The sequence below is a fragment of the Carya illinoinensis genome, chromosome 12 (genome assembly GCF_018687715.1).
Source record: "Carya illinoinensis cultivar Pawnee chromosome 12, C.illinoinensisPawnee_v1, whole genome shotgun sequence".
NCBI lineage: Eukaryota > Viridiplantae > Streptophyta > Magnoliopsida > Fagales > Juglandaceae > Carya > Carya illinoinensis.
The window spans coordinates 1,837,501-1,902,500 of NC_056763.1; the positions used below are offsets into that span (position 1 = coordinate 1,837,501).

The following is a 65,000-nucleotide window of genomic DNA, read 5'->3' on the forward strand; positions in this document are numbered from 1 at the left end:
ATAGTTCATGGGTAAGTCCAGTGCAAGTTGTACCAAAGAATGGTGGAATCACGGTGGTGAAAAATGAAAATAATGAGTTCATTCCTACAAGAACGGTCACGGGATGGCGTGTATGCATGGATTATCGCAAGTTGAATAAAGCAACAAGGAAGGATCATTTTCCACTTCCATTCATTGATCAGATGTTGGATCGATTGGCTGGGTACTCCTACTATTGTTTTTTGGATGGTTATTCGGGGTATAATCAGATTGCTATAGCTCCTGAAGATCAAGAGAAAACTACATTCACATGCCCCTATGGAACATTTGCTTTTAGGAGGATGCCTTTTGGATTGTGCAACGCCCCTGCGACATTTCAACGATGCATGATGGTTATCTTTTCTGACATGGTGGAAGATATAATGGAAGTATTCATGGATGACTTTTCAGTTTTTGGTACATCTTTTGATCATTGTTTGCATAACTTAGCTCTTGTTTTGCAAAAATGTGAAGATAAAAATCTAGTCCTAAACTGGGAGAAGTGTCATTTCATGGTTCAAGAAGGGATCGTGCTGGGCCATAGAGTGTCATCCAAAGGAATTGAGGTGGATCGAGCCAAAATTACAACCATAGAGAAACTACCACCTCCAAAGAATGTGAAGGGAATTAGAAGTTTTTTGGGACATGCGGGATTTTATAGAAGATTTATCAAGGATTTTTCTAAACTCTCTAAACCTTTATGTAATCTTCTTGAGAAAAATTCTGCATTTGACTTTGATGTTGTTTGTTTGCAGGCCTTTAATGCACTCAAGGGGAAGCTAATTTCAACACTAATTGTGATTGTGCCTGATTGGAGTCAACCTTTTGAAGTTATGTGCGATGCAAGTGACTTTGCAATTGGAGCAGTGTTGGGGCAAAGGCGAGACAAGCTGTTTAGAGCCATCTATTATGCAAGCCGAACATTGAATGAAGCTCAGTTGAATTATACGACAACTGAGAATGAGATGCTTGCTGTGGTATTTGCTTGTGACAAATTTCGGTCTTACCTCATTGGGACAAAGGTGATAGTGTTCATTGATCATGCAGCACTTCGCTATTTGTTTGGCAAAAAGGATGCTAAGCCTAGGCTAATTCGTTGGATCCTCCTTCTTCAAGAATTTGATTTGGAGATTCGAGACAAGAAGGGAAGTGAAAATTTAGTGGCTGACCATCTCTCGGGGTTAGAGCAAGAGGAAGAAAGACCAGATTCAGTGGTCCAAGAGGCATTCCCTGATGAGCAGTTGTTTGCATGTGAGATCAAGCTTCCGTGGTATGCTGATATTGTTAATTATCTAGCTTGTAAAGTTTTACCACCTGATCTTACTTATCATCAACGTAAGAAATTTTTGCATGATGTGAATTATTATCTGTGGGATGAGCCTTTGTTGTTCAAAAGATGCCCTGATCAAATCATTAGAAGATGTGTGCCGGAAGAAGAGATGCAAGACATCCTCCATCATTGCCATTCATCATCATATGGAGGACACTTTGGAGCCACCCGTACAGCAGCTAAGGTACTTCAAAGTGGGTTCTTTTGGCCTTCCATTTTTCGTGATAGTTACACTTTGGTGAAAACTTGTGACCGGTGCCAACGTATGGGAAATATTTCAAGACGTCATGAGTTACCATTGAAAGGTATCTTAGAAGTTGAGTTGTTTGATGTTTGGGGAATAGATTTTATGGGGCCTTTTCCTCCTTTTGGTTTTGCTTATATCTTATTAGCAGTTGACTATGTGTCAAAATGGGTGGAAGCTATTGCTACAACAACAAATGATGCAAAGATAGTGCTCAAATTTCTGCACAAGAACATATTTACAAGATTTGGCACTCCACGAGCTATTATTAGTGATGAAGGGACTCACTTTTGCAACAAGTTGTTTGAGAATCTTCTTTCTAAATATGGTGTGAAGCACAAGATAGCACTTGCTTACCATCCTCAAACTAATGGTCAAGCTGAAATTTCAAATAGAGAGATCAAGAACATCCTTGAGAAGATAGTCAAAATCAATAGAAAGGATTGGGCGAAGAAGCTTGATGATGCTTTGTGGGCATACTGTACAGCCTTTAAAACACCCATCGGGATGTCTCCATACCGATTAGTATTTGGAAATGCATGTCATCTTCCTGTAGAGTTGGAGCATAGAGCTTCTTGGGCTGTAAAAAAGTTTAATTTTGATTTGAAGGCAGCAGGTGAAAAGCGACTTCTTCAATTGAATGAGATGGAAGAGTTCCGGAATGATGCATATGAAAATGCAAAGATCTATAAAGAAAAGACGAAGAAGTGGCATGACAAACAAATTCTCAGGCGAGAGTTTGCTCCAGGACAACAAGTTTTACTCTTCAATTCACGACTCAAACTCTTTCCAGGAAAGTTGAAATCAAGATGGACGGGTCCTTATACAATTCATGAAGTTTTCTCTTTTAGAGCAGTAGATTTGAAGGACAAGACTGGGAATATTTTCAGAGTTAATGGTCAGAGATTGAAGCACTACTATGGAGAGCAAATGGAGAGGAACTATGCATTTATTCCTCTTGGAGATCCTAATTGATGATCATTGAAAAGTCTGGCTGTAGACTTTAAAACAAGCGCTTATGAGAGGCAATCCATAGATCTATCTTTCTTTCTTTCATTTATTTTATTATCTTTATTTATTTAAGTTTTAATAAATTGGTTTTTGGTGCAGGATTATTTAGCAAGAATAAAGAGCTGAAAAATTCTAATCTACGGAAGATTCACCATGAAACCAGGGAACTTCTTTTATTTCTTCAATCCTTTTTACTTTTGTATTACAATGAGGACATTGTTTAGTTTAAGTTTGGGGGTGTAAACTCTTATAATCATTTGATCCTCTTGTTTTCTAAGTCTTGAGTTGTTGATGGGTTGTTTGATTCTCTTACCAAGCATGCATTGGAGTAAGATTGAATTCTCTATGACTCTGAAATTTGTGATTGAAGATGGTTTTGAGAAAAATTTTCAAAAATTTCTTTTATGTCAAGTGAAGTTTTGTGGGTACTTTGGTTTAAATCTTTGACCTTGAACACAATTGAGCACATAGTCGTTTTTCTCTTATTCCATTTTGCTTATGAAGAGAAGAAGTTGAATTAATTGAAAAATGGAGGTTCGATTTTGCTTTGCTCTAGAATCCGTTGATGGGTCCTTGAGGCGAAATCCTAGTTGAGACCAAATATCAGAGAAATGATCTAGGCATTTCTTTGGCATAACCAAAAAGCTTTCCCAGCCGTCCTAAATGTCATGCCATCATTACATGGTGTGTTTCCATAGTCAACCCCCTTGAGCCTTCATGAGCCTTTATTGATTCTTTGAACTACATAAACCATGTCCGCTCTAAGCCTGAAAAATAATGAATCTACCGTTGATAGTTTGATAAAATACTTTAGTGGAGAGTTACATTTAAAAGAGAAAATTGGTTTCATGATGAACCGTATTATGTTTGCTCTGTTTGATCAAAGAAAAAGAAGAAGAAGAAAGGAAGTGACTGAAAAAAAAAAAAAAAAAAAAAAAAAAAAAAAAAAAAAGAAAAAGAAAAGAAAAAAGAAAAGAAAAGAAAAAGAAGTCGCCAAGCGGAATGTAAATTACCTCAGATTTTGTTAAGGGAAGTGTTAGTATTACATCAGTGATTACAGCAATAATAATGCCACAAGTATGAGCATATTGCCAAGAAAGAGCTATGATTTGAATCATGTGAGTTTCTCTTTTAATGTTCTTTTCACTAAGTATTTTCCCAGTTTGATTTAATTTCTCATATCCAGTTCTTTCTTAACCCTCACCCTGTGGCCTATCATTACAACCTTATTAAAGACCTTTTGATCTCTGATTTTGGTGTTGAATACATTAGTGGAGAGGATTTCTGAAAATTGGACTTATGGGGTTAAGTTTTAAGAGAATTCTTCTGATTTTGGTTGTTCTACTTTTATCTGAGTTTGCAGGTGGTTTGAGGTTAAATTGACTATATCACACACACACTCAAGGTCTTAGCTTTAGGTTGAAGTAAACGCCTAACTCTTGCTTGACAAATTGCAAAATTTTTTATTGATTTTCCTGCCATCTTTGATGTTAAAAGAGTAAGATACTAGAGATGAAATCTAAATTCATAAAAGTTTGGTGAGTGATGATACTTCTCTTTCGGGTTGAATCGATATTGCCTAAACTATCATTTGCTTTTCTTTTTTGTCTGAGGACAAACAAAGTTGTAAGTTTGGGAGTATTTGATGACTTGCAAAATTTCATATTGCAGATTTTACAAGTTTGCTCGAGCGAATTCAGGCAGATTCAAACGCTCGACTGCCGCTCGAGCGGGTTGCTGAAAAACAAAGATCGCTCAAGCGGAGACATTGGCCGCTCGAGCGAAATCAGGCAGAGTCGAACGCTCGATGCGCGCTCGACACCCCGCTCGAGCGAACATCGTATTTTGACAGATTTTAGGTTTTCCGCCGTGAGACCATATAAAAGCAATTTTTCACTCTAGAGCCGCGAGTTTTGACTGGAGAACACTTCTTGGGAGAGAAAAACATAGCTAGAGGGATTCAAATCATCTGTTTTTGGAGAGGGAATTTCAATTATTACACGTATGTTGGAATCATACACGAGCACGAACGGGAGAAAAGCGTTGAATCGTTCCCTTGAGCTTTTGACGACGAGTTGCGGCTGCAAGGAGGATTTTTCAGTGTTTATTTTCTTCCCATCTTCTCAGAACAATTATGGTGAATTCGTTTATGTTGAATTCCATTTCTAGCATGAGCTAAATTTTCTTCATTCTAGGAAAACGATGTAACCTATTCCCAAACTATGCTTGATTATCTATGCTAATTTAATGCAATTCTCTCTTTGTTTATCTGATTTATTCTGAATTTATTACTTCTAATTAACTGGCCATTGATTAGATGATAAGTAATCTTGTGATTTGCTATCGAAAGAGGGAATCATAGGGTAGATCTTGGATATTTCAGCATAGGTAAGTATAGAGATCGAAAGACTTGTATGAACCTATGTAGTAATTAAATCATTGGTCTTATTGCGTTCTTGATTATTGAATTTGCATATTCTTGTGTGAATTGATAACCAAGAGTCAATTCCAATTGACTATCGAAAGAGGCTTTTGGATGAATTAGAGATTTGCTGATAGACAAAAGAGATTTAAATTAAATTAGCTGGATAAGAAAAGCATAGTGAAGAAGTAGGTGAAATCGATTTCTTAGAAGTTTTCTTCCCATTAATTTGATCGTCGAACGTTAGTGTTATTTCCTTTGCATATTTTTCTTTGAGTTGATCTAGTTTAGATTGCAACTACAAAAATCTTAGTGATTCCTCTAGATAAAATCAAGTTTAGTATAATTTTGGTATTTGGCAAACGTAAGGTACTAATCCCTGAGGACGATACTCTTCTTATTACTTTACTATAAAACTACGATACTGTGCACTTGCAGTTTTGCACCGGTCAGCTCCTCCAATTGAGATCTTCTATACGAAAATAATATGGAACCCTTTAATTGCTCCTTATTCTCAGGAAGAGAACTTTCCAAAACAGCTTCTTTCTTTCTACCATCCCCCTGTGATTGAGCCTACTCTTCCGATTGACTTGAGTCCTTGCCAACCTTAGCTTTGTTTCCTTTTACAACTTCATCTTCAACCTATGGATCTGAGGTTCAAGAACTTGACTGTTCCTTCCCAGTATTGCTTGGATATTGGTTCTTAGACACTGCCTTATGAGTAGGGGCTTGAAGCCATGCACCATATTGTCTATGCATGGATCTTCCACTAGAGACTTGATCACAGCCATTTGCACCATGTTTAATAGTACCACACCTAAAACAAAAATTTGGTAATCTTTCATATCTAAAAGATACCCAAAACTTACTGTCTTGCAAGTTATGGAGAATTCCTTGCATAAGAGGCTTAGTAATGTCAATAACAACTTTTACTCTGAGGTAAGGGCCCCATCTAATCCTATTCTCATCCGTGTCCACCCTCTCAACTACACCCACCTTACTCCTATTTGTTCCTCAACCTCCCTTGTCATTCCTCCAATGTGGAGTTAATTGGCTCCAATGTAAAAGATAAATCTCTTGGTGCAACAAACCCATTGAAATTATTCAGACAAAGTAAATTATGATCAAAGGTCCAAGATTTACCTTTTTTTACTTTCTGAATGTTTTGGTCGTATTGAAACTCAATGATGAATAAGTTTTCACCAACTTACTTGAACTAGATTCTCCCCTTTGGCTTCCATACCGTCTGTATGGTTGTCTTAAAGGCTTCAATGCTGATATTCTTGTCAGCCACAACGAAACCAATGAGACAAAGTTTCCCACGTCTATGTGTCAGACTCTCCTTTTTTATGTCAACCTCTAGCGTAGTCTGTTCTTCTCAATTAGCCGTAGATCAACCCACTTCTCTATAATCTCACCTTCCATTTGCACTAGCACCAGCACCACCTTTGAGGCATAAAGGAATGAGAAATGAGGAAGAAATGAAGTAGAAAAAGAAAACCACACTCCTCAGCGTAAGCTAGGAGACTGTATAAGCTGAAGCCCCCATGAATCTACACACCTTAAAACTATATCTAGTATTACTCATACATTTTCCCTTGTTTTCTTTTATGTATTTGTACTTTAATGCAACAGATGAGTCATCATTATAAAGTTGAAGTTTTTTAATGTGAAATAGGGAAGCAAATGAAAAACAATGTCATTTTATGTGATGAAACGATGTGTTTCACTAAAGAAAAAAATGCATCGTGAGACGTAGGGGTGTTCAAACGTATAATGTCGAAGTTTTTTAATGTGAAATAGGGAAGCAAATGAAAAACAACGTCATTTTATGTGATGAAACGATGTGTTTCACTAAAGAAAAAAACGCATCGTGAGACATATGGGTGTTCAAACGAGTACCGGACCGGATATTCGGATATATCCTACCCGAAACCCGGATCTAAAATCCAGAGCAGATTCCGGACCAGATTAGCCCGGGTTTTAATCCGGGCCGAAACTCGGATAAATCCAGGTTTTTACAACCCGAAAATCCGGGTTCCGGAATGATCCCATTTTTTTTTTTAACAAAAATATATATTACTAAATTTTTTCAAGAAAAAAGATAATGTTGAAAACTTGAAAGGCATAATTTGTTTTTTTTCTTTTTTTAGCCTATATTCTACAACAATTTTTTCAAGAAAAAATATTGAAAAGCATAATTTCTTTTAATATATAAAGCCAAAATATAATTAAATTTTGTTCAATTCATGTTGTCCATAATAATAAAATATATCAAAATGGAAAACTAAATTTTATGTAAAAAATAACTAAAGTTAGAAACAAAAATTTATCATGCATGATGAATCTAAAGAAAAGAAATTCAATATTTATCATGTAAAATGCATGCAACACATAATGTAATTAACTACTTATTACATCATTTGGTATTTATATATTATATTATAAAATACAAAATTACAATATATAAAAATTACATATGTAATAGTCCTGTTTTACTGCAGGACACATGAAAATTACATATCTATGGTCTTTTTGCAAGCTATAGTAATTTCCCATAGCACACCTGCATGTCCATTCAAAAGGAAATCAATGTCAACAAATAATACAATAAAAATATTCCAAGCTGCAAATAATGTCAACAAATTATATAATAAGCAAATAGATCAACCTTAGTCTATACGACTAGAAGCAAATAAGCACACTAATTGCATTTTCAAATCGTTAACAAGAGGGATGAAGTCTGGCCATAGTCACCGAGGGCTAAATGTGACAAACCAACATTCTTTTAATTTAGGATAAATTACAAAAGCTTTCACCTCCAAACTACCCAGAGCATTTGAAACCTTCTCTCATCAACACAAGAATGATGAGTTGGTTTGTTCCATTTGCCATCTCAAATCACACAAGCTTTTGTGAGCTACTAGGGATTGAGGTTTCCAACCAAACTCAGGTAAGGTTAGATTAGGCTTGAGAGTTTACTAAGTCAGCTTAGAATAATAACTTATTTATATTTACAACTAGTAGTGAATAAATGGGTATTTCAATATCTTAAAACATCAAAACTAGACAATTATGTTGGCAAGATGCCACCAATTATAGGAATCTTTATCTACCAAACAAAAAGCAACAGAAAGAAACTATATCAAAACAAGATGCAGAGCATTGCCATATAGCAGAAAAAACAAAAATAAAAATCTCATACAAACACTATCTTCTTTAGATAAAGTATAGAAGAAACAAAATACTAGAAACAGAATAATCAAAACAGAAAGGCTCAAAAAAAAAAAACCATGTTTAACAGAAAGGAGCAGATCTAGCAAAATAACAACATATACTTTATACCCGGCATTGATCATAGAACAAAACAGACCCAGAATTCAACTATGAGACGTTATAATAACATGGGCCCAAAATTTGCCTGAAGTTTTTGCCTTAGTACGAGTTCATTACAGATTCACATGGTCACTGGCTATAGGATTTGAAAACCAGCAAACTACAAACTCACAAATCCAAATCTAACGCATAAAAATATTCCTCATAGATTCTTCTATTCAAACATTATCATCAAAACATTTCCAAATCAACAAAAAGAGAACAAAATATATTCAACAGAGAGAAGAAAACAAACCCAAATTGGCTAGCGGCAATTTCTGTCGAAGGTGATGATCCAAACGTTCAGCGAGAGAGCAACAACGGTAGTCATGACACTAAAGTGGTCCGACGAGAGAAAACGATAGCAAAGGCATAATCTAGTGGCTAGGGCTTCCTCTTAGAAAGAGAGAGAGATTTTGGAGCTTCTAATCTGAAGAGTAAAACTCGCCTAGATCATCAAAAATACAAAAAAAATATGGTAGATCTGGCCAACCCAAAGACCATTTACGCACTAACAACGTGTTGAAGGAGCCGATCCGACGCACAGCCATGACTACGAAAAAGGCAACCCGGAACTGAGCAGAGCCCCAGAGTGAGATCGAGTGACGGCGACAACATGGAAGAGAAGTCGATCGGTGCTGCAGCTGCTGCTCTTGCTTGGACTTAGAAGAGAGAGGGAAGTTAGATAGAGAAGAAGCGGCTTACGAGAGAGAGAGAGAGAGAGAGAGAGAGAGAGAGAGAGAGAGAGAGAGAGAGAGGTAGGGTTGAAGTTAACCGGGTTGTTTTATATATATATATAACCCGGGTACCAGGTTTTAAACCTGGAATCCAGATTTCATAACCGTATCCGGACCAGATTGGTCCGGATTTTGTAATGCAGGTTTCGGCCCGGATCAAATCTGAGCCGAAAGCTTGAACCAAAATCCGGTTATCCAGGTTCCAGACCAAGCCGAAATTGAACACCCCTAGTAAGACGCATCATTTTGGAATACGTCCATCCCCTTCCCCCTTCCCCATCATTTTGGCATACATCCATCGTGATGAAACGAGACGGTCGTCCCCTTCCTCAGCTTAAAGCCGTGGTCCCCTTCCTCATCTCGATGTCAGCCCCTTTCCAAATCTCTCTCTATTAGAAATTGATTTATCAAATCGTACCCGGTTGCTTGTATATGTTTTTTTTTTATTATTATTGAAGAATTATTTAATTTACACGATATATCTATTGGCTTATATGTTGATATTAGGTATCGATTGCTCTGTATTTTTTTTTCCGGTTCTCGTTATTGTTGTTATATGTAGTTGCTGCTTCTATTAGGTTTAATTGTTGCTTCTTTTTTGGTTTCTAGTCTGTTTCTTTGCATTCGTTGGGACCTTGGGTTTATGGCTGCACAATCGATTTATAAGATCGCATGGAGAAAAAGAAACTAAAAGAAAGGTAAGTAATTAGTTTGCTCGGTTTATGGTTATGCAATCAATGTCAGCCCTTTCCTCAGCAAGCAAGGGATCTGTGTTGTGAAACGTGCGGCAATTATTGATAAATTATACGGAATGACCAAATGGAAGTGGGGGGAGTGAAAAGACGACAACTAGATGGTGGGTTTTTATTTTGGCCACGAAGTATTTGGTTCTAGGCTCCTGGGAAAGGCTGACTCGGAAAGGCTCATTCACTTGTTTTCTAAACTCTTAAGTATGCTAGAAATGGAGGAAAAGAAATAAAACTGTTATCATTCAAAATGTTGCAGTCCAGAAATGAAGAAAAAATCAAACCTTTTCCCATCGGACAGGGAAGAAGTCTATGCACAAGGAAGCTGACGATAGTGGCAGAGGCCGACGGTGGTGGAGGACTCGACTACTGGTACTCCGTCGGATAAGGATTGAAGAGACGAGGGAAGAAAATTTTTCAGTAGATTTCAGGGAGAGAATTCGCAATTTATACATCAGTGGCATTATTGTAATTCAAAGAAATGTTAAAGACAAAAATGTCCAGATATGCTTGGACAGTCCTGGGGACCGTACGTAGGTAGACGGACTCTTCCTGATGAGGTTCAGGTTCGGTTTGGAATGAGATTTGTGAAACACGTTTTGACTCTTCAGATATCTTCGTCAGCCCCAACCAAACCAATACCACTTCCTTTTGTTTTCTTTCTTTCTTCCTTTCAAAATCCACGCACCACCAAATCAGATAAACCAAAATAAAACGAGAATAAATTCCATCCTTGAGTAGAGCCTCTTCTGATCTTCAACTCCGGCTGCGGAAGGTTCATTTTATCTTCATATTTCTCTGGTTTTTTTTTTTTTTTTACTTTAATATTTTATTTTCGTTTTCGCTGTATTGAAGTTTGATTGGATTTATAGTCTACGAATTTGGAAGGTGTGATTTGATAAAGCACGTTTCCGGTTGCGGGGCTGGGACACCTTCGAATCGATCGGTCGGAGGAGCGTCAGAGAAATTCAAACTACAGATGCCGGTGGAGGACCTGCTCGACATCAAGTTCAGGCTCTTCGATGGCTCCGATTTGGGCCCTTTTCGATACTCCTCGGCCTCCACCGTCGATATGCTTAAGCAGAGGGTCGTCTCTGATTGGCCCAGAGGTTGGTCCCTCTGCTCATCTATTAACCCCGGCTTCTTATTTTATGATTCCCTATTCGGTTTCTCAATCTTTTATAGTATTTGACTCTCTCTCTCTCTCTCTCTCTCTCTCTCTCTCTCTCTCTCTCTCTCTCTCTCTCTCTCTCTCTCTCTCTCTCTCTCTCTCTCTCTCTCGATTGATTAGTAATTTATTAAATTCACATTTATTTACTTGTTTTTCTTTTATTTCTTATCAATTTTTCCAATTTGTTCTATGCATGATCATTTTGTAGACATTCAAACGTGAAGAATTTAAAACCGGCATTAAAGGTTGCTTGTTGGTTAGCGGCTTTTTGGTTATTTTGTGGGCATTTGGCCGCGTTTCTATTTGATTCTATTTTTTCGTGGAATCGAACCCGGAAGCATTCTATGGGAGATTTATAAGTTTTAAATAACTAAGACGTTTACAGTTCTTTTGAAATTTTGTATGAGTCTTTTTGGACCAATGTTCCTTCAGTAAATTCTTTGATATTTGTCTTAAATACACTGATAAAAGCTAGATTGATTCAGGTGACAATGGGGAATGTCTTTCATCCGGGCTTGTATTTTGATTTTTCTTAAATGCTTTTCCTATCCATAGGTAAAACAATCGTACCAAAGGCAGCGAATGAAGTGAAACTAATCAGTTCTGGTAAAATCTTGGAAAACAATAAGACCGTTGGTCAGTGTAGAATGCCTTTTGGTGACAGTGGCGGAGGTGTTGTAATAATGCATGTTGTCGTACAGCCATCTCTTTCAAAGACTAAAACAGGTGATTCGCATCTTAAATTAAAGTTATGAATGTTTCAAAGGTTACAAAGACGTTTTTCCTCCTTCATACCATGGCTTCAACATTTAGCTTGAAATCGGTCTATGAACTTGCTTCTGATAGTGGATAATGTTTTCAGTTCCGACTTGAACTCCATTAAATGCAACTTCACTGCTCGATTTGCTTTTACACATTGTTGCCCTATCCTCTAGTTGGTTACTTGCAAATGTCTTGTATGAACCCACATGATTTCTATCTGGTTATGCTTTTTATCATCCTAGGGAAGAATGTTTTGTTTGTTTTTATAAGTAAGAATTTATTGATTCAGAATGCATTGCCAAATCTACTGGATGTACACAAGAGAAAACATATAGCTAGTAAGAAGAAGTAGATACAAGGAAATCATGAACATTAAGCACATTGAAATCTAAAGCTATTTCCCAGAAATACAGTGTGTTGAAAAAGTATCTTCTGAGTTGCTCTATTGAGCATTCCTTATCATTGAAATTCCAATCGTTTCTTTCCCTCAACCACAAAAGGCAGATTGGGACCATCTTCCATATTACTACAATCTGCAGGATACCATGAAGACTTCTCCAGCTGGCAAGAAGATCTGCCACCCTACTAGGCATAACCCATACCAATCCAACTCTGCCAAAAATGTCATCCCAGAGGGCCCTGGAAACCTCAATGATGCAGCAAGTGGTCTACTGTTTCACCAATTTTCCTACTCAGACAACACCAGTTTATCACTATAATTCGGTATTTCCATTGGTTGTCCATGGTCATGTATCTTCCCTAACGCCGCTATCCATACAGAAAGCAGTCTTTAAAGGCGCCTAACTCTTCCAAATGTTCCTTAAAGGGAAATGATTACTCTCCTAATCAGTGATGACCCTATAGAATGAACTGACAGAGAATTTCCCTCTTTTAGAGGGACTCCATGACATCATATCTGCTTCTTGAATCCTTGTTTTGGTAGAGTACATTAACTTGAAGAATTAGATTACCCCAACTTCCCAATCATGTGCCCCGCTCTAAGGAATCGAACATTCCACTGAATAGAACCTCCCAAAATTTCCAATAACTCAGCCACCGATGCCTCCAGTCTGCTCTCAATCATATATATGGTAGGGAAAGTGTTCTTAACAGCTCTATCACTGCACCAAGTGTTATCCCAAAAACTGATCGTAGAACCATCACCCACCATGAATCTGATGTGTTTGGGAAAAAATCCCTAAACCCTTCTGTTTTTCCACAGGTCCACACCATAAGCACCTTTTACCTCCAAAGAGCACAATCCCCCCAATTACCACCATATTTGGAAGTTATCACCACCTTCCACAATGCCTCCCCCCTCTTGATGATAATGCCATAGCGATTTTCTAAGGAAAGCCCGGTTCAACATCTTTAGATTTTGGATCCCCTACCCACCATATGAGATTGGGCAGCATACCTTATTTTAACCCCCCCCCCCCCCCCCCCCCCCCCCCCCCCCAAAAAAAAAAAAAAAAGCCTCCCTCTCCTACCCCATTTCTTGTTACATTTGCCTATTTACTCTCATTGGATAGGGCACCTATTCCTCAGCTTCATGATTGTCCACATCTTGGTCAGCCATGAAGATTGACAGTTGTCAGTATCCTATGTTGATTTTTCTTAGGATTGACAGCTATAAATGTGAACATGGTCAAGCAAGGCTGGATGAATCTTTTTCATTAAACCATGTGCTGTGTCTAGTTCTATCAGTGCTACCATTTATTAGATTTTTATAGTTAATGTCAATATGATGGCTCGTAAACCTTCTTTTCTTATAAGCAAATAAAAGAAGTAAAAAACCTCAAAATTTGAAGTTTGGCAGCTTAAAATGCATTGAACCGGAACTATTATGGGGACATTGACTGAGTCAACTTTATGGCATGCATGATTTGTTTTGGCCCAAAGAATTTGATTGTGGTTGGTGGAAGCTGCTTAGTTTGACATTGCATAATGCTTTTGTGTGGACAGAAAAGAAGATTGATGATTCACCTAGGAAAATTGTCTGCTCGTGTTCCATCTTGTGAAAGAAACTGTGATATAGTCGAACTGTCGAAGGGTTTACCCTGGTTTCCAAGCTTTAGCTGCAGAAGCATAATGTGTCTGTTGCAGCGCTCCTCAGTACAACTTCATATTCTCGATGAAATGTAATTATGAAAACAATTTCTGTTGTTGATGACCTTAAAGTTCTTTTTCTATCAAAGGGTTGACAGCATCCAGTGGCCTTTGATTTCTACAACCATGAATTAAGCACCTTTTTTTTTTCTTTTTTCTTTTTTTCTTTTCTCTTTTTTTAATTTTTTGGTCATTTCTACAACAAAGGTGTATACATCTGTCTGTGTAAAGACGAAATCTGCAACGAAATTTCAATGAGAATTGAGAATGCACGTCTGATTATTCTGGATTCTTTAGAGGCTGGGTTTGATTCTATTATTGGTTACTAATTTAAGAATGGGAAGTTAAAAACTTAAAAAGTATCTTTATTTATTTCCCCTTACGGTGTTTTTGCAATAATAAAAACAGGGGCAATGATAGGCTTATTCCTCTTACCATTTACTATTATCTTTATTTATTTTAAATTTTTTTATTATTTATTTAATTTAATGGTTAAGGAATTGATTATTAGTAAAGTATATTTTTTTTAATTTTTTCTTCATGATTAAAGATGTTAAAAAAATACTTAAAATAAAATAATAAAGAAAATAAAAGTTTCAAATTTTCAAATACATTATACGGTAGTAGGTAGTAGGAAGTATATCATCATCCAACAAACAAATTTGGTATAATTAAATCAGTTACAAACACGAAACATGAATATTGTGATGAGTTTAACTTCAAAGAGGATCGGGTGCTTATTCACGTTTTACACCATCCAATTACAAGCCGACACATAGGTGATTTACGTAAGAATAAGTAGGTGCGATGGCTATGAATCATTTCTCCCTTCTACCCTTTCTCTTTGACAGTCTCCTCTCCTCTCTCCCTTTTCTCTTTCGACGGAACCCTCCATTTTCTCTCTCCCTATATTGCAGCCATACATGAATTATAATAAGCAACAAAATCGCCTTTAAGCAACAAAGACACTCAAAAAATTCATCCAATCAAAACCTCTTAAGCAATAAATTCACACATCCAGCCCCTAAAATACACCCAGTCAACTACTTATAGACTAACAACTATATCCAATCAACTACTTAATAGAGCAACAAATACATCCAACCCCAAAAATATACTATAAACATCAAATATTAACCTTAGTTACAGAGTAACTCGCCGGCCAACGGAGATCAAGTGACTGAGTGGTGAGAAAGAGTTGAGATACTTGAGTGAGAGACAGAGGGAGGGGCCTGAGAATCGAACCTTCGGAGGAGAGGGAGAGAGGGGGGTTGGGGGAGAGGAAGATGATGAAATTAATTGTGATTCTCTACGTGCAATTATATTCTTTAATTTGGTAGAATCCTTACGTGTTATGTAATTTTCAGTGGGTGTAAAACAAAGAAACTCACACATTCAGCTCCTAGCGCCTCCCTATTGTGATCCCAGCAAGCTCTGTAGATTCTTTAATATCATTTCATTTATATTTCATTAAGTAAGATATGATACATTTATTATTATTAAATGATCATTTATTATGTCTTTTTATTATTAAATAATGATAAATACATAATATTATATATAATAAGATACAAGTGAGATAATGGTATGGTATATGACATTACTCCCCTCAAATAAGCTGTAATCCTATACCATGTGAAACTACTGTATATAAAGAAGATTGTTTACTCATAGATTTGTTTGAAATATCCAATCTTGGCGAGGTTACACGTCTTCAAAAAATTTCTGATGTAAAGGCTGGGAAACAAGCATTATGAGGAATATATATTTTTTTTTAACAATCAAGTAGACTTCATTAAAAAAGTAGAAAAAATAATATATGAAGAGAGGGTAAGATTTCTCAACAAACGCCCCAGAACAATAACAACAGTGCAAAAAGGTAAATAAAAAAAATAAAGAAAACAATTTTAGCGATTAATTTCTTAATTTTTACACAATGTCCTACCAAAAGGATGCTGTCTTAAAAGACGGTAATAAGACATTCGCAATAAATTGCAAATAGCTCCACTAAAAGTGGTGAGAGTGGAGGCTACACTGTTGTTTATTGTTTTGAGGTAATTTTTGAAGAGATTTCCTTTTTTCAAAATCACCGGTTAGGAAAAGCAAAAACTAGTAAAAAGTATCCCGAGGAATATACTTAGCTATGTTAGATACGCTTTTTTAGTGTACAAATGGAGTTTATTTCTTTCAGAGTTGTCCAATTTTTTCAAACAAAATGAGTGAAATTTGGATATCTTAAAATTATTAATCTAGATATGAGGTTTACAGAAAATACCTAATTTAAATTCTCGCGGTAATAGATTGATAATATTCACAAAATGGCTTTATGAATGTATAAAACAAATAATTGAGATTCTCTACATGCAATTCGATTCAGGCCTTCGAAGGAGAGAGAGGACAGGGGGATAAAGATGATGAAATTAATTAAGATTCTCTACATGCAATTCAATTCTTCAATTTGGTAGAATCTTTACATGTTATGTGATTATTTGTGGGTGTAAAAAAAGAAACTCACCCATCCAGCTACTAGCGCCTCCTATTGTGATCCCAGCAAGCTCTGTAGATTTTTAAATAGAAAATTTTATACATTATATTATCATCTCACTTGCATCTCATTAAATAAGATATGACATATTTATCACCATTAAATAATTATTTATTATATATTTTTTTATCATTAAATAGTAATAAATACGTCACATCATATATAATAAAATGGTGGTATGGTATATAATATTACTCGTATCAATCTTGACGAGATTTTGCTCATAGGTTTGTTTGAAATATCCAACCTTGACGAGGTTACACGTCTTCAAAAAATTTCTTATGTAAAGGCTGGAAAACAAGCATTCCGAGGAATATACTCAGTAATGTTAGATACACTTTTTTAGTGTACAAATGGAGTTTATTTTTTTCAGAATTGTCCAATTTTTTCAAATGAAATGGGTGAAATTTGGATATCTTAAAATTATTAATCAAGATATGAGGTTTTCATAAAATGACATCCTGATATTAGATTTATTCTACTTTTATCACTCGGATTATCTTATTTTTTTAAAAGAAAAAATAAATATTGATAATCAATGTCACTCCATTATAGTGGGATAAAAATAGAATATGAGTGTGATGTATATAGTTTTTTTGTACAAAAAATAGGGAAAATGTTATGAGTATTAATGTTAAATACTCTACTCAATATCTTACTTCCATTCCGCTATATAAATTAAGACATTTTTATCATCTTTTGATCTTCTTTTTTTTTTTTTTTTTCATAAAGGGATTCTAAAGTTCATAGGCAATGTCACCTTACCAAAGTTAGATAATTAGACATGAGATCATGGTGGGTAGAGTTTTTCTAATGTTACATTCAGAATGATAAATTTGAAAAAAAGAAAAAGAACATGAACCACACTTCTGACAACTGGTTAAAGGATATTGTAGATAGGGGCGGGTCAATAGAGTTGGATGCCTGAGCATTGGCAATGGCTTATTTATTTTTATATTCATCTTTATATTTACATAATATCATTTTAAATTAGTCTACATTAGATTATGTATTTTCAAAATTTTACATAACTATAAATAGTGTTTATTCAAGTTTGAAGAATCACAATTCACTCTTCAAACATTATTTTACTATTTTTTCTCTCTCCTACCCATTAAAATCAATTTTGTGAAATTTATATTAATATGATTTTGATATATTAAGTTTATATTAAGTTAATGATACAAAATGCTTTTTTTAGTATATATTAATATTTATTGATAAAAGCAATCATTTTGATATATAAAATTAGTAATATTTAGATATATGGAATTTTTATTTTTGAGCACATTGTGTTAATTGTAAAATATATAAAAATAATAATTTTAAGAAAAAAATAAAAAAATAATAATATTTTTTTATTATTTGGTTCAAAAATATATAATCCAATGTGGGGGTTTTTCTTTATATGCAAAATTAATTTTCAAAAATTACGATTTTGAAGATGTATATAAAGAAACCAATGCTAGTGTACCAAAATCTCATAAATCATAAAGTTTTAAGTTTGAAATATTATTTTTAAGGTGAAAACAAAACAAAACAAAAAAAGAGAAAGTAAATAAAAAACTACATTAGATTGATACATTTGGAATTTAGTTGAGCTATAGTATAAAAATGAAATAACAAAATATGTGATGAATGATCGAAGAAAAAGGAATAAAAATATAAAAAATGGTTGACTGAGATCAAACTTTATAACTCCATAGAAATTAGGTCTGCTAAACCTCCCCCTCCCCCCAAAAAAACCAAAAAACCCCCCGATTGGTAGGGATCGAGTTTGGTTCCCAGTCCCACATGGACGGGTGACTCCACTTGGATGCCAAGTAGATGGATTGGTCATCGGGCTGTCCATCCACCTGTGGTCATTGATATTGAGGAGAGAGATATATATATATATATACACCTAAGGACTATGACAAAAGAGAGAGAGTCTAATTTCAGCAGTTATGGAAAGATATGTCTACAAGACTGGACAGTGAGGAGCTACAAATGACAGCAGTGAAGTTTCAGCTTCTATGGAAAAGGAGAAATGCTTTTGTCTTTAAGAACCAGTTCATGAGTCCTGAATCCATCTCAACACTGGCTCAGGCTGAAGTCTCAATGCTGAGGGAAGCTAATTCTATGGATAGTCGAGGGGTGGAAGGAGGGGATTCGGCTACAGTGGCTAGTAGGCATTGGAAAGCCCCTGAGTGGCCTGCTGTGAAGGTAAATTTTGATGCCGCTTTTGACAAGCTTCAGAAGAGGGGTGGAATTGGCATAGTAGTTAGAGATTGGGAAGGGAAACTAAAGGCATGCCTAACTTCCTCAAGGAAAAATGTGTTCACGGCAGCCCAAGCAGAAAAAACAGCTTTACAAAGGGCAGTGGACATGTGTATAGACATGAACCTGACCCAAGTTGAATTTGAAGGGGATGCTAAGGCAATCATAGAAGCTGTCAATTCAAGAGCTGAGGACCAGTCGTGGGGAGGCCAGGAAACAGATGATTTGCAGCAAGAAATGAGGCTTCATCCGGGTTGGAAGCTGTCTTTTGTTCACAGGTCAGCAAATGGAGCAGCACACAATGCTGCAAGGTTGGCTGTCGGGGATTCCAAAGAGAGGGTGTGGACTGAGAGTGGACCTTTAGTGGTCGTGAATTCTGTTTTGAATGATGTATCTAGTGCCTTTGCAAATTAATCAATGAAAGTAGGTTTTCTATCAAAAAAAAAAAAAAAAAAAGAGAGAGAGTCTGAGAGATTCAGTAGCAAGAGAGGAGACCGAGAGGCAAAAGAGAGAGTTGAGATACAGAGGTGTGCGCGTCGATGGTATGTTTTTATTTTATCCTAAAACAAAATGATGTCATTTAATTAATTTTTTTTAATATATGTAATATTTATATATCTATACCTAGTCGAGTTGGGTTAGTGTCCCACTCTGTACTTACTCAATTTTTTAGGGAGTTGGTGTCTGCCCGCAAGATGCGATTAGACCTTCCCATTCGGCCTAGACAGGGCCCAGATGGGCGAGGTGCGGGTACTCAGACTCCACTCTTAATAATAACTAGGGCTGAGAATCGGATGGTCTGGACCAGATCAACCGACCGGACCAGTCCGGACCAGACCGAATTCGGGCCGGTTCAGTTTGGTCCAATTTTTAAGGGGTCGAAAAGGTTTGGTCCGGTCCCAGTTCGGGAGCTTTTCACCCCAGACCGAACCGAATAGAAAATTAAAAAAAATTATTTATATATATTATTTATATAATAGTTATATATAATTAATTATATAATTATATATGGAATAAAAAAATATTAATAGTCTAATATAGACTATAGTTATACTTATACTAATATAGTTATACTAAATCACTATAATTAATACTTCAACAATAGCTATAGTGACCTATACTAATAGTCTACTATTAATACTAATATATTATTATATAATTTATATAGTTATACTAATCACTATAATTAATACTATGTATAGCTATATAGTATATTTATCACTTTAATTAATATAATTTAATTATCACTATACTTATATTAAATATATATATATATATATAAATCATTATAGTTAATACTTATATAGTTATACTAAAGTACTGATTTACCATAACTAATATTACTAATATATAGCTATATTAATGGTCTAATACCATTATAATTTATATAGTTATACTAATCATAATAAGTTAATAACTAAATCACTAGAAATATAACTATATATATTTAGTATGAATGTATTATTATATTATTTAATATATAACTATAATATATAGTACTCGTATATATTAATATATTATAAGAGTTATAGTATAAATATAATATATAAATTATAATATACTAAATCACCATAACAGTATAACTAATACTAATATATAGTTATACTAGTAGTCTACTATTATATAGTTATACTAATCATTATAATTAAAACTAATATATAGCTATACAATATACTTATATAGTTGTACTAATACTATTAATCTATTATATAGTCTAAGACTCAATTCTAATATAGGCTATATAGTTATAACTAATACTAATATTTATATTAATACTAATAATGTAGAATATAGTTATACTAACTGACTGATTCAACATAACTAATATTACTAATATAATATAGCCAAATTGAAATTACTAATAGTCTAATACTAATACAATTATATAGTTATACTAATCATAAATTCATAATAACTAAATCATTATAAGTCTATAACTATATATATTTAGTATCAATGTATTACTATAGTCTTTAATGTATAACTATTAACTATAATATATAGTACTAGTATAACTGATAAAAAATATATATATAGTACTAGTATATATATTAATGTATTAACATATTATAAAAGTTATAGTATAAATTATAATATATCATATATTTGTAAATTTATAATAATATTAGTATAGTTAGCTTAATATGTAATATGTTAGTATTAAATCACTATAACTACATAGAGTATTAGTAATAAGAGTATTACTATTATTTAATATAGTATTACATATAGTATTACTATCATTACATATAGTTATTAGTTATAGTATTAGTACTAGTATAGTTATTAGTACTAATAGACTAATAGTATTAGTTATTAGTATTACATATAGTTACATATATAATTATCACTATTACTATTATTACATATAGTATTATTTATAGTATTATTACTAATAGTATTAGTGTATTACTAATATATATATATAATAGTATACTATATATATATATTAAATATATCATAATATAATTACATAAGTATTAAACAAAATGTCATTAAAAAAAAAAAGTCAACCGTGGACTGACCGGACCGGACCGAACCGGTCCTGAGGAAGTTTGGTCTTGTATAGGGTGGGAAAACTCTGGATTGAATAGGTCTGGTCCGGTCCACAAAACTTCTCCGAACCGAACTAAACTCACACCTAAATTAATAATAATTTCCATTTTTCTTGTCAAGATGAACAGTTTGATAATTGATATTATCGAAACTATAAAATTATTGTGCGGTTTCACTATCTCAAATGTCATTAATTTCCTTCTTTTAGCTCTTGCTTACACTTTTACGTGTTCTGTTATATGTGGTGCACTGCCTCATTTTTATTTCTAGCTTTTGGACCCTTGCAAGTTTGTATTGATATTTTGAGGATCAGAAACTAGCCCAGTATAGATAAATTGGCCCTATACTCGGATTAGATATGTTATTGGCCCATAGAGTCGAGAATTCCGTTAAATGCCCATTGATTGTTGGGTTCATAGGATTTTAGTTAGGCCAAGAACTGATGATGAGAAGCTTGGGAAAGCCCACTTTATTTTGGTTAAGTGATGAGGCCAATTGGTATTTGGATCATAGAAATAATATTTATAATCATAGAAAGAACATATATCATGCTTTTCACTATAACAAAATAGGCATTTTCCCACGAGTTCTATTCCCACAATATATACTCATAAAGAATACTTATTTATTGTTACAAATTGTATTTGTAGAAAAAAAAAAAAAAAAAAACATGTTCTTTTGCCACAACTCATATCCCATGATTTCAAAATTGTGGGTAAAACTATCTTTTGAGTCGCCAAAAATGAAACTAATCTTTTTCCATTAAGTGCGTTCGACTGCAAAATATGTTCAGCCATATGTAATTTTTTGTGGTGAATATTTAATCATTTGCGGTGAAATTTCAATGTTACAAATAGTCAATGAAATGAAATTAGAGGGAAAGTTCAAATAAGTATAGAAAATGCCCATTTTTCTTTCTTTCTCCCACTATGCCTATCTGAACCCCCAACTCTCTCTCTCTCTCTCTCTCTCTCTCTCTCTCTCTCTCTCTCTCTCTCTCTCTCTCTCTCTCTCTCTCTCTCTCTCTCTCTCTCTCTCTCTCTCTCTCTCTCTCTCTCTCCCGATGCCTTTGCACCGCTGCAGTCCCTAGCCGTCATCGATAGTGGGTTCATATGCCTGTAAGTCTCCAACTAGCCATCGCACGGTAGCAGACTCTCTCTCTCTCTCAAAATTTCTTCCTTTGTTTCTCCCATCTCTCAGCCACCACCCACTACAAGCACACCAGGTACGACCAACCATCACCACACAACACCACAACCAAGCCATCATATTATATGATAAGTTTATTTATGATTTATTGATAAATATCATATTATGTTAAAATTTTTATTTAAGCATAAACCATCCTATTATATAATGCATTGAGTACATGACTACTTGCTTACATGACATATGCAAACTTCTCATCATTTGAACATGTTTTACAAATTTTCAAAACATTGCATGAAAATAAATTTTTGTCATGACCACAAAAGTTAGGGTGGTAAAATTACCCTAGTGGAAACCTTCTATCCACTTTTGAGTGTTTAAAAATAGACTGATAACCCATAAGTTGATGAAAAATAGTCAACGAGATTGGAATGGGTTCCTTTTAAGAGACGCCAAAGCGAAGTCAAATATTATGACACCTAAATTTGGTAGGTGTATATGTTTCTATAATGATGTTATGTTATGTTATCAATGTATTGAAAACAAGTCTACAGATAATATAATATCAACATGAGTATATTACGGTTACTAGCAGGTACTCACAGTGCATATAAGGAACTATGATGTTAACATACATTATAATGTTATTATTGATGATGATGTTTATTGTTGATGAAATGTCATGTTTTTTAAAGATGAATTGAAAAATGTTTTCTGTAAAAAAATGTGCATGAAAGTTTTTTTGAAAAATATTGAGGAATCTGGATGGGAGAAATATATTGCTTTTTGCATAAGCATGCATTTCATGTTTATCATTTATCATACATAATTTATCTTTGTACACATTTGTTGTTTAACTTACTGAGATTTCAAGTAAGTGTCACCCCTTATAGACCCACTATCATACCACTTGGAATTATAGAAGTTATGCCACAACCAGACAAGGATGGACCGAATGGAATTGTGGATCCAACTGATTAAGGAGGAGTTGGACCTCAACAAAAGATTAAACCTTATTTTGATGTTTATAGCTCTAACCATTCGTGCGTTAGAGCACTTGAAGCAGTTGAACTAGTCATGGAGACTTATTATCAAAAGTATTTGTATTAAATATATACTACCTTATGATTTGAACTCAAGATAGTCATTAATGAAATTGTGATGTTTTTAGTTTATTCTGGCATAAGTATTACTTAGTCACCCATTTTTTCACTACAATTATTGCATACTATTATTTGCATTTTAGGATGTATTGCATATTAATTGTCATAAACAGAAGTATATAATCTTATATTACATATCCCAACGCTCTAAGTCATCGTTCCATCTCAAGCAGAGGTTGGGGGCATTACATGATATTTGAAATTCACACGTTTAGATTTATTAATGATATAATTGATCGTATAAGTTGAGATTTTAAGAGATTTAGTCAATTCAATAGTGCATTTCAGGTTGCAGATGATTTTTTTTTTTACAAGTCCATGACATTATATGTAGTAGTTGCCTAATGAGTTTAATTGTATTGTGAAATAATGAACAATAGGTATATAGATGATTTGTTGAAATTTTGGTCATTTGGTACTCATTTAATTTGCAAGCTAATTTAGAACCCAGTACCAATTAAATTACTAGAGTCAAACAAAAATAATTGTAATGACAAATATAACAAATTTCATATATTTGCTACTGTATATTGCAATACAAATTATCTGGTCGAAATATACTTTTGTAACGACTTTTATTCATTGCAGCTTCACAAATTGAATGGAAATAATTCGTTGCAATAATATTTAGTACTTCTGTAATAAAAATGTTTCGTTACTAAAAAATATTTGCAAAGAGTGGACATTGTAGGAAATGTCAATTTGCAACAAATATATTTTGTTAATATAGTACAATTGGAACAAATGTAAATCATTGGAAAAAAAAAATTATTTGCAACAAATCCGTTCATTGTGGACTTGCATTTACAAGGAATAGACATTGTTGTAAAAGATATTTTTCCAACGAATTACATTTGTTGAGAAATTCTTTAACTTCATGTGAACTACATTTGCAACAATATGCATTCGTTGTAAATTTATTTATGCAACGAATAAGTCGTTGCAAGCGTAAAAAAGTAACAATTTAGCTTAGTTGCAAATGTGGAATATTGCAATGAATTGAATATGTTGCTACTATTCAATTGCAACGAAAAAAATGGTTGCAAGTTATAAATTTGTAACAAAATTGATTCGTTACAATATATTGGCAATGCATAAAAATCGTTGTAAACTTGTTTTATTACAGGATTACATTTGTAACGAATCAAGTTTGTTATTAATGTTGTTTTGCAATTAATATAAATCGTTGCTAATATATATTTGCAATGGTTTTTTAGATCCCCTCAATGGACATTAGCAACGAAAATATATATTTGCAATGGAGGATTCGTTGCTAAAAGTGCATATTTGCAACAAAAATAAAATTCATTGGAAAATGTCAAATGTCAATGCCGTAATTGTGAAAATAGGGCAACAAACAATTTTCGTTGCTAAGAGGTATTTGCAATGAAAAAATACTATTTACAAAAAAGTATTTTCGTTGCAAAAAGTCTTTTCTATTGTAGTGATATATATTTTTCGTCGGTTGTCACGCGCGGGTGCAATAACACACCAGATGAACACTTACAGCGACCACCAACGTACAAGTCACATTTCGGGACAATGTTTGTACGACGGCAATTCCGGACCTTATAAATGGGGATAATGTATAAATAGATGCGCCTACCAATTGGGAAAAAAAGATATTATCTTTTCATTGGGATGATGCATGTTAAAAGCAGTTCAGTTTTCACATTTGAATATTGACTTCTGCTATTCGTTCATCTCAAGGTTACCACTAAGATTATTCTCTTTTAAGACACCTCGTGATGGCTGTGTCAAGAGAGTCATTGTTGAATATTTATGGTAGCCGAGGATGATGGACATTGGGGCAGTATTTTAGAATGAGTTTTGTTATATACAATTAAAATTACGTATTAATCTGTATTTTAATATTAATTCTTTTATATTTTAAATTTAAATTAGTTCTGTTTTCAATAAAATCTACTTTTTGATTAATCATAATAAATTGGTGTATATATTAATATATAATTATACTTATAACTGGATTTTTCTTTTTAGAATTTTCATTTGTTTATTTACATGATGGTACGAAACGAAGGCCAATGAATAAAGAAAAACATGGTACGAAACAAAATTAAGGCCAGAAGATCACAACTCGCATCTAATTCCATATATGTGACTAAAATATCACTCCTGATCATATACAGACAATCAAGTATCCAACCCCAAAATATCAGTCATTATCAAACCAACCCAAATCCAGAAGATCAGGAACTTTCCTTTACAAGTTTGCTCAAACAACCGAAAATTAAGGAGAACTCAAACGTTTAAACCCCAACCAAAACCACAGAAGCAAAACTGGGTATCCGAGTGTATTCAGTATCATCAGCGGCTATTATATATGTAGTGAGTTTATGAGAGAAGGGAAAAAAAAAAAGCTCAAAAACTATATAGAATTACATGTACGTGAGTTAAACGCAAACAACTGTGGAGACAGAAAGTGGGTAGGGGAAGGTATTGGCATACTGGAAAGAGAGGATAGAGCCATAGAGCAAGGGCTTGCCGTCATTGACAAGGCAATCGTCGTAGCCAAGCCTCTTGAAGATGTTAGGGTTGATGAGGTGGGCAGAGCTGAACCATCCACAGCTCAAATGAATGCCGGAAATGTCGCAGCCTGTGAAGCAGACATTTATGATCTCTACGGTGTAGGTGGGAATGCCACTTGGGAGTGGGGCTGTGGGGCCTTGGCTCACTTCTATGTCGTCCTTGCTACACCTTTCCCCCCACATCCGGTTCGTTTCCTCCATTCCTGCTGCTGCTGCTGCAAAAGTTAGCAAGCAGGGCCAGGGTTACTTAGGTTTGCATGCACTAAGGTGTGTGCCCGTGTGTCGTACACACTACACGTAAATTTAGGATCAGAATGATCATTCTATTGGCAATAATTCTTACGTGTAATAATAAAAGCTTTATATATATATATATAAATCTTCAAATTTTAAATTTTAAATTTCTGAGTTTTTAATCTATCAATGATTGACATGCGAATGAGTGAATTTTTTTAAAATATATTTAGTATTTTTTTAAAAGTAATTATTAATGGTCATTAAACACATAATTGTTGTTCGAATATCCGTGTTGTAAAAAGATTCTTAAAATTAAGACACTTGAATGCACCAGCACCTAAATAAAATAAAATCAAGGCAAAAACATTAAGAACGTGAACACCCAACAACCCGACCAATAGGATATGTATATCGTCCACAGACAAAATACACTTTTTTGGAGATGATTCACAGGAATTATGGCATGAAAATTAAATGAAGGTAGACACAAAAGTGGCCCAGAAGTCTAGTAGTGGGAGTAGGGTACGAATCATTATTTTATTATTATTTTTTAATTGAAAATTCAACCGGGAGCTTTAAAAGCCAAGTCACAGGGTCACGAGCCACAAAAGATTGACAGCTAGTTGAAAGGAGGGTAGCTAATTTGAAAGAAAGCCTATCCCTAAGGCAACAATATCGATCGATTCGATCCTGCAATAAAGGAAAGAATCGAAGGGGTAGAAACGTCAAGTAATATTTCGGATCGTGTCAAAGGAGAGGAGATCTCCTTCCTCTAAACATGTCTGATATTTTGTTTCGAATACCATTCCCTCCATTAATACAGACAAAGGTGAGCATATTAGGAATTTAGCATGCATTAACACTAATCAAAACACAGGCGTGCACCTCTGACACCTTAGCCAGCATACGTACGCATCGTAGTGAACATAGCGGAGGGACGACCAAATTCGTAGGGATGGATCCTAGGCTCCTAGCATCTCTCTCTCTCTCTCTCTCTCGCGGCAACACCGATTACTTTTTTTTTTTTTGTTTTTTTGTTGAAAGAATAGAAAGCAACAAAATAGAATAAGAAAAGCATGAAGAAGAAGAAGAAGAACGGCGTACGTACGTCTCTCACCATCATGAAGAAGAAGCTTGCGATGCAGTGCAGTGAGCGTCGTGGAGTTTTCATTGTCCAAGAGGACCAAGGAGCTCCTCCTCACATCTGCCATTAACAATTAATACTTCAATGTATATATACACACACACACAACTTTAATCAAATTGTTTGTTTCTTTTTCGTTTGATAAAAAGCTAGCAGACAACAATTAAAGGACGAAATCGAAAGGAAAAGACGACAACAGACCAAAACAAAGAACAGAGTTCCTTGTATTGCGGAAAACAGAGATTGAGAGAAAAAAGGCCATGCAATAATAGATCAAGCACATAAGAAGATAAACAAACAACTGTAAAGAGTAATCGATGAATATATCAGTCATGTATAAGCTATTATACACAGAATATATATGTATGAACTAAGAGACCGGAGCACCTGAGAGAAGCAGAGGCGACATTAATACGACGAAATGGAAGAACAACAGCGTCGCTGCTAAAGCCAGTATAGTGAGGATTTTCGAGAACGACAAGGAGAAGGAAGGGTCTCTCATCCTTGGGGAAACGATAAAAGGAATATGGAAGACTCTGTTGGAAACACGAATCGGACAAACGTGAATAACGAACAAAAACAAAAAAAGAAACAGAGAGGTCGGCGAAGGATATACATAGCACCGGAAACCTACGGCACCAAAAATATATATATATATATATAATGACACCAAGGAAATTAAATGGACAAAAAATAAAAAATAAAAAAAAGAACGGTCCGGATTGGAGGTGGAGGATAACAATCACGGGGCTAGCTAGCTACCAATAGATAGACTCACTCTACAGTTGATAGCCCAACACCAGGTACGACCATTTGGAACCCCAACTAGCCTATTTAAAGTTATGCATATTTATTTATTTAAAAAAAATATTAAAGGAACTGTAAAATTACGATCAGATAAGACTTCCAAAGTAGAGAGAAGGATCGGGGATTTTCCAGGAAACTTAAGAAACATTAGAAAAATAAAATAAAAAAGAAAAAGTTGGCAGCGGGATTTTGGAACGAGGGGAGGGGTGGGAGAGAAGAGCAGGGTGGTAGAGAATGCAGAGAGCGAGGCCTTAGTGCAGCAGTTGTCGTGGGTGCATGCAAAAATGGCAGAACGGGTTTGTCCTGTAATCCCGAAATGACAAAACAGCAGTACATCCTACGTCACTGGATTTTAAAGCACAGTTAAACAGTATAAATATATAAAAATAACATAAATATTTTAATTAAAAAAACTATATAAAATAATGAATATTGCTAGGGCGCCGCACCACCAGTGACCCGTATGCAAAATTTATATTTTTAATTTTTTTCATATTTTTTTTTCATTATTTTCTAACACTTTTAAATAGTTTAAAAAAATATTAATATATTAATAATCACTTCCTTAATCAATAGTAAAAATAAATAAATAAATAAAAAATAAATATATAAACAATCAAAATAAATTGATAAAATAAAAAAATAAAATAACATTATTAAAAAATAATCTCATAAAATGATATATCTTAATATGATTCATAATATTATAAAGTTATTCTATTATAAAATAGATCTAATGGATTAAATGAAACTAAGTTAATTTATAAAATTATTTTTATATAATTTCTTTATGACTGTATTACTTTTTTATAAAAAATAAAAATTATTCATTATCTTTATATCACATATCATATATTATTTTATATTTTATTATTTTTTTACTTCTATATATATTATATGGATGATAAGTACTAAAACTTAATTAATTTAAGAATAAAATTATTACAATGTGTACAGGCACACGAGTATAGGCCCAGCTTTAAGCCTTGGTTTGGAATGGAAATCGGAAAATGAATTGTTTGAGTGGATGTGTCTGTATTCGCGTGGAATTAAGTAAATATATAAATAATAGCAGTATGTAACTTTGCTTGTTCAACATTAACAGTGTATGCACGTGGGGTTTTTTATTATTATTGTTATTATTTAAAAATAAAATGGGGAATGACTGATATGCTTCTCATCGTGCTATGATTACCTGTCTTCCATTTCATATTTTTCCAGTTCTCAGATTTGGCAGCGACCAATGGAATGGAATTATTACGTGGCATTGATTGACTTAAGTCTCTTTAAATGGTAAAAGTGTTCTATTTTATTTTATTTTATTATTATAAATTTTTTTAATTCTCATATAATATAATACGGAATTTAATTTTTTTAATTTTAAAATAATAATAATAATATTAAAAAATAATATTTTAAAAATATTTTATTTAATTTTTATCTAAAACTATCTCAATTTATCTCACTATTGAACCTCAATATCTTTGTTGACTTTGTATTTTTTTTATAAGATAGTTGTAGTCGTGATTGCATAAATACTATATATTGAATCCAAAATTTTAAGTTTCATGTGATTATAAATCTATACATGAATTTTGATGATAACAAATAAATTCAAAGAATAAAGGAGTTTCAAGCTCAAGTTGTCCACACAATGGAGTCGAGTACATCAAAGAACCAAGCATGAGCAAGAAGGAAACAAGTTCACATTAAAGTCATAGAATAATGTTGTAAATCTCTTAAAATTTGAAATTAGGATTAATGCTCAAAATTAATATTTTATCATAAAGCATTAAAATACATTTTCCATATGTGCATGAATATTTTTGAAAATTAAATTTAAAAATTTTTAAAGATGATTGATTGTCATCTTTTACATGTGCATGCCTTGATTAAAGGGTTGAACTTTGAAAATATTAAAGATGATTGATTGTCATCTTTTACATATGCATGCCTTGATTAAAGGGTTGAACTTTGAAAATATTAAAAATGATTGATTGTCATCTTTCATATGTGCATGTTTTATTTGAATATTTTCAAAAGTGATTGATGTTTTTTTAGATTTATACAAAAGGTAGATGATTTTGTTTGAAAATTTTGAAAAGTAAAGTGTGCTCTTTTTGTCATATACAAAAAATAAAAGATTAGATTTGAATTTTTTGAAAAGAAAAGTGTGCTCCTTTTGTCATATGCAAAAAGTAAAAGATTAGATTTGAATTTTTTGAAAATGAAAGTGTGCACATTTTGTCATATGTCAAAAATAAAAGATTAGGTTTGATTTTTTTTAAAAAAGTGAATGATGTTGTCTTTGACATGTGAATCTTTTTAAATTTGAATATGAAGTCTCATATGCTTATAAATAGATCATTTGAGAGCTTTACATTCACAACATCTAGAGCATACAACATTCATTCAAAGCTTTCATTCTCTCTTCTCTAAGCATTGAGCCTTAATCCTTATTCATTTTAAAAGATATAGTTTGCGCTGTATTGTTCTTATTTCACTCATTGAGAAGTGTTTTCTGATAACCTACCCACTATCAGCTTTTATATCAAAAAAAGGTGTGTGTAACCCTTGTGCATGTAGAAAGTATTCTACATGGAGAATAATTGAATCACCACGTGTAAGATGATTGCAAGTATAGAGGGTGTTCTACACGGATCCTTTGTAGCGGTGTTGTTCAAAGGTGTAATAGGTTTCTATCTCCACCTGAACGAGGTTGAATAATGAATTTGGGAATCTTCAAGGGGTAGCTTGAGGCGAGGACGTAGGCGTAGGGCCGAACCTCGTTAACATACTGAGTTTGCTTCTCTCTTATCCTTACTCTTTTTATTTATTGTTATTTCATATTTTGTTTATATTTTATATTATATATTTGATTTATAATTGTTATTTTTTTTAATATAACTCAATTCACCCCCCTCTTGTGTTAGTCATCTGGACAACAATTGGTATCAGAGCTAAGAGCTCTATTATAAGATTAACTATCTTTTGAGTTAAGATCTTATGGCTAATATTGCAGCTTCATTTGGTGAAGGTCAAACTAGCAGTCGGCCTTCACTCTTTTGTAGAGATAATTACCCATTCTAAAAAGTTAGAATGAGAATATTCTTACAGGCTTAAGGTTGAGAAATCTGGAAATATATTGTAAATGGACCTTATATTCTAACAAAAGTGGTTGATGGAGTAAAAGTCAAAAAGGAAGAAGAAGAGTTTGATCGTGAAGACGATATACTTTATACTTTGAATTTAACTATTATGAATTTATTATTTAATGCTCTCAATGGAAATGAATTTAATAGAATAATAACTTGTGATACGGCAAAAGAAATTTGGGATAACTTGGAAGTTACTTATAAAGGAACTTCGCAAGTCAAGAAATCAAAAATTTATATTCTTACCCATGAATATGAAATGTTTAAAATGAATGATGATGAATCTATTTCTAATATGCACACTCGTTTTACTAACATCATAAACAGCTTGATAGCTCTTGATAAAGTTTATTCCAAGGTGGAAATAGTAAGAAAAATTCTCAACTCTCTATCAAAACGCTAGGAATCAAAAGTGACAGCGATTCTTGAAGCTAGAGACCTCAAGAAGCTCGAAGTGAATGAACTCATCGGGTCACTTATCACCCATGAGTACACATTGAAAAGAGGAGAAGAAGAAGGAAAGCCAAAGAAGAGCTTGGCATTTAAAGCTGTTCCTCATGAAAGTGAAAGTGATGAAGATGAGGAAAATGAAGATAAAGATGAAGAAGTTGCGATGATAAGAAGAAGAATTCAGAGGTTCTTAAAGAAAAATAAAACTCCTCCGAGAAAATCCTTCAAAAAGTTTTCCAAGAAAGATTTAGGTAAAAATAACACTTTAATTTGTTATAAATACAATAAACCTGGTCATATCAAGCCAGATTGTCCTCTGCTAAAGAAAGATCGAAATAAGGGTAAGAAAGCAATGAAAGCTACATATGATGATAATTCAAGTAGCTCAGATAGTGAAGCAAGCAATGAAGAATCAGCAAATCTTTGTCTTATGGCTAAAGATGACATTGAGGTAACAAATCTTGATAATATTGAAGATCCTTCATATGAAGAATTGCAAAATGTTTTAGAAGAGATTTATGAGGAATTTGAAAAATTGGATATCAAATATACTGCTTTGAAAAAGAAAAATTCTTTTTTAACAAATGAAATTGATATTTTAAGAAAAGAAAGTATCATTTTGAAATATGAAAATCTTGAATTGAATAAGAAGAAAACCGATTTAGAAAATATTGTTGAAAACTTTACGAATAGAAAAAAAAATTTTGAAAAACTTCTTGGTAGTCAAAGATGTGTTTTTGATAAGGCAGGTTTGGGATATATGCCAAAACAAAAATACAAACCTTATAAAAATTTCTTTGATAATCCTTCTACATCAAAAATCAATAATCAAAATTCTTTTCATAAAAATAATTTTGTCAAAAAAAGATATTATTATAATCATTCAAGTTCTTCATATATGTCACATGCTATTTGCATTTTTTGTAATAGAAATGGTCATAATTATCATACTTGTCTTATTAGAAGAAATCATACAATGACTATTAGGGCCAGATGGGTACCTAAAAATCTTGTTTCTTCTAATACTAATAAATAAAGGACCCAAAGAACTTGGGTATCAAGAAAAATCATTTTAATTGTTTTTATAGGTATGCATGAAGTCATCCATAAGTAAAAACAAGTGGTTTTTAGATAGTGGATGTTCAAGACACATGACGGGAGACAAGACTAAGTTCTTTGATCTTAGATCTAAAGAAGAAGGACACGTGACATTTGGAGACAACTCGAAAGGGAAGATCGTGGGAATAGGTAAAATTGGTAATGAATCTTCTCTCATAATTGAAGATGTTCTACTTGTTGAAGGTCTAAAACATCATCTTTTGAGCATAAGTCAATTATGTGATAAAGGATTTACAGTTACTTTCAAAATGGATAAGTGCATTATTTTGAATGATCATGATTGTAATATTTGTTTTATTACTTTTAGAAACAATAATGTTTATACAATCGATTTTGAAGAAATTATCTCACAAGATACTATTTACTTTTCGACTCAAAATGAAACCAGTTGGCTATGATATAGAAGATTAGGTCATGCCAACATGAAACTTATTTCCAAACTTTCAAAAAATGATTTTCTGAGAGGTTTACCAAAAATAAATTTTCTTAAAGACAAAATTTGTGATGCATGCCAATTTGGTAAACAAACAAAAACTTTTTTTAAAATAAAGGAATATATTTCCACTACTAGACCATTGCAACTGATACACATGGATCTTTTTGGACCAAATAGAGTTGCAAGTCTAGGAGGAAAATATTATGCATTTGTTATTGTTGATGATTTCTCTAGATATATTTGGGTCATCTTTCTTGCTCATAAATATGAGGCACATAATGCATTTACCAAGTTATGCAAGAGAATTCAAAATGAAAAGGGTTATAATATTTCAAGTATCCGAAGTGATAGAGGAAAAGAGTTTGTTAATAAAAATATTGAAACATTTTGTGATGAAAATGATTTTGTGCATAATTTTTCTGCTCCTTGAACTCCTCAACAAAATGAGGTAGTAGAGAGGAAAAATAGATCTCTTCAAGAGATGGCAAGAACAATGCTCAATAAGAACAACTTGCCTAGTTATTTTTGGGTCGAATCGGTAAGTACTGCATGTTATGTTATAAATAGAGTTATGCTAAGGTCGAAATTAGATACAACCCCCTATGAGCTTTGGAATGAGAAAAAGCCCAACATTTGTTACTTTCATGTATTTGAATGCAAATGTTTTATTTTGAATGACAGGGATAATTTAGGCAAGTTTGATGCAAAATCTGATGAAGATATCTTTCTCGGGTATTCTACTAATAGTAAAGCTTATAGAGTATTCAATAAAAAGATTTTGACTGTACAAGAATCTATGCATGTAGTATTTAATGAATCTAATTCTCCACTCTCCAAGAAATCTATTGATGAAGAAACAGGAGGTATAAATAACACGGAAAGTCTCAATCTCAACAAAGAGAAAACAATAGAGGAAGTTCAACATGGAGCCATCAGGAAAGATCATCAAAATTTAATACAAGATGCAACCAAACAGTGGAAATTTATGAAAGATCATCCAGTGGAACAAATTTTGGGAGAACCTTCACGAGGTGTAAGTACTCGATCATCTCTTAAAAATATTTGCAATCATACTGCTTTTCTATCTCAAATTGAACCCAAAAATATTGATGATGCACTTCTTGATGAATCTTGGATTCTAACTATGCAAGAAAAGTTGAATCAATTTGAAAGAAATGATGTTTGGACACTTGTTCCTAAACCCAAAAATCATACTATTATTGAAACAAAATGAGTTTTTAGAAATAAGAAAGATGAGTCCGGAGTCATTACTAAAAATAAGGCTCGACTTGTAGCCCAAGATTTTAATCAAGAAGAATGAATCGATTATGATGAGACATATGCACCAGTCGCAAGATTAGAAGCTATTCGAATGCTACTTGCATATGTTTGTTATAAATATTTCAAACTTTTTCAATGGATGTTAAAAGTGCTTTCTTAAATGGTTTTATAAATGAAGAGGTATATGTTGAGCAACTTCCAGGTTTTGAAAATCATATTTCCCCAAATCATGTTTTCAAACTCACAAAAGCACTATATGGACTTAAACAATCTCCTAGACCTTGGTACGAGAGACTCAGTGGTTTCTTGATTGAAAAAGGTTTTTCAAGAGGAAAAATCGACACAACTCTTTTCATTAAATATGAAAATGATGATATTCTTTTGATTCAGATTTATGTTGATGATATTATCGGTGCTACTAATGAAAATATGCGTCAAGTTTTTGCTAAGACTATGCAGGAAGAATTTGAGATAAGCATGATGGGAGAACTTACATTCTTTCTCGGATTACAAATTAAGCAAATAAAAAGTGGGACATTCATCAATCAATCAAAATATATTAAGGAATTACTGAAGAAGTTTAGGATGGAAAATGCTAAGGAAATTGGAACACCAATGAGCCCATCAACTAAACTTGATAAAGATGAATCCGGTAAACCAGTTGACTCGAAAATATATCGAGGTATGATTGGTAGCTTATTATATTTAACAGCCAGTAGACCAGATATTATGTTTAGTGTGTGCTTATATGCACGCTTTCAATCATCTCCAAAAGAATCACATTTAATTACAGTTAAGCGCATTCTTAGATATCTTAGTGGTACAATTAACCTAGAGTTATGGTACCCTAAGCACACATCTTTCGATCTAATCAGCTACACAGATGCAGATTATGTTGGCTGTAAAATAGATCGAAAAAGCACTAGTGGAGCATGCCATTTCTTAGGTCATGCACTAGTTTCCTGGTTTAGTAAAAAATAAAATTCTGTTGCACTATCTACTGCTGAGGCAGAATATGTTGCTGCGGGTAGTTGTTGTGCTCAAGTTCTCTACATGAAGCAACAACTTGAAGATTTTAAACTCATGTATAATCACATTCCAATCAAATGTGATAATACAAGTGCTATAAATCTTTCAAAGAATCCAATACAACATTCTAGAACTAAGCATATTGAAATAAGATATCATCTTCTTCGAGATCATGTGCAGAAAGTCGATATAGTACTAGAGTTCACAAACACACACGATCAGTTAGCAAATATTTTCACAAAATCTTTATCAGAAGATAGATTATGTATGATCAGAAGAGAAATATGTATGATGCATGCTATGAATATCTCTTAAAAGATAGACCAGAGTCAATAAAAATAGAGATAGATTTTTTAAATACTTTTACATAAACTTGAGATTCTTAGCCGCATGTTTGAGACGCCCATTCTCTTCATACAATATCATGTCATTCTTATCCATGGGAACCGGCGAGCAGAATGAAGAATCTAATAAAGATTTCAACTGTTTATTCTTCTGCTGAATGATTCCTTCCCTTGTGTGAGACTCTTGAACAATTCGTTGAAGTACAACAATTTGTTCTTTGAGCTTTTCAACTTCATAATTTTTGGTTTGTAGTCGCTGAGAAAAAGCAACAATAGAGGAAGAGTAGCGAGTTCCAAGACTCACCAAGTCATAAATAGCATCAGAATCTGACTTATTAGTCAGATTATTATTTTCTTGCTGCAACATGACACCAATGGTAGCTGCAGAAAGGACAGGAGGTTGAGATGCAAAATGCCTCATGGATGAATCTAGAGAAATGTTAGAAGAATGAACCATTGAGAAAAGAATAGAAGGCTTAAAACGAGAATGTTGAAGGAATGCAGATGAGTTATAGAGATGAGAAGAAAACTTGATGCGGATTGAATGAACTTCAGGACTGATTTTATAGAGATAGCATAAAGAATAAGACAAATTATTGTCTATTCAAATCTTATTTAGTCAAAAGAAATACAAGATATGCTGGACATACATTGTCAAAAGTTTTCTTACTAAGTTAGAGAGATTAACAGTAGATTGTCCCTATTTTTCTAGTAAACGATGAACCTCTGCTGTTATCTGCCGATGTTGACCTTGTATATGAACCCTTTCTCGTTCCAGCTCCTCTATTCGTGGTTGCAGATCATGAGCATACCAATCTGCAAATTTTTTTAACTCTTGGTTTTCTTGCTTTAGCCTTTATTCTCACTATCCTTATTAGCAAACTTCTGTCGTAACTCATATATTTGCATGTTAAGATGATCAATCTCACTCACCCTCGCCATTAACCTCCGAGACATGATCGTAACAGACGCAGCATATTGACTACTGAGCATTCTTGATTCTGCAATAATTTCAAAATCAGCCTTACTAGAAAAACTGTTCTCTGCTCCTATCATGATATTGACTGTCTCAAGAGAGAAAATTGATAATTGTTGCGTCAAGGGTTCCTGATTCAAGTCTAGAATATTGGTGGAAGAGAATTGCTCAGTCATTCTATCGTTGTGGAAAAACAGAACTCAAGTCAAGAAGCGATGTATTTTTTTGGCATCCGATAGATGAAAATAATCATTTTTTTTTATAGAAACTCAGAGTCTTCAATCACGTTTGTCAACAACATCAGGCGATTGTTTAAATCTCCAGCCGCACTAAATTCATAGAGTTAGGCCTCGAGACTTTACAGCATTTGTCGGGTCACGAACGGCTCCTTTTTCAACTATCTACAGTGACTATTAAACGCATCGTTTTCTTCAGTCTATTTACTTGCTGCCGATCCTTTTTAATGATGCCAAAAAGGGGAGAAGTTTTAGACTAGAATATTAATATTGTTTAAATTGCTAAAATTGTTATATATGCTTGGAATTATATTTATACTTTTGCTTGAAAAACTAAAGCATATTTTCGGGGGAGCTTAGTATTAATACAGGTTTCAAGTTCTATCAAGTATTTGTCATCATCAAAAAGGGGGAGATTGTTGAACCCAAGATTTCAAGTTTCATGTGATTATAAATCTACACATGGATTTTGATGATAACAAATGAATTCAAAGAATAAAGGAGTTTCAAGCTCAAGCTGTCCACACAATGGAGTCAAGCACATCAAAGAACCAAGTATGAGCAAGAAAGAAACAAGTTCACATTAAAGTCATAGAGTAATGTTGTAAATCTCTTAAAATTTGAAATTAGGATTAATGCTCAAAATTAATATTTTATCATAAAGCATTAAAATACATTTTCCACATGTGCATGAATATTTTTGAAAATTAAATTTGAAAATTTTGAAAGATGATTGATTGTCATCTTTTACATGTGCATGCCTTGATTAAAGGGTTGAACTTTGAAAATATTAAAGATGATTGATTGTCATCTTTTACATGTGTATGCCTTGATTAAATGGTTGAACTTTGAAAATATTAAAGATGATTGATTGTCATCTTTCACATGTGCATGTTTTATTTAAATATTTTCAAAAGTGATTGATACTTTTTTAGACTTATATAAAAGGTAGATGATTTTGTTTGAAAAATTTAAAAAGTAAAGTGTGCTCCTTTTGTCATATACAAAAAGTAAAAGATTATGTTTGAATTTTTTGAAAAGGAAAGTGTGCTCCTTTTGTCATATGCCAAAAATAAAAGATTAAGTTTGATTTTTTTTGAAAAAGTGAATGATGTTGTCTTTGACATGTGAATCTTTTTAAATTTGAATATGAAGTCTCATATGCTTATAAATAGATCATTTGAGAGTTTCATATTCACAACATCCAGAGCATACAACATTCATTCAAAACTTTCATTCTCTCTTCTCTAAGCATTGAGCCTTAATCCTTATTCATTTTGAGAGATATAGTTTGCACTGTATTGTTCTTATTTCACTCATTGAGGAGTGTTTTCTGATACCCTACCCACTATAAGCTTTTGTATCAAAAAAAGGGTATGTATAACCCTTGTGCGTGTAGAAAGTATTCTACACGGGGAATAGTTGAATCACCACGTGTAAGGTGATTGCAAATGTAGAGAGTGTTCTACACGGATCCTTTATAGCGGCGTTGTTCAAAGGTGTAATAGGTTTCTATCTCCATCTGAAGGAGGTTGAATAGTGAATTTGAAAATCCTCAAGGGGTAGCTTGAGGCGAGGACGTAAGCGTGGGGCCGAACCTCGTTAACATATTGAGTTTGCTTCTCTCTTACCCTTACTCTTTATATTTATTGCTATTTCATATTTTGTTTATATTTTATATTATATATATTTGATTTATAATTTTTATTTTTTTAATACAACTCAATTTACCCTCTCTTGTGTTAGTCATCTGGACAACACTATACAATCATTTTAAAATAAGTAAATAAATACGAGATTTACATGAAAAAATTAATTTTTTTAATACTAGACCTTACTCTTTTTCAAAAGAGAAATACTTTATCCACAAACGGATTACACAAAAGTGAATCCACAAAGTGATGTAATTTGATGCAGTACGTCAGATTGTAAAGTTATTTTTCGTATAAAGTAAATTTAACGAATCATGTAAAACCACGTCAATTTGTAGATGTAATTTTGTGTAATCATTTTGTATCTGTAGCAATTCTCTTTTTAAAATAAATATCCGGCATTTGCACACTCACAACTATATATAATATTACTTTTTGTAAAAACAAGTTGAGATACGTCACTTTTACAACATATTATTTATTTATTTTTCACTTTAAAGATTTTTTATAAATAAAAATAAATTAAAAAAATGAACAGCTTGAAAAGTAATAAAGAAAATAGAAAGAAAACTGACAAAAAAAAAAAAAAAGTGGTCAAATCGGGGCAAAATAGTGGGTTGACTGCATTTTCCATCTTAATTTTAATAATAATTTATTTGATTTGGGAGGTGGAATATAAAATTGTAAAAATTCTCAACCAATCTTATAGTAAAAACTAAAAAAGAAGAAAACTTTTACTCATTGTTATCACATTACACATAATTTATATATATATATATATTTTATTAAATGTACGGTATATGTTTAATGAGTAGAAGTATTTAATTAGTTTAAAAAGAATAATAAAAATAAAAATAAAAATAAATATTTTGTGTGGTGTATAAGGATGATAAATAGCAAAACTCAAAAAAGAAGCCTAGATAGTACTGTAATATTAAAATCATGTGATTTTTCTTTTTAGGTTGAATAAAAAAGAAAGTGGAAATAAAAACCAAATCAAATTGCGGAAATCAGAACTCTTTAGCATAAAACTAATTAAAAAAATTAAAGGAAATATGAGTAGCTGCTCCATATATAGTTGGCAAGTCCATCAGTGTATGCTTGAATAGGAAAAATTGGGAAGTTTTGTTATTAATGGTAAAGAAACATAAATTTTTATTGGTTTGTTCAAGTGTAAATGTTGGTCTCACCTTTAAAATATGTTTAAAAATGAATTTCTGAATTTTTATATAAAACAATATTATTTAAATTAAATTAAAAAAAAAAAAAACATATGACTATCCAGGGTTGTTAACGGTAGGCCTGCATGCATATGTGTACTCCATTTAATTGTTAGAGATGCATAGAATTAGGATAAAATGATGCAATTAGGTTTTGGCAGATGAAATGAAAATTTTGTAATAGTTTTTCTATGTACTAGGTGGCAGATGAAATGAAAATTTTGTATTAGTTTTTCTATGTACTAGGTCAGAAGAACGTTTATTAATTAGGTGAGATAAGATTTTTAATAAAAAAATATATATAATATTTTATAAAAAAAATTAATTAATGCACAATTTAATGCAAAAAAAGAGTAAATTTTAAGAAATATATTTAGATAATAATAAGTTAGAAAGTATAATATATTTCAATAGGTATATTCTGGTCAGATGTCATAATGGTTAATATATACTTGTAGTTAAATTATATTTTAGTTTAAAATCAAATATACAACATTATATATACATGTAGGTACAACATACATTCGGATTTTTTTTTTCCTCTCGTTTTCTTTCTTTAGTCTGTTTGTTTTTTTTTCCTTTCTTTTTACAAATTTATATATATATATATATAGAAAAATAAAAATATCCGTTAGCACATCTTGATCATACGATCTTTGTGCTTATAAATTAATTCCTATGCTTTGCATGCATGTCTTTTAATTAGCAATTAATACTTGTGGTATTAGAAGATCAAGGGGCAAATATGTAAAAGTAAAAGTAACTCAGAAGCAAAAACGTAACTATACAATAAAAACAAGAAAATTATTTTTCATTACTGTTCATATGGTATAGACACTTATTATGATAGAATAAATATATATATATATATATATATTTTTATATATGCTTAATCAATTAATCACAACATTAAACTTATCAGAAAAGATCTACACAAAAATATACTATTATTCAACAACCCATTTCACAATTGAAATCCATCAATATGCATGATAGGTTTATTTCATAAAAAGTTATTAAGTTTTTTTAATTTAATTTTGATTTTTTTATTTAGTTAAAATTGTGAATTTTACTGTACCTTTTAACATATACTAAATTGTAAAATAGTTATAGAAAATATTGTGTATGTATTATTAATTTTTTTTTCCTTTTAGGTCGAACACATTGAGTATTGAATTAAATTGTGACACTCAAATCGTACAATAAAATAAACAAAAATGATATTTGCAGTATTGAATTTTGTAAATTTTGCATATTTTTTTTTTAAAAAATATTTAAAACCCACGTACAAAAATATTAGTGTAAAAGAAATAATCAAGTTTTGAGAAATATTTTTAAAAGTTAAAAAAATGGTAAATGTTGTTCTCACCTTTAAAATATGTTTAAAAATGAATTTCTGAATTTTTATATAAAACAATATTATTTAAATTAAATTAAAAAAAAAAAAAGAAAAAAACATATGACTATCCAGGGTTGTTAACGGTAGGCCTGCATGCATATGTGTACTCCATTGAATTGTTAGAGGCATAGAAATAGGATAAAATGATGCAATTAGGTTTTGGCAGATGAAATGAAAATTTTGTAACAGTTTTTCTGTGTATAAATGGCATGGTAGGTGGGAGCTTACATGGAAGGCAAAAAAAATAAAAAAATAAAAAAAATAAAAAAAAAGGAAAAAGGAAAGAAAGAAAGAAAAAAGCAAAAAGAAAATTAATGCCGGAAGGAAAGCAAAATGCGAGATTTTTTTTCTTTCTTCGGGTGAGTAGCAGCTCAACGACACAAATGCCAAATGAGTTTTGTAGAAGGGAACTTAAATTTGCAGCGAATAATACCTTAAAAACATGAAATTTTGAAAGTTGTAGAGATTGAGATGAAGTCCAAATCTATTGAATGTTATAATACTAAATTACTAACAAAACGTTAAGTGGTAGGTTGGAGCCGGGGAGTGGGAGAGGGAGAGGGAGAGGGAGAGGGAGAGGAAAGGGAGTGAGGGGGAAACGAAATGGAGAGTAAGAGAGGGGGAACGAAATGGAGAGGGAGAGAGGAGAGGAAGAGAGAAATGAAACAGTGTGTTTCATCAAGAATAAAAAAGCAGACGGGTGTTTATTAAATGATGTGGTCATGCCGGTTGCACCAGACGTAGGGCTGTACACCGATGGGTTCGGCGTTGGTTTCGGCGCCGAACCGAGACACCACCGAACCCTTCAATGTCCCTATTAAATTGGCAAACCGAGTGTTTGGGGAGGGAGAACCGATCATATCGGTCTCGATTAGCATTGGCGCGGTGGTCGGTCTACCGTCGGCGTCTTATGTGAAGGAGGAGAAGCTGAGGAAGAAGAATAAACACCGGTGCCGTCGTCTGCCATGGGTGATGAACGAGTTGCAGACTCGCAGAGAGGAAGAATAGGTGCGGGGAAGAAGAAGAGGGGTTGGAGGGGTTATGAAATCATTTTGAAACGGTGCCGTTTGGCTTTTAAACCAAACAGTGCCGTTCTATTATATTTTTTTTAAAACATACATACTCTAAACGACGCCGTTTCACTTACTTAAGTGAAACGGCGCCGTTTTATATCCATATATTTGAAAAAAAAAAATAAACAAACCGGATCGGTCGGTTCAGCGGTTTCTCAGGGGGCCAAACTGGTGCCGAACTGCCGATGTCGGTTTCTCTTCAATTTGTCTCGCCTGCCGACCGGTTCTTTGCCTGTTCCGGCCGGTTCCGTACTCCGGCCGTCGGTCTGATCGGTTCACGGCCGGTTTGGTCGGTTCCTGTACAGCCCTAACCAAACGCTTGTTTCCAACATTTTTCATTTTGTTAATAGTAGTAATATAGTTTGAGTTGAGTATATATTGAGTTTTAGAAAATGACAGAAAAAATTAAATAAAAAATATTATAAAGTTAAAATATTATTAAAATATAAATTTTCAATTTTGCTATGTACAATCACCGCGGAGTCAGTTGATATGGCATAATGCATTTTCGGTTGACGTGGCTATTAAAAAAAAAAAAACCAAAAATAGAACAAAACAGAGAATGCATTTCGGATTCCCGCTTCTTGCATTGGTGCTCTAGTTAGTGGTCTTCAAGCTTGTCTTCGGCTTCGTGGTCTTCAATTCTTTAAGTGGATCATGGATATCGAATTCTGGGGGCAATGACATATTTGTTCTATGGTGCTGAATGAACGTGCATGCTTTGGCTACAACTGCTACACGTAGATGCTTAATTAATTTGCCAAACTAACATCTCTAAGGTAGTACCTCAGATCCCTGGCCTTTTCCCCCCACAACTTTCAAAGATAGCTTGATTTGGTTATTTCTACACTGAGTTTCCAATGGCCGGAAACAGACTTAGATATATATACTCATATCACTGATGAGTGTTGCATTCCAATTGAATAGAGGGTCAAGCGCATGTCCAAGTAAAGAACTTAAAAGGGCTCAAATGAATTATAAAAAAGGTGAAATAAGAACAAGGCCGAGTGAACGCTCTTTAGAATTAAGGTATGGGAAATGAAGGGGATAAAATATCTTGGCCTAGATAAATGGGTCCCAGCCCACCAAAAGATAATCACTAGCAAGCAAAAGAGGAAATAGGAATGTGAGAGAAGGAGGAGACAATAGAAATGAGGGTGTCAGGAGGTGGATATGAAATGTAAAAGGGAAAGTGGAGAAATGAGAGGTGGTCAAACACTCCAACGGAGATGGGATAAAGTTGTCATCTCTCACCACTCCCAAGGCTGATGGGTCTCAAGGTGGACCAAGTCGTAAAGATTTTTTGTAAGTTTCAAATGTGGGCAATTACAAGATCAAAAGTTAGGAAGATCAAGGAAGCTATGCATGGATGATGATGCAATCCACTTGAGACGTGTTTAGTAAGAGCTTAACATTCAAGATGTGCTTGAGAGGAGGATATCCAGTTTTCATCCATGTGATATACGCTACAGAAGACACGACTTGGGCCTATTGTTATTGAAGGGTTTGGACTTATTTATTTCATTAAAAGAGCTTATTTTATTAGTTTAGAATAAGTGGGCTTGAGGATGTCAGCCCACACATATCTTATTTCTAATGCATTCGGGTTTTTGGGAAGATATAGTATTTTGGCCAAGGGCTTATTTGAAAAATTATTATTTTATGTGAACTAGGGTTTTAGAAGTTATTATAGCGCGACACTATTTACGCTACAGTACCCGCGGCTCACTTTGGGTTTTTGGGAGATTGTTTATTTAAACCACTTGTGACCTCATTTGAGAATGGAAGACATTATTGAAATTAATGAATTTTATTCATTATGAGTTGAGTTTATCTCATCTGATTCTTGATTGAACGTTTGAACTTATCAAAGGTAAATCACAACTTTTGTGGTGTTCCTTTTTTGTAATCTGGGTTCTTGAGACGGATTCTTCAACGGGTCTAGATTTTCATATAATCTAGGTTCTTGAAACGATTTCTCAGTGGGTCTAGATTCCTCCATCCAATAGACTTGATATTGGCTTTCTTGGGTTTATTTTTCCAATATTGTTGTTGGGTCTCAAAGCGAGTCAATTGAGATTCACATCATTTAGTATTCAGAGCAATCACTTTAAATGTTCTTGGGGACATTTTCAATGATAACTATAATTAATTCATATTGTAGGTAAACATATACGCATATAGGTTTTTAATTATGTAATAACATTTACAGTTGCATCCCGTTACGTTTAGTCAGATTAATACGTATAAATACATTCCCTTTGATTTCTCAATATCTCTGTCGTATACTTCAATAATGTAATCTCATTCAGTCTCATTTATGCATTTACCTTCTTTCCTATTTTAACCTCAAGGCTAGCACGTACATGTTGTTAAGCTTCATGCTTTAGGGTTAGCCATTCTTGCAGTCTTGGGCTCTTTCCAAGACTGTAAAGAGAGAAACCAATATCCTCAAAACCTCAGTCTTTATTGTTAAAGGACATTTTAAATCTTTACCTCAAATAGTTGACATGCATTTTAGTCCGTTTCTTTTTCTTATCTTTCATCGATATTATATATAGTAATACTATGGATGCAGTATAAAAAAGCAGTCCTTCCGCTTCATATATAACATGAAATAATAAGAGTATATGTAAAATGGGCTGTCAAAAAAAGGTCCATACACATGTCTTCAAGGCATCTACATATAACATAACTTAAATGGTTACTGGAATTGAAGTGTTATTGGGAAGTGGAACTCGGAAAGTACTTTAAAACTTGAAAATTGAAGACTTTTTGGTTATTTTATAACAAAAATTTTATGTGCAGTCAGTTTTGTATACTTCTTTATGCAGAAGCCGACGTAATTAGCTGCGTCACTTTTTTCTTAATATAAAATAACTATTAAGTTTTGCCAAATCAACATAGTGCAAAAGGAGTATGTGTAATTGACTGTATATACATAATTGTTTCAATAATAAGGAGAATGTAACATATGAATAAATATGCGAATTATCGTAACGAATGAAGTGCAAAAACTCAATGTTGTAATTTGTAACAACTTGGCGCAATATATATATATATTAATAGGATCATAATAAAGATTATTTTACTAGGTTTTAATTAAGTTTAATAGGCCCAAAATATTATTTAAAAGCCTAAAAGTATTTATTAAACAAATTTGACTTACTTTGGACCCAAACCCGGCCCATTAAGACTTATTATTAGTCCAACCCACTTATTAAGCCCAAACGGATCTTAAAAGTCCACAAAATAGATCCGACATAATCCCTAAAACTATGGGTCATGCCCATAGGAATGGATCCAACCCATGTGGATGTCTGATGAGCCAAACCAAGTCCTAAGATATAGACCCAACCCAGTTTCATAAGTACCGGCCCGTAATCCACCAAAAACTCGAAACCATAAGCCCAAGCTACTTGCATTTTCCTCTTCAAGCTCTAGGGTTGCCGCATCCATTAAACTTCCTGTTGGATATAAAATAAACTATCAAGAATAAATGAAGAGATAAAAGCCAAGAGATGTCAAGGAAGAGATGAAGTTAAAAAAAAAAAAAAAAAAAAAAAAAAACCCTGATTCAGACACAAAAAATGTAAAAGTGGCTAAGAAAGTAAGACTCAACTACTATAAAGAAAGAAAGAACCTCTATAAATTAAAAAGTAATATCTCTAAAAATCTCGACACATTCTATGACTTCTCATAGACCAATTTTCTCTCTAGAAGGAAGATGTCTTCTTCAACCTCCCTCAAAACCCTAATTAATTTCATCTACTACATTGAGAGATATGTGAGGACATAAATAGATGTAGGCTTTTAGAACCACGCAAAAATATCCGCGCCTTTCTCCTTATTTATGTTTTATACGTTTTATTTATTATTTATTTCATGGAGGAGCATCCAAGCACCGTATTATCGCTCCAGGCCATTATCGTGGGCCACATTCAATCGTATAGTTGGACTCTCGACATGCTGAAAAAATGCATTGACACCTGCATTGGACTCCTTCCAAACTGCCATCTTGAACTCTAGAGACTAACTTGAACCCAGCAGCAAAGCGAGTAAGAACCCGCCAGCCCTCCTCATGGAACAAATAAGGGAAAGGATTTGGTGTCTTCCCACCTTTTTTATTTTTTATTTTTTTATTTTACTTTTAGATGGGTGACTTGAATAAGAGTTCTTCTACTTAATAGTTCTACACTACACGCTTACTAACATGGATCTTTATTTATTTATTTATTTTTATCTTTTTTATCTTTTTTCCCTTAACAGGTCTGTAGTTAAGAGCTGCTGAGTATAATTTTTCCTCTAATAATTAAGGACTGCTTCTACGTCCTCTATATTCATTAGAAATTGGTCCTATATTTAGAATATATTTCAAGATTTTAAATTGATGGAAAAAAATAAATTTAATTATTGAACCAAAAAGATATGTTGATTTCCAAACATGTGTCATTGGGATGATTATACCATGTGCCGGAAGGAAACATGCTACTGATACTTCAAATCTCCTTACTGTTTTTACATACTTAATAGTAAAAGATACATTTATATAGGATGAGAATGTCTTTCTTAACTGTTGGACGACAACATTTTAGCTTGCTTATTGGACGACATTAAACCGCTTAGTGTCGTCTCCTTCTTGATAAATTAAAATCTTATTGGGAAAATGCATTTTCTTTGAAGCATAAGAACTTAGGGATGCTCTGCTACAGAAAACTCTAGTGAGAGAAACTCTCCATTCTCTCTAGGTAAAATATCGAAAAAAACCGTCCGAGGGAGGGAGGAGGCTCCTCCCTCCTCGCCCTTTTTCTTTTTCCCGTTATTTACGTTTTCGTCTTGTGCTACCTTCTTTTTCTTTTGGTAATAAAAGCCGTTTGGCTAAGATTTTGGTGGGTTGAAAGGCCATCACTAGGCTTGGTCCAGAGTCCTCTACCATAACAAATAATCCAACTGGGCGGAGAGATATTGCACGTTGGAGGTGGAGGATCTCGGCTTCATATGGCCGAAGTTCCTGACCGTTTTTTATGGTCTTCTGAGGGGACATCTCGGAGGGTTTAGGGTATGAGCGAGGTCAGGGCGTCTTGCTCTTGGAGACAGAGGATTGCATGCTGGTTTGGGATGCTCTCCCGCGGGGTTAAGGAACTCTGTTTTATCCATGGAAAACATAGAGGTTCTTTCGGGATGCATGCCAAGCTGTATGAAGGGGATAATGCATTTTCTAGGGTGGAGCCCAGCCGTAGCTCATGGTGGATATTCCCATGGATGGTGGTCGGAGTACAGGTGATACAGTGTTTGACGGTTTCTTGGTTGTTTTTTTCATTTTTGTTAGCTTTGTTTTTATGGTTATGGTGTCTGTAAATAAGCCTCTTGGTGGCTATGTGCATGGTCGTTTAAAGAACAGAGGTCTTTGATGGCCCTTGGTTCGTCTCTGCCAGCCCAAAGCAAAGGATGTCTCGCTTGGAGTTATCAAAAATGGGAGAGGCTGATGGTAACAGAGCTGTAGACGTGGACTGGGACGAGGGGGGATGCTCATCGGTGAGTAGCTTGCTGCGTTGTGGGCTTCATGAGGCAGGGACTTTGGGTTGCCTGTGTGAGCTTCGTGATGGAGCGGTATGCAACATACCTGTGCAAACAGTGGATAGGCGTATGACGTGGGCAGACAGTGGAGAGCACAATGCTTTTTTCTTTTTTGTTTTTCAGTTAGGGTTATGTCAGTGGTGTTTTATTTTTTTGTTATGTCTATTAGGTTAATGAGAATAAATTGAAATAGACAATTCCCTTTCCTCTTTTGGAAGATGAGGATAGTGAGTCCCTATCTTTCTTTCGAGGGTGAGGGTGGAAAATGCCCCTCCTCCTTTGGAGGGTGGGGGTGAAATTAGTTGTTTTTCACAGATAAGTCGAGATGGGTACCTCTGTTTTTACAGAATCTCGCATCTCAGAAGGACTTTTTCATTAGAGGGTTTTTGAAGTTTTTAGACATTATCCGGCACAATGAAAGTTGTGTGCAGGGGAGCTTATAATCGATGAATAGTTAGTTTATAATCGAGACTTGTTACTTGGACTTATTGATCATAACTGTAACTTTCTTCATTCATTCATGAATTGAAGTCTATTTAAAAAAAGAAAAAGAAAAAAAGAATTCAGGAATGACCAACAAACTTCTTTGCACCAACATATAATAAAAAGTAGTTTTCTTTACTGAAAATTAATGAGCAATATACACTTATGTAGTTGAATTTGGTACAAGTTTTATAGTCACAATTATGACTTATGAGAACATGATGCAAGTGGGTACCTTCCAGGCTAGCTTATCCACTAATCACCAAATATGGCATTTTTGTGCTTGGATTTAGGACACAAATGTCAAAGAACAAGGATTTGGAACAAGGTAAGTTTGTCAATCATACCGACTTTTATTGAGCAAATTAATGAGCATGATTAGAGAGATTAGATTGATGGCTTCCATTTATGCAGCATTCCCTTAAGTGTTCTAGCCATTATTTCATCATTGGGGATCCTGTTTAAAATATCTACTTGCACATGGGGTTGGGAAAATCTCATGTACCCAAGCATCCACGTGTACAATAGTAAAATGTTGCATTTGATTTTTGGTTTCTGAAATTCGAAGGAACCCCACAGAACGCCCCCGACAAGCACGAAGAAAAAACAGAGCATAGAACGCAGCAAGCTGCCCCACCAACGACAACGAAGATGAAACACGAAGGGAGGTAGCAGTGCTTCTCATCTTCTTCTGCTCAAACAAGCTACCCCACCGATGACCAAGAAGACAAAACACGAAGGGAGGTACAGGTTCTTCTCATCTTCTCGATCTCATCTTCTTCTTCGCATGCCCTAAACCGATTCGAAATATCCCATTGGTAGTGTTTCTTCAACCGACGATTTTGAAATTCCCAAAATTACCGAATCGAAATTGCACTTGATTTCAAAATTTGGAAACCCTACTAACCCTAACTATCCTTATGTAATCTCAATTTTTTTTTTCTTCTTCTTCTTGTTTTAATTTTGAAATTAAATTTAATAATAGTTGTCTTTTGTCTGTTCCTCTTTGTTTTGCTTTAGGAAATTGAGGAAATATGTTATTGACGATATCGTTTAATGTTCAATCGAATTCCAGTTTAATACACATTGCATATCTTGTTGAGTGCATAAACAAAGTGCTTTCCAGTATTAATACACGTTGCATATCTTGTTGAGTTCAGTCTAATTACAGTTTAATACACATTGCATTATCTTGTCCAGTTTAATACACATTGCATTATCTTGTCCAGTTTAATACACATTGCACATTCCAGTATAAACATAGTGCATAAGAAGTATTCGATGAAATGCCTCAGAGCTTTCACTTTTCATAGTGTTAGGGAGTCTGTTTCGAGCTTCCCTTTGCTGTCAATCCATGATAGCCACAATATTCAATTTGTCCAATATATGTATGATTCAGGCTTTATTTTCCTATTTCATGAAAGTGAACATTAATGGTAGCAAGCAACTAAAATGACAGTCCATCATGATGATTCTCTCCTGGTCATACTCCAAATAAAATGACTTTCTTAGAATGATTACAAACTATTTGAACTTCTGATTTACATTCCGTAGATTTACATTTATAATCATCATGATTTTTTTTCCTTATTTTATATATAGTTAGTATGATCTGAGAAAGATGATGATATCACATACTTATGTTTATTATAGGATTATTTCCAATTATATTGAGTTATGTATAATCAAAAGGAGTTCTAGCATCCAACTTTGATTCTCGTTTGGATTCAAAAACCTTCTCAACTCATCTCATCTTATATTACAACTTTTTCAAATTCTCACACAAAATATAATAAATAATTCAAAATTTTCAAATCCCAATTTATCTTTTTCAAATTCAAAAAAATAATAATAATATTTTATTTAATTCATTTAAAATCATCTCATCTCATCTTTGAATCCAAAACCACTATTCATCTGGTAGTTCTATTTTTTTTTTTTAAATGATTTTTTGTGGCATTGGATTAATTTAAGAATATGCCATCATCCACCACAACGTCTTCTTCATCTTTTGCTAAACGAACTCTAGGTCAACTATTCCGCTTTTGTGATGTTAAAGCCCAACTGAGATACTCATTTACTATAAGAAATCCAGGATGGCCCTTCTTAGGGTGTCTAAAGTATAACACAGAGGTAACTACATTCATGTTTAATAAAATTATTAATATTATGTGCATTTTTCCAAAATATGAATGAAATGATTAGGGATTACCATATTGCAAGTATTTCAAGTGGGCAGAGGAGGATCAATACAGAATGTCTGATCTTCGAGAAACTCACAATGAACTGTTAAGAACCAAGAAAGAGCTGGAGAAGATACTCGACGATATCGAAAAGAGCAAGATTGATCTCTGTAAGAGAGCGGATGAGATCGAGATGAGAGTGATGGTGCTGTCCAATAGAAATGAGGAGGTTCTGAACAAGGAGTTAGTGCTTGTTGTACATGAAGCTGAAATAAGAAGTTTACACACACTACTCTGAGTGTATTGGACTTTTGCATTTGTCATACCATGTTACTTGGTAGTATATAAGTGATTTCAGTGGGTGTTAGAAGTTAGTTTCTATGTGTATCTAAGTTGTTTGCTATTGTTGGTGATGTTACAACTTAGTCTGAATGTGTGGTTTAAGATACTCAGAATATTTTTTGTGTTAGTCGGAACTTCTTTTTTATTTTCAGTTTGTATCAATGTGGAATGGGTTCCCCATATAAATGGAAGAGTTTTTTATTTTATTAAATTTGAAATGACTAAACTTCTCTAAAGTCACTAGCTTAGTGAAAGGTGGGAGCCAAAATAGACTTGATATAGCCATCCAGGTCCCATTTTAATGACTTGTGGAAGAAAAAGGATTTTATGCTTTTTTTTTTTTTTTTCTCTTCTTTTCTGTAACTAAATAAGCAATCTGTGAGAATGTGTAATAATAAATCACTATCTTTCAATTCACCAAGTGCAAGAGAAGGTTACATGAATAATAGCTTTCAACTAAATAATCGACTTGAAATGTGATTACATCCCTCATAGATTGTCACACGATCGAGTATAACATTTACAAGTTCAATTAACTCCAATAAACAAATCTGGCAAAGTAAAATAATCCATTAGTGCAAAGAAATCGGGATTTTTGTAATGCATCCTACAAAAATATTCTCAAAGTACTCCAGCACCACCTTTCTCAAGTCGTAGATGTCTTGCTTGGTCGATATAATTACGATAATTATTCTCCAAAACTAGGAGATTCTCAAATCCACTAGTGTCAACGATGAGAGATCCGAAACGCTTATTCATTCAGATGCCAACCAAATCGTTTGTATCTATGACTCTTTTTACGGAATCACTCACTTCTCTATTACATTAAAAGAAGTGAGATTTATTTGGATTGAGACCGTGGTTATGAATATTATGAACTATTGTCAACCGAAACTTTCTATCAACTTTTAAGACATTAATTTTTGTCTTATATTCTATCTTTCCTATCAGACATGGTTTGGCGACATTCAACGTCTTATTCTGGGCCTTACCACCACGGGCACAATCAAGGGTGATATATCGAACAGTTTCATCATCTCCCTTCTCAGTCATTCTTGTCATCACTCCAAAGTCGCATTTCTTAACATACGTCTTATAATAACTCATTAATTATTCTAAAGAGTTAAACTCCATTCCCAACTTTAGCTCCTCAATTGTATTAGCACCAACTTCATCCTTTAACTAAGGTGTCTCGGCAATGCCATCCTCAATTTCCCGTGAATATGGTCTATATTCTTTACTTTCTTCAACTCTAGAAGAGGTACATGAAATATCAGATTCCCTACAATTGGGTGGTTCCTTTATATCAACTCTTTTGCTCGTAGCGAAGCTTGTAGTCATGAGAGAAGTCGGTTAACTAGCTTTATGCTAAAAAAATAAAAAATCAATGACATTAGACTCTAAAAAAAAAAAAAAAACTTATAAAACCAAAATTACAATAACATAGTTACATTACCACTTGAATGTTACTTGGATATTGGCTGCAATCTGGATAGGGGTGGCAACTTGTTACACGACCCGTTAACCCAACACGAATACGACACGATAATAGCGGGTTAGGGTTTAGTCTTAACGGGTTAGGGTCAAAACGGGTTGACCTGTTAAGACACGATTCCTTAACAGGTTGATAACGGGTCAACCCATTATGACACGTTATAACCCGTTATGACACGTTAAGAAAGTTAAAATTACAATTATATCCTTATACCTAAAAGTAAAATTGTTAGAATTTTAATTTCTATATTTTTATTGTTTGAATTGTAATTTTAGACTTGTAGTTAGTTTTATAGTTTTTATAAATATTGTAATTTTAAAATTTATATAAAATTATGCTAAATTTAATTAGGTCAAACTGGTTAATTTCGGACCTATTCCATCCATTTACATAAATAGTTTGAAATATGTTGTATTGTATCATGTTAACCTATTTCATAATATTTACTAATGAGTCAAAACGGGTTGATACGACACGACTCGTTGTGTTAATGGGTCGTGTTAGAGTTTGAGATTTTGACACGATAAGCTTAACGGGTCGGGTTAGGGTTGAGCTATATAGTATAATATACATGCTTTAACACGACACGAACACGACCCGTTAACACGATTTGACACCCCTACATCTGGATATGGCAGAAAAGCCGATGGCCACGCAAGAAGTGGTCCATAGTAACCGTGCATGTAATTTTCAAAGTTTGGACAAGTTGATGGTATGCCCAAACATGTTATTACACAAGTTATTCATGTATTTTGGAAATAAATATCAACTCAACACAGTCCTACAAATTTTTAAAAAATATAACATACTGCGGTTGGGGGATTTGAGCTAGATGGTACTAGTGGAGATGAGTGATCTTCCCGTTTTCCCATGCTAAGAGGAGACGTACTACATAATTCCACAGGAGGAATTAAAATTGGCCTTACAAGTATTACATCCTGAATAAAAAACTCTAAAATAAACAAAACTGAACTATACTTCCATTAAGCAACAAAATCATTTTTGGCAAAAACAATGAAAGGTTCTTGTAAACCTAGAAACACAGCCAAGTGAACACAGCTCTGGTTCATTGTTATTTTCCTCATAGTTTTTATAACTCAGGATCTCGCTGCAATTAGCTTGAAGAAACACATGCATTCCTCTGACTCTAGCTTTGAAATACCATGATTCCAAACAACATTGAATGAACAAACTACTCCAGACAGAATGCACAACGAGAAAAATACAGACAAATTTGAATTCCATCAATAAATTTTGAATACCCAAATTTTTATGGTATACTTATCAAATTCTTCTCTGCCATGAAACATGATCATTATTGTCAGTGCAAGTCACTACTCTCAGCCTTGGTCTACCCTTTTTTCATCATAAAAACCAAAAAGCCCTAATTTATATTACAATGCGCAGGAATTCTCCCTCTCTGTGTTCTTTTCTTTTCCTATGCACAAGCGGTGGCCAAAAGCTTGGATTCCTTCCTTTTTACTTACAAAAAGGGAGTATCATTTCATTACAAGAAGCTAAAGATATAGAAAAATAGAAACAAAAACTGCATAAAACAGAGGAACATCGGCGCAGATTTTGGGGGGGGGGTGGCGCTTTTTCTTTGACGGCACCCAGCGCCAGGTAGATGCAAACTATGAGGAATATGAGGAATGGTCCTCGACGATCTTCTGCGATGGGGGTACAAGGGCACGACGGCAAAGATTCTTTTGGGATGGGTTACTGTCACACGATCGATTTTGGCGCTAGCCTAGATGAGTTTGAGTTCCGTTTCTGAAATCGTTTTTTTTTTTTTTAATAAATAATATAGGCCGATTCCCCAAAGGTACCCAACGGCAGGTACCGTAGCGGAATTCTTTACTGTTTTAGCTAAATTTAAAAAGAATACAAAAATTACATTACTTTTTTTTATCACCTCTCTGTACATAGCTGTTGTTAACAGCATATTTAGAAAGAACAATCTTATATCTTTCAGAGTTGCTTAATATATCATAATTGTTAACAGCATAAGAGTTGCTTGATCAGTGAAGACTTGATCCAGCTGCAACTAATAAACATGATAAACAAAAAGCAACATTCTATCAAGAACTTACCCACCCATTCTACTCGACAGCCCTGCCCACTAAAGAGACCATAGTGAACACCACTCCAACTAACAAGGCATGAGCCTCTTGAATGTCATTTCATCTAAACACCCGAAGTGAGTGATTTGAGCATGTGAAGCCCCCATCAACCATGAGATTGTCTCCGCTTACATACCTTGCTTCATCGCTTGCTAAGAATAGCACAGCATTAGCCACATCATCGGCGGTCAATTCTACTCCCTGCAGGTTAGCATTCCTCCCAACAAAATCACGAAAACCTACCCTGGCATCCTCAGTTCTCTCCTCCTCCGGCAAGTGAGCTAAAGCCAAGCCTGTTAGAACAGCATAAGGAGAAACACAGTTGACACGTATCCCATGTAGTCCAAGCTCAGCTGCAACATTCTTGGTGAGCCCTAAAACAGCATGCTTGGACCCTGTGTAGGCATGTGGACCGATCCCCCCTATGGCACTTGCAACACTGCACACAGAAATTATAGAGCCCTTCTTTAATGGGATCATAATCCGAGCTGCATGTTTCATTCCAAGGAATACTCCCTTCACGTTTATATCAAATAACTTCTCAAACTCCAATATGTCTGCACTGCGGATATCGGGACACGGTGAACCTGACACACCAGCATTATTGACCATGATGTCAAGTGTACCAAATTTACTGACAGTGAAGTCAACTGCACGACAAACATCATCTTCTTTGGTAACATCACAATGGAAATAACAAGAGTTTGGTTCACCACCAAGGGTATCACAGACATGCTGGCCAAGGTTGTCCTGTAAGTCAACTATACAAACTTTTGCACCATTTTTGTGGAATAGGCGCGCAATGCTCTCTCCAATACCAGTGGCTCCTCCTGTGATCAATGCCACTTTCCCCAATAATCTGAGGGGGAAAACACAATGAAGGTATTATATCCTACAAGGAATCTAATGTAATATGTTAGAATCTATTAAGAGATTAACTATTAAGACCACTGATGGAGCTTCCGATCTGAGTTAAGACTCAGAATCATCTCACTCCTCGTAACGTGAACAACAAAAACATTATTATTGAAATGAAGCAATTGTTTTTGAGAATTTACTTCACTCACTTGATTTCGGAAAACAAGTGTGGCTTTCATAGGGAAATTGGTTTCCTGAGATGGGTAGATCGTTCATATTTAGGATATCATTCAGTTAGAGAAATCAAATACAAAAAAGTTAAGCTTGTGACAAGGCGTTGGTACTTGGTATTATAATTGGTGACTACTTGTCGAAGATCTTTCAGAATTAGATGCAAGGGGAATTGCTGAATACAATTGAACAAATATGCTTTCAAAGAATTTGGAAGCAATTCCTTTTCTCACTACCAATTAACAAGTAGAGGTAATATAAAACAATAGTTCACACCAAAACATCAACCACTGTAAAACATGTGTAAATTTAAAGAATATAGATACGCCCATTCAAAGTCATAAAGAATCTAGATTTATTCAACTCGCAAAACATTCAGCTACAAAATTAAGCATTTCGACTAAAGAAAAAGGAGAGAGAGAGAGAGAGAGAGTTGTTCATCAGTTGACACGATCGGTCTTCAGTTTACAGACTAAAAAAAAAAAAAATCGTAGAGCCCAATATGAAATCAAAATGGAGATTTAATTCTCATATTGCGAAAAAAGAATAACTTCGAAAAGTAGTATTCTACCATTCAATCAAGTATAAATCAAGATCTAAAACTACAGACAGAGATGAAACCACAATCAGTTTGATGGTAAAGCCAAAAGCTTCAGTCAGAAACTGAACAAAACAGGAGATAACAAGGAGCTAAAAATCAATTGTATCCAGAAAAATGTAGAACGTTTTAGACAAAATGGTAAATCGCATGGAATGAAGTAGAAGAGAAAGGTAGAAAGATGTCTTATTGGTTACCTTTGGCCTGGAAGTGAAGACTCACCACCAAATTTGGCAGCAGACATGATCGTCTGGGAGAGTTTTTTTTTTTTCCTTCACTTTTTCAATATCTGATTCAGAGAAGAGCGTATATACTCGTGCTTCTGTAAAGTGTAAATACTAAATATTAGGAGAAGAATAACTTGGATGTTGAGATTAGGGCTGTGCATTCAGATCCGATTCCAGATATCCGGGAATATCTGGATCCGAATCCGGCTTTTAAAAAGCAGGCAGGTATCCACTCGGGTTAATCCTGTCCAAATCAGGGCAAATATCCGGATTTGGGCCAGGTTATAACCGGATATCCAGGTTTTGTACCTGGTTTTTTTATTTTTTTTAAAATCTTTTTAACTCTTTTAAAAAGACTTTTTTTATAGTCTTTATGTTTTTTTTTTTTTTTAAACAAGTGAAAAATTCTTGATTGTGGGTTTTTTCTGGGCCTTTCATGTACAAATGTTTTAAAAGTTTTTACATACCCTTTTTTAAATATCTTTCTGTATAGTTCTTTTGTGTTTCTTTTTTTTTTTTAGATTTTCTTTTTTTAAAAATCTTTATAACCAATTCAAATTTTTACAAGAAAAAAATATAAATAATGGTGAGAAAATAAATGCAAGAACAAAATACAAGCCAATGGCATATATTTAATATTCTCCACCAAGCTATTTTGTTGCTGTGATGCCTCCCCTGGTTATCAATAATCCCTTTGAAAAGAACATTTGTGAAAGATTTTCCTCTGAAGCCAATGTCGACATGTGAGCAGAAATTAAATATCTTTCAATCCTCAAAATGAATAGAAAAACTAAGGAAGAAATGCAAGAACTTTACTGCATTAAAGATGAACCATCCAAAGCTCATGCCACTTTCAGTCCTGCAAGAGAAATAAAAGAGACTTCAAGCATACTCAGTAAACCAACAGTGTCATATTTTCACTCTAATTATTATGGAAATTTTGGAATAGGAAATAGTATGCATTTCTAATTTAAGCTAGGGCAGATACAAGTATTATAATGATAATGTGAAACTTTTAAAATAAAGCTTCATAATTAGTTCAGCCAGTACACAATATTACACAAAATATGGAATAACAAAATAAATACTGTGATTTACAGTTTCAATCCATAACTAGTGTCGATCACCTTCAGTGGCTTAGATCAAAATACAACGAGTTCACAAAAAAATCCAGCAATGTAATTGCTGGACTTAAACATAAAATCAAAGCAACAGGCCCTACACAATTTGGTACAAATCTTCCCCATCTCCCAACCCCTCAAACAGGCAAAGCAGAGTAACTAATTATCAAACATTAAAAAAATAATTCTTATTTTTTTGTAAGATAATGAGATTGGAAAGTGATTGACCTAAGCAACTTATTATGAACGCAGTGGAGAAACAGCAAATTTTAGATTCTTGACATACAACAATATTCAGAGCGATGAATAGCAAGGAAAAAAAAAATTGTACTCAGCATCAATGGTCTGGGTTGGAACACGCAACAGTACTCAGCATCAATGGAGTGGATCGATGCCTAGCTATTGATCCTCATGATCAATCTTTGATGGTTGAAAAAATAAAGACAAGCTTTTTCTTGATAAGTGCATTCATTGTCAATGCCAGCACTTTGACAAAAACTAAATTATTGTTGATTGAAGGTGCGTACGTATCCCATCAATTAAATGGGATGAGAATATATATTATATAGACTAATGCTATATATTTACCTTCTTTCTAATTATCATATCTCGTGATTTATTAAAATTCATATATCTGTTAAGTGAACATTTGATAAATTGTCAACAAATGATAAAAGATATATTATTGTTTTAAAAAAAATTATAAAGCATCCAAACCAAAACAAAACAAACCAAAAAGGAAGGGGAAAAAAGTTTAATAAACACAGTCACAACATCCAGAGAAAAAAAATGAAAGAAACTTAATGTGCAAGTGGCAGCTAGAGTGGGTTGTTAGGAACCCAGCTAGAGAAGGGGAAAGGGACGATGGAACCCAAGCTTACAAAGTGAAGATGCCGAAGTGTTGTGTCAATGGGAGGAACGGAGTTAAAGTTGCATCTTGAAATGGTACCGTAGAAGGTTAAGAGGAGGCGATGTCATTTGAATGGATGTGGAAGACGCTGCATTTTATGGGAGTTGAAGCTGTCCGTTTTGGAATAATTAAAGCTGTGCGTTTTACAAGTTTTACAGTTTATGTGTATCATTTTTGTATGGTTTTTCCTTCCGTCATTTTATACTTTGTACTTTTCTGTTTTGGGTTTGTTACGGGGATGCTGGGCCCATTTTTAAAAGGGGAATCAAGGGAAGAGAGGAGCATTCTGGAAGATTGTAAAGATTGATCTGCTGTAAGGAGGTTGGAAGCCCTTGAAGCCTTCCTTTTCAATCTACATATGACACTTTGAGAAATTTTATCAAACACCTTCTGTGTATTACTTTCCCTTCATTACAGAATCCTCCATTTACATTCATTGGTTTCCTTATTACTACATTTACAACATCCATTACTAGCGGGTTCTTAACACAGGTGTTTAAAAGGCAGTGAAAGTACACATGTGATGCAATGCAAGATTGGGTGTTCTGCTGATCTGTGGCTCTAAAACTCCGCTCGAAATCAAAACACGGTAGATCCAAGTCCAAACTATACACGAGAAGTGAGGATCCATACAATACTTCTCAAACAATCAATAAGACCAACACCCAGAAAATCATTTATCATCATACCCAGAAATCAAGCAACCGATTTTCAAAATGGATAACAAATCTTAAAAAAATCCCAGAAAATACAAAATCAAACAAAACCCCACAAAACATAATATGCAAAATCTCACTAATCAGCATGCAAAGACAATATTCAATAACCAAAAGATAAAAAGACTCAAAAGAGCGAACATGCACCAATCAGAACCAAACCACAGAACCTGATTCAAAATTACAGAGAGAGAGAGAACCATATCGGCGATTTTCTCTGTGACAAACAACGGCAATGTCTGCTCAGAATTTGAGTTAGCGTTTGAGCGTGAGAGAGAGAGAGAGAGATGGTGATAGAGATCCAACGGCGGCAAGGGAAACCCTAGAAGAACAAAGCAGTGCAGAGATAGAAGAAGGGAAGTGATCTGAGTTGAGTTCGAAGAAGTGAAGCAGTTGAAGGGCTTGAACAAGAAATGATGCCATGGAGGGTCCCTATTTGGATTAAGGCTCTTTCATCCACAGATTCCATTGATTTACATATTGATGTTATCCATTTTTTTTTTTCCTAAATTGAACAGTGAAAATGAAGGCAGTGGCTGCAAATGGATATACTTATCCATTTTGGACTTATTAGAGCATTGGCAATGGCCTAGCCTGTTCCCACCATACAATACAAACTGTCAATTAATGTCCTCCACTACAGCCACTATGTTCAATTTGAATTCAAAAGGATAATTATTCAATGCAATAGAAATGCCATTTCAACTGCAGAATGTGAAATTTAGTCAAACTTTTTCAATAATGGATGCACTGATCCACACAGTATACACACGTGCGATTGAAAAATCCTAAATTCCTATAAATTATGGAAAACAACAATATAGCCACTTAACAATCATGCAAAACACAACTTGAAGAAATGTTCTAATTTCAGCGCCGTAGGAGAACAAAATCCTTCCATCATTCAGCATTGAGAATTTAACATAGATAATGCATCATTTCCAGATAATGACACACATATTTTCATATATCACATAACTGAGAGATGAGAGCGACGAGATCGCAGAGATATAAAACTCGCAGAGAAAACAGAGGGAATAAATTGTGGTGGTGAAGTTCAGTTTCAGTGAGTAAAATGTACATAAGGGTAGGAAAAAAAAATAAACCAGTTTGCCTATCCGAGAAGGGAAAATGGAAGAGGAGTTGCGTACTGAGAAAGGAAGGATGGATCTGGCGAGCTTGGTCGTGTCGCTAGGGCTTTTTGAGAGAAGACACTACGAGAGTGGCAGAGCCACCACGAAAACTCCGTTTAACCGCTTATCGAAGAGAAAATGAGAGATTTTTGGGAGTATATCAGAACCGAAACAAAAAATGAGAGAAAAGGGAGATGAGAGACTCAGAGAAAATGTACAGAGAAGAGGGAGAGAAGAGCGAGGAAGATTTACCTTTTGGCTTGGCCTGGAAGAAGCCGGGAGAATCCAACCAGTTCACGTGAGAGAAGAGGGTTGAACGAGGGAGGGATGAGGGTGACGAGGGAAGGGGTTCTGAAGAGTAAAGAACGAGGGAAAGAGAGAGAGCGCCGTTGCTGAAAAGAGAGAAATAATCAGATGAACCTCGCCAGCAATGGGAGATCCCTATTTTACTGTAGCTTATATGGCTAGTTTAATATAGACGTTTTTATTCACATATAGCCAAATTACAGACTTGCATTACATTTGGCCAGTGCATTGAGAAGATGATGAAGCGCCCCGTATGAGAAGAAAAGCGAAACGGGGAGTTTAGCTGAATTGATGTGACGGTCATTCAATTATAGAAATAATTAGTAGTGATTATAATTATTGTCTGTGAGATTTTACGTTAGTGGGCAGCGAGGTAGCTTTTATTTTACACGTGTCAAGTTATCAAACCTGAAAGTTTGTTAGTTTCTTCGAACACCTTGTGTGCCTACACTTTACATTCCTCACAGCAGCTTCCTTTACATCCCTTATCACATTCATTCAACACAACAGCTTCTTACATCCGTTGTATTTTCTTATTACATCCATTCCATAGTAACAATTACATCAGAAATGGTTAATGCTTCTTTTGCCAAGATACGTGCTATTACATTCATATTTCTTCTAACATGAAGAACCTCCCACTTGACAAAATTCCTTAGAATTTCTTTTGCTTCAGTCACAAACATTCCTGCATTATTCCAAGCACTATCTTCATTCTTCAAAACTTTAATGATTTCAAGGGAGTCACCTTCAATTATAACCATTCTCAGTTCTAATTCCAGACTAAAAATTGTTGCTTGAAGTGCTCCATAAGCTTCAGCTAGCAATGGATTTAGGAAATGGCTCTTGTTCTTTCTTAAGGTAGCAATAACATTTCCTTCATAATCTCGAACAACAACCCCTATGCCAATCATGGTGTGATCAGCTTTATTTACTGCATCATTCCAATTTAGTTTGTAAGTATTCAAAGGAGAGGGTTCCCATTTATCAGTAGTACTGCTTCCTAGTCCTGAGGTATCAGTCTTCTGCTCTTCCACTTCATGTAGCATATGCAAGGTTTGTTGAGCATCCCTCACCACTTTGTTGGGATGGTTAAATTTCATTCTCAACCAAATCTTACTGACTACCACTGCAAATTCCTGCATCAGTTCAATATTGATAGAGCTTGACATTGCCTCTAACAGTTCCAGCAAATTCCTGTGAGAGAAGTGACTCTTTTGGAGCCTTTTTGAACAATTACTCCACACATCTTTAGCAAATTCACACACTCATATTTCATGAACAAGAGTCACTTCTACGTTGGCCTTTTATCTTTGATATAATAGGATATATAAAATAAATATTATATTAAATTGTGGAATTTATAGAAATATAACTTGATATTGCATTATGATATACACTCTCTTTTCTTTTCTCACATTTTCTAATTCTCTTTATAATGTTCTTCGTAAATTCATTGTCATAAAAATGCAAATCTTCTAATTCTGTCAAAAGGTTAGTTGTTGTCTTTTGCTTGAATTGATTTCATATATTGCCTATACTTAATAAAAATTTATCAATTAGTCTTTCTAGACTGTAAATCTACGTTTTTTTTTTTTTTAATATACGACTTATTTTTGTTTTAATATGTGACTTTTTCAAGAAATATTTAAGTTGAGATTTGAAGCCGTAGGACGAGAAAGCTGACTCAAGAAGAAAATCTTTTATGCCCGGTGCTTCATCAAGAAGAAATTTTCTATTTTCTAAGATTAGCGTCATCCTAAAGAGGCGGTTTGTTACATAATTATAGGAACTACAAAAATAGGGAACCAATAAACTAATACTAATATTAAAGTAAATAAGAAAATGTTTAGGTTGCTATATGAGAGCCAAGAAAATACTTCAAATAGAAACCTAAATGTAAATGAAGAGTAAAGGCGTGGACTAAGATGAGATAGCATTAGAGGAGAAAGTTAGGGGTGGGTACTAACTTAGTTGGAGTAAGATTCTCTTCAATTTGACTACAACTTCAACTTGTGTAGGCTTCAATCCGAATCCGACTCTAACTCCGACTTGTATAAGCTTCAATTCGACTCCGACTCTAACTTGTTCGAGCAGTGTCGGATTTGGAGTTTCAACTTTAGTTTCTTCTTCTTTTTTGTTTCATATTTAGCCTATTTAAAAAAGATTTTTTATATGCTCTCAAGTATCAAATTTTCAAAAAAATAAAAAAATAAACTAAATCAATCACTACTAATGTACTCTTATACTAATATCTAATTTGTTTTTATACCAGACTTATATTATAGTATCGAATTATGTGTTATCATTGACCGGTGCAAAACTGCAAGTGCACAGTATCGTAGTTTTATAGTAAAGTAATAAGTAGAGTATCGTCCTCAGGGATTGGTACCTTACTCTTGCCAAATACCAAAATTTTACTAATCTCAATTTTATCTAGAGGAATCGCTAAGGTTTTTGTAGTTGCAAATAAACTTAGATCAACTCAAAGAGAAATAAGCAAAGAAAATAAAACTGACTTTCAAAGATCAAATTCAATGGGGAAGAAACCTTCTAGGAAATCGATTTCACCATAATTCTTCACTATGCTTTTCTCATCCAGCTAATTTAACTTAAACCTCTTTTGTCTATTAGCAAAACTCTAATTCATCCAAAAGCCTCTTTCGATAGTCAATTAGAAGTGATTCTAGTTTATCAATTCACACAAGAGTATGCAAATTAAATAATCAAGAACGCAATAAGACCAATGATTTAATTACTACACAGGTTCATACAAGTCTTTCGATCTCTATACTTACCTATGCTGAAATATCCAAGATCTACCCTATGATTCCCTCTTTCGATAGCAAATCACAAGATTAATAATCATCTAATCAATGGCCAGTTAATTAGAAGCATTAAACTCAGAATAAATCAGATAAACAAATAGAGAATTGCATTAAATTAGCATGGACAAACAAGCATAGTTCGGAATTAGGTTACATCGTTTTCCTAGAAAGAAGAAAATTTAGCTCATGCTAGAATTGGAATTCAACATAAACGAATTCACCATAATTGTTCTGAGAAGAATGGAAGAAGAAAATAAACACTGAAAAATCCTCCTTGCAGCCTCAACTGGTCGTCAAAAGCTCAAGGGAACGATTCAACGCCTTTCTCCCGTCCGTGCTCGTGTATGAATCCAACGTACGTGCAATAAATTGGAATTCCGTCTCCAAAACAAATGATTTGAATCCCTCTAGTTATGTTTTTCTCTCCCAAAGAGTGTTCTCCAGTCAAAAACCGCGGCTCTAGAGTGAAGAATGGCCTTTTATATGGTCCCACGGCGGAAAACCTAAAATCTGTCAAAATACGATGTTCGCTCGAGCGGGGTGTCGAGCGCGCGTCGAGCGTTCGACTCTGCCTGATTTCGCTCGAGCGTCCTATCGAGCGCACATCGAGCGTTCGACTCTGCCTGATTTCGCTCGAGCGGCCTATCGAGCGCACATCGAGCGTTCGACTCTGCCTGATTTCGCTCGAGCGGCCAATGTCTCCGCTCGAGCGATCTTCGTTTTTCAGCAACCTGCTCGAGCTCCCTGTCGAGCGGCAGTCGAGCGTTTGAATCTGCCTGAATTCGCTCGAGCGGCCAAAAGCCTCCGCTCGAGCGAACTTGTAAAATCTGCAATATGAAATTTTGCAAGCCATCAAATACCCCCAAACTTACAACTTTGTTTGTCCTCAAACAAAAAGAAAAACAAATGATAGTTTAGGCAATATCAACTCGACCCCAAAGAGAAGTATCATCACTCACCAAGCTTTTATGAATTTAGATTTCATCTCTAGTATCTTACTCTTTTAACATCAAAGATAGCAAGAAAATCAATCAAAAATTTTGCAATTTGTCAAGCAAGAGTTAGGCGTTTACTTCAACCTAAAGCTAAGACCTTGAGTGTGTGTGTGATATAGTCAATTTAACCTCAAACCACCTGCAAACTCAGATAAAAGTAGAACAACCAA

At 34.0% G+C, this 65,000-nt stretch overlaps 3 protein-coding genes and 2 long non-coding RNA genes across 14 annotated transcripts; 2 read left to right on the forward strand and 3 right to left on the reverse strand.

Annotated features, from left to right (window-relative positions):
• Positions 1–7,407: 7,407 nt before the first annotated feature.
• On the reverse strand, positions 7,408–9,525 carry LOC122289871. The gene is made up of 2 exons (XR_006236246.1): positions 8,657–9,525; positions 7,408–7,591 (listed from the first exon to the last, which is right to left on the reverse strand). It is a non-coding gene; the product is annotated as an uncharacterized LOC122289871 (long non-coding RNA).
• Positions 9,526–10,321: 796 nt separating this feature from the next.
• On the forward strand, positions 10,322–14,221 carry LOC122289870 (membrane-anchored ubiquitin-fold protein 3-like). Of its 3 annotated transcripts, none has more exons than XM_043097229.1 (4): positions 10,322–10,658; positions 10,739–10,992; positions 11,610–11,780; positions 13,782–14,221. In XM_043097229.1, the coding sequence occupies exons 2-4, from the start codon at positions 10,863–10,865 to the stop codon at positions 13,835–13,837; spliced, it is 357 nt and encodes a 118-aa protein (XP_042953163.1). In that variant the 5' UTR covers positions 10,322–10,658; positions 10,739–10,862; the 3' UTR covers positions 13,838–14,221. The 3 variants fall into 3 exon arrangements, with proteins under 3 accessions (XP_042953163.1, XP_042953161.1, XP_042953162.1); XM_043097227.1 differs by having other exon boundaries at positions 10,756–10,992; XM_043097228.1 differs by having other exon boundaries at positions 10,772–10,992.
• An 11,535-nt stretch (positions 14,222–25,756) lies between these two features.
• LOC122289872 (TPD1 protein homolog 1-like) lies at positions 25,757–28,169 on the reverse strand. 4 transcript variants are annotated; one of them, XM_043097233.1, is made up of 3 exons: positions 27,915–28,169; positions 27,501–27,587; positions 25,757–26,358 (listed from the first exon to the last, which is right to left on the reverse strand). In XM_043097233.1, the coding sequence occupies exons 1-3, from the start codon at positions 28,027–28,029 to the stop codon at positions 26,012–26,014; spliced, it is 549 nt and encodes a 182-aa protein (XP_042953167.1). In that variant the 5' UTR covers positions 28,030–28,169; the 3' UTR covers positions 25,757–26,011. The 4 variants fall into 4 exon arrangements, with proteins under 4 accessions (XP_042953167.1, XP_042953166.1, XP_042953165.1 ...); XM_043097232.1 differs by having other exon boundaries at positions 25,757–26,361; XM_043097231.1 differs by having other exon boundaries at positions 27,492–27,587.
• Positions 28,170–48,900: 20,731 nt separating this feature from the next.
• LOC122290254 lies at positions 48,901–51,500 on the forward strand. The gene is made up of 2 exons (XR_006236340.1): positions 48,901–49,508; positions 50,970–51,500. It is a non-coding gene; the product is annotated as an uncharacterized LOC122290254 (long non-coding RNA).
• A 3,230-nt stretch (positions 51,501–54,730) lies between these two features.
• Positions 54,731–61,158, reverse strand: LOC122289539 (xanthoxin dehydrogenase-like). 5 transcript variants are annotated; one of them, XM_043096639.1, is made up of 5 exons: positions 60,954–61,158; positions 60,720–60,824; positions 57,638–57,680; positions 56,792–56,916; positions 54,731–55,766 (listed from the first exon to the last, which is right to left on the reverse strand). In XM_043096639.1, the coding sequence occupies exons 4-5, from the start codon at positions 56,836–56,838 to the stop codon at positions 54,968–54,970; spliced, it is 846 nt and encodes a 281-aa protein (XP_042952573.1). In that variant the 5' UTR covers positions 56,839–56,916; positions 57,638–57,680; positions 60,720–60,824; positions 60,954–61,158; the 3' UTR covers positions 54,731–54,967. The 5 variants fall into 5 exon arrangements, with proteins under 5 accessions (XP_042952573.1, XP_042952572.1, XP_042952575.1 ...); XM_043096638.1 differs by lacking the exon at positions 60,720–60,824; XM_043096641.1 differs by lacking the exon at positions 60,954–61,158 and having other exon boundaries at positions 60,720–60,916.
• Positions 61,159–65,000: the final 3,842 nt, after the last annotated feature.

What these genes read in the sequence shown, in the direction of transcription:
- LOC122289870 (XM_043097229.1), top strand. Translation starts at nt 10,863, where the DNA reads ATGCCGGTGGAGGACCTGCTCGACATCAAGTTCAGGCTCTTCGATGGC. An exon ending in CGTCTCTGATTGGCCCAGAG is followed by an intron (nt 10,993 to 11,609) that starts GTTGGTCCCTCT and finishes TCCTATCCATAG; the next exon opens with GTAAAACAATCGTACCAAAG. An exon ending in TCTTTCAAAGACTAAAACAG is followed by an intron (nt 11,781 to 13,781) that starts GTGATTCGCATC and finishes TTGTGTGGACAG; the next exon opens with AAAAGAAGATTGATGATTCA.
- LOC122289872 (XM_043097230.1), bottom strand. Translation starts at nt 28,029, where the DNA reads ATGAGAGACCCTTCCTTCTCCTTGTCGTTCTCGAAAATCCTCACTATA. An exon ending in GTCGCCTCTGCTTCTCTCAG is followed by an intron (nt 27,588 to 27,914) that starts GTGCTCCGGTCT and finishes TGTTAATGGCAG; the next exon opens with ATGTGAGGAGGAGCTCCTTG. An exon ending in TCTTCATGATGGTGAGAGAC is followed by an intron (nt 26,362 to 27,491) that starts GTACGTACGCCG and finishes TAACTTTTGCAG; the next exon opens with CAGCAGCAGCAGGAATGGAG.
- LOC122289539 (XM_043096638.1), bottom strand. Translation starts at nt 56,838, where the DNA reads ATGTCTGCTGCCAAATTTGGTGGTGAGTCTTCACTTCCAGGCCAAAG. An exon ending in TCTTCACTTCCAGGCCAAAG is followed by an intron (nt 55,767 to 56,791) that starts GTAACCAATAAG and finishes TTTCCCCCTCAG; the next exon opens with ATTATTGGGGAAAGTGGCAT.